Genomic DNA, 70,558 nt, shown 5'->3' with positions numbered 1-70,558 from the left:
TTTAATTTCCACATTTTTGTGGGTTTCTTTACTTCTTTTTTGCAGTTGAATTCTAATTTCAAAGCCTTATGGTCAGAGAATATGCTTGGTATAATTTCAATCTTCCTGAATTTGTTGATGTTAGTTTTGTGGCTCAACATATGGTCTATTCTTGAGAATGTTCTATGTACACTGAAGAAAAATATATACTCTGAAGTTCTGGGATGAAATGTCCTGTAAATGTCTATTATGCCCCTTTGGTCTAGTGCCCTGGTTGGCAAACTCATTACTCAACAAAGCCAAATATCAAGAGTAGAATGATTAAATTTTTTTTTGAGAGCCAAATTTTTTAAACTTTAACTATATAGGTAGGTACATTCCTTATCGAGGTAACACCTGCACATGGTATTTTGTGGAAGAGCCACACTCAAGGGGCCAAAGAGCCACATGTGGCTCATGAGCCACATTTTGCTGACCAGGGGTCTAGTGTGTCATTTATGGCCAATATTTCTTTATTCATTTTCTGTTTGGATAATTGATCTAGAGCCCTCATTGATATGTTGAGATCTCCAAGTATGATTGTGTTTTTGTCCGTTTCTATTTTTAGATCAGTTAGTAGACGTCTTATATATATATATTGGTGCTTTCTGGTTCGGTGCATATATGTTAAGAAGTGTTATGTCTTCTTGATACAATGTCCCCTTTATCATTAAGAAATTACCACCTTTGTCTCTGGTTTCCTTTGTTGTCTTGAAGTCAACTCTGTCACATATGAAAATGGCTACACCTGCTTTTCTTTGGGTATTATTTGCTTAGAGATTTGTTCTTCAACCTTTCACTTTGAGTCTACTTTTGTCCTTGCAGCTTAGATGTGTTTCTTGAAGGCAGCATACGGTTGGGTTTTGCTTTTTGATCCAATCTGCTACTCTGTGTCTCTTTATTGGTGAGTTCAATCCATTTACATTTAGGGAAATTATTGACACTTGAGGATTTCCTATAACCATTTTATATATTGCTTTCTGATAGGTCTGTATCTCATTTGGTTCTTCTCTTTTGTTTTTCTGTCAGTTTTTGTGTGATGATATTCCATACTTCTTTCCCCTGTTTTTTCCTTTCATAAGCTGGGTGTTTCAGTAGTGGCATTTTTGTGGGTGGTTACCATTAGGTTATTAAAAGAAAAATTGTCATATTTACAAGAGTTCATTATCTTATGAGTGCTTCTGCACTCCATCCTCCTTTGCTACTGCTGATCTTTATCCTCTCCTCTTTTATGTTATTGTCACACATTATCCTTGTTTTTACTGTGATCTTGTTAGAGCTTTTACTTGTAGTTTTGTTCTTTGTATCTGGTTGGATAACCCCCTTTAGTATTTACTGCAGTGGGGGTTTTCTGGTGATAAATTCTCCCAGCTTCTTAATGTCTGTAAAGATTTTTATTTCTCCTTCATATTTGAAAGATAGCTTTGATGGATAAAGTATTATTAGCTGGTAATTCCTCACTTTCAGTACTTTAAATGTTTGGGTCCATTCTCTTCTGGTTTGTAGAGTTTCTGATGAGAAATCTGATGAGAACCTAATGGGTCTTCCTTTATGTGTTATATTCTTTTCCCTAGCTGCCTTGAGGATTCTTTCTTTGTCATTGATTTCTGATTATTTCATTACAATGTGCTTTGGAGTAGGGCTTTTTGAGTTGGTGTTCTGTTTGCTTCTTGGATTTGAGGCTCTAACTCTTTCCACAGGCTTGGGAAGTTCTCATCAATTATTTGTTTGAATAGGCTCTCCATTTCCTTTTCCCTCTCTTCTTCTTCTGATATATCCATTATTCTTATGTTGCTCTTTTTGATGGAGTCAGACAATTCTTGTAATGCTCTCTCATTTTTTTTTTTAAATTTGTGGTTCTCTTTCTTCTCTCTGTAGTATCTCTAGTTGCCTGTCTTTAGTGTCACTGATTCTCTCCTCTATCTGGCCCTGTTTTATTAGCTAAACTTGCTACCTCATTTTTTTGTTCATGTATTGAGTTCATCTCTGCTTGGTTCTTTTTAAAAGTTTCAATCTCCTTGGTGAAGTACTCTTTTTATTCATTAATTTGTTTTTTGAGCTAATTAAATTGCCTATCAGTGTCTTCTCACATATTATTAAGTATTTTTAGAACTTTAATTTTTAATTCTCTGTCATTTAACTGCAAGATTTCTATGTAATTGAGTTTTTTCCTGGAGATTTTTTATTATCTATCTGAACTACATCTCTATCTTGTATATCCATGATATTTGATTTTTTCTTTCTTGATGGTATTTGAGAGTGGTATTATTAAAAACTCTAACAAGAGACCATTAAAAAATGAAAAATAGGGCCCTGGCCGGTTGGCTCAGCGGTAGAGCGTCGGCCTAGCGTGCGGAGGACCCGAGTTCGATTCCCGGCCAGGGCACACAGGAGAAGCACCCATTTGCTTCTCCACCCCTCCGCCGCGCTTTCCTCTCTGTCTCTCTCTTCCCCTCCCGCAGCCAAGGCTCCATTGGAGCAAAGATGGCCCGGGCGCTGGGGATGGCTCCTCGGCCTCTGCCCCAGGCGCTAGAGTGGCTCTGGTCGCAATATGGCGATGCCCAGGATGGGCAGAGCATCGCCCCCTGGTGGGCAGAGCGCCGCCCCATGGTGGGCGTGCCGGGTGGATCCCGGTCGGGCGCATGCGGGAGTCTGTCTGACTGTCTCTCCCTGTTTCCAGCTTCAGAAAAATGAAAAAAAAAAAAAAGAAAGAAAAAAAAAATGAAAAATAGGGTGAGTTGCTCTCTCTTCAGGACATTGAACGCCTTCATAAGAAGCCAAAGTCTGACAAGGAGACGAGACTAGCAACTGCAAAGGCTAGAAAGACAGACCGAAAAGAATTTGTGAGGAGGAAAACCAAAATGAATCCATTTTCCAGTTCCACAAATAAAGAGAAGAAAAAACAGAAAAACTTTATGATGGTGCAATATAGCCATAATGTGCACTCGAAAAACAAGCATTCCTTCCAAGAGAAGCAGTTGGCACTACGCAATGCACTTTTGAAAAAGAGAAAAAGAATGAAGTAACCTGGACAAGCAAGTTTTCCATTCCGAAAAGAATGCTAAATCTGTGACATTACTCTGAAAATTAATAAATCAAGAATGTTTAGATTTAAAAAAAAAGAAAAATAATAATTAAAAAATATAGTGAAAAAATAAAATTCTAAAAATAATGATGTCAAAAAGAAAAGCTACAGAAAACAAAGCAAGAACTGAGGAAAAAGAAAAATAAATAAAATAAAAAACAAACCAAATACCATACAAAATAAGAATAACAAATATAAAAATTTGAAAAATATAATTCATATGAGAAAAAAGAGAAGAAAAAAGAGTAAAAGAAAAACTATCAAAAATAAAACACTCACAAAAAAAGAATAAAAAATATTAAGATTACGATTAATGAAATTCAAATGTGAAAAAGAGAAAAAAGAAAAAGGAAAGAAAAAAAACAAAAAAAATACTTTTTTCACTTTTCAGAGGCTACTTTTATGTTTTTTCAGTAAGTGTTGCTGTACTACAAGTTTTGGCTCTGTGATATTCATGACTGGAACTCCGTTGAGACATTGCTGTCATAATGAAGTACGTAGAACCTCAGTAGCCATTGGTGGGTGGGGCGTGTTGTGAGGGCTTTACAATTTCAGCTTTACGGCTTCATAGCTTTGCAGCTTATGGCTCTAGCAATGGTGGTTTCAGGTCTCTAGCACTCCTCCCCACATCTCAACAGACTAGGGGATCAAAGGCAGAGCATGTCAGCCTCTCAGGGGAGAGAATGGCCCCAGAGAGTCAGCTGGGGGGCGGGGGGTCCGCCACTGCCACTCTTTCTACCATGAGGGGAGGGAGACGGCATTGGGAAGTCTTGGGGGACTGCACTTTGGTCTTTTCTGGCACTGCACAGAGCATGGGCCACGGGTAGAGTGTGGGCCGTGGGCTGTGAACCCAGTGCTCTCCAGCGCTCTGCAGGCCAACCTCTGCGGGCCAAGAGATCAAATGAGCACTGCAGGCTGTGTGTGCACCACACACCAGCCTATCATAAGCTGAGCGATGTGCACAGACCACGGGAACCCGGGCCCTGACCCTGTGCTCTCTATTGTGCCTGCCTTAGTTCAGCTCTTTCCTCTGTGTCCCTCAATCTCTCCCCCTCTCTTAGTTCAAAACAAAAACCAAGCTGAACAAGCCTCCTTCCCTCAGTTTAGCAAGGAAAAAAGAATAACCCAGTTCTCTGGCTTCTTTCCAAAGTCCACTGCAAAAGCAATTAATCTTTGCCCCTCTTTCCACCCTGCTCCCCCTCAGTCCCTTAGGTGCCTGGATCTTTCAGGTGCAGCTGCAAGTCCAGCTGGGGTTCCTTCACTGTGTTATAGTTGCTCAGTTTGTCAATATTTTAAGGGGAGAGACTAGGAGTATCTCTCACACCACCACTTCTCTGATATCATTGACTTTTGTATCAATATATCAATAATATTTAAGTAACTGTGGATGATGTTGCATCTCTGAAACTTTAAAGAACAGGGTTAAGTAAAATATAACTTTTACAGAAAAAAATGTATATTATAAATAGTTTATATATATTTTATATAATAACCATGAAGTAGTAGTCAGTCTCATTTTGACCTGTATTCAAAAGCATCATCATAGTAACTATTATATTTATTTAATATTGGTGTGGCACTTTATACAATATCTGCTTTGTTATTTATTTATTCAGCAAACATTTGATTTCCTTTGATATACCAAGTTCTGTGCTAGGGAACAATTGAAATGAATTATCATTACTCTTTTTTTATTTATTTGTTGATTGACTGATCAATTGATTAAGAGAGACAGAGATAGCAAGGGAGAGAGAGAGAGAGGAAAGCATTCATTTGTTAATACACTTTAGTTGTGCATTTGTTACTCACCCTCCCCCCAATCCGTGTGTGCCCTGACCTGCAACCTTGGTGTTTTGGGATGACATTCTAATCAACTGAGCTAACCGACCAGGGCTTGAATCGACATCATTTTTGTTCTTGGAGTCATATTCAGTAGATACAAATGTGGAAGCAAATAAAGATAGTTACATGTTACAACTGTTAAAATAAAGGAATGAACATGGAACCAAAAGGAGAAAGGTATTACTGAGGTTCAGATTGAGTCACCCCAAGATATGCCTCTGTGGTATACAGATCATCTGAGCTAAAGGTAACCGAGATCTTGTGGGCTCAAGAGAAACTTCTGCCCTCCCCCCTTAACTACCTACAAGAATTTCAATGAGGGGTTTTGCCCATAATAACAAGATTATCAGAGATCTTTTTTTTTTTTTGCCTATCAATATGGCAAGGCAAACTACGAATTAGTACTCTTCTGCTCTTCTTATCACCCTGCAGTGACCTCTCCTCTGAAACTCAAAGGTGCCGTACCTCACCCTTAGCTGAAAATGCCATATATACCTCATTTTAACTTTTCATCCCTGAACCTCTCATGTATGTGACGTCCCCAAATATACGGGTGTCATTAAATTTAGTTATTGTTCCTTGTTAATCTATCTCATGTAGATTCTATTATTAGACCAGCTGAAAGAACTCTAAAGGTAGAGGAGAGTTTCTTTCTCCTCCACAGTACAGAGTTGGTGCTTACAGCACTATCTACTTCATTCATTCATTCCACTAAAGCTCACTGAGCAATTTACCATGTGGCCAACATTAGGGATACAGCAGTGAGCAAAACAGATAAAAACATCCTGGCCTCAGTGAGCTTAGTGGTGGAAAAAGGACAATCAGCAGATAAATAAGGGAACAACAAAGTGGGTTCAACAGTGGAGAGTCAGTGGGAGCTGTCCACCCCAGCGGGGAGAATATCATATAACATTGTGTACAGTCAGCAATGCTGAAAAGCAGCAAGCCATTTTGAGTACATTTTATGATTACTTTTAAAGTTTTTATAGATAACACACCTCCTTATTACCTGGACCCAGGGCAGGTTTACCACCCTCCACCACTGAATTGATATGTCCCTATGATTACTATGGTGGAGAAAATATTGATATAACAGTGATAGAGGTAGGGAATGTGGTTGGGATAGGTTGCAATTTTAAATCAGTTTATCTGAAAAGGCCTTATAAGTGACATTTGATAAAAATCTTGGAGGAAAAAAGTTTTAAGCAGAAGAAACAGTAAGTGCTAAGGTCCTGAGGCAAGAGAGAGTAAACAAGAGAAAGAGTAGTAGGAGATTATCAGAGAGGCACTGGGAAGACAGACCCCATAGGGGTTCTACAGGTCTTTAGGATGAATATGAGATGAGAAAGAAGAGACAATTACTTTTAGAAAGGATTACTCTGGCAGCTGTGTGCAGAATAGACTGAAGGCAATGAGGGAAGTAGTTGGGAAGGGTCTCAGCTAGGAGAACCAGTTAGGAGTCTTGTAACACGCTAGCCAAGAGATGATGGTGGTGGGTTGAACCAAAGTGACAGCAATAAAGATGATGAGAAGTGTCGAGTTTTGAAGGTAGAGCTCCCAGAATTTGATAACTCAATGTCCAGTGAGCCTAAAAGAAAAATCAAAGAGAATATAATGGTTTTTTGGACTTGCCATTAGCTGAGATGGGGAAAACTGATGGCGAGAGAGGTTTGTGTGTGTGTGCAGTGCGGGGAGGCACGGAGACGTGCAGGAGCCAGTGCTGGAAGAGACATCTGTTAGTGGCCAAGCAGAATATCAGAGAGTGGGCTCAGAGGAGACGTACCTCAGGGGTCAGTGTCAAATTCACATGTAAAACCACAGCAGAATGAGGTATAGAGGACAGTTCTGAGGACTGAACCTTGATTTTGTTTTTTGTACTTCCCTTCTCAGGAGGATAAAGAGAAGCCAGCAAAAGAGTCTGAGAAGGAGCAGCCAGAAGTAGAAAGAAAGCCACACGAAGGTCGTGTTCCAGAAGCTGTGTGAAGAATGCTCGACAGGGAGATCCAGCCCACCTGAGTTAAATGCTGCTGATTAGTGTACCACCTCACACCTGTTTGTATCCATTTCTTGCTCTTTTTCTTTTTCCTAATCACCCTCACGCTGTCATATTTGTTGTCAGGCCCAGTAAGGAGGACACCGTGGGGCTAGTGTCACCACCTACAGGTAGAAGAGAAAGATTGAAACTCACAACACATAGACTCATTGACTTTTATAGGCATCGTTAAAATTCAATTGCTTAGTCGAGCCCCAGGGAATGTCTTTCTATTGATAATACTAATATACCGTTAAACTACTAATACGTTAAACTGTCTGGAATCTTCCGGTCCAGGGCAGAGAGCCATGGGGCTGCGGAGGACAGGGTCGTGCCTGGAATGGGGTAGGATAAGCATCCTGCAGGGTCCCTCAAACCTGAGGGTCTCAGTGCTGGTCCCAGGTCCACACAGCCTAGAGCCTGGGGGGGGGTGTCCTCTGACACTTCGCACTCAACCAGAATCACAGCCCACACTGACCCTACCACAGCCCAAACTCTCTCAACACGGAGCCCCTACGCATCCCTGTACATACCCCCCAGTGTCCGTAACAGGTGTGTGTCTAAGTCACCCGTGTATCCTTACCTCCCATGCCAAATTACAGTCTAGAGTGTTGGGGGTTGGGGCCTGGCTTATAAACACTTATAAACATTGACACAGTGGCCTGGTGTTCCGATCTTCCTCCTCGGCGTTTGGAGATCCCTTCCTTGTCTCTCAGGCGCCAGCAGAGCAGCTGAGAGCACAAGAACAAGGCCTTTTGTTCCTTCCCTATCAGACCGGTGAGGAGGCTAGGAGGGGGAGGAGGAAGAATTCAATTACTTAGTCAAAAACTATTTATTAAGTACCTACTGTGTGCCAGGCACTTTTCTGGATGCTTCAGGTATGAGAGGAGTAAAACCAACCAAAATCCAGGCCTGTGGAGCTTGAATTCCAGTGAGGTCGCTCAGGTGGCTGCCTGTCACACAACAAAGCTGGTTCCCTCCCCCAGGGTGTGAGGGATTCCTGGCCCCACCATCTGGTCAGAGAGTGAGTGGCAGCATTGGGTCCTCCTCCTTTCAGATCTTCTGTTTCATGGGCGAGACCAGGTGCCTCCCGACCTGGCCCACAGCCCTGGCTCTGCTGAGGGCGCCAGCTGATCCCACCTCCTCTGACAAGCTCAAAGCCACTGGGCAATCGGCAAGATCAGCACCGACCACCGTTGGTGGCAGATTGGTGGCAAACCCAAGCCTGCCCTGGAGGACCCTGTGGGATCAGCTCTCTGCCACCTGCTTCCTGCCTCAGTAGCCACAAGGGAAATAACTACCTTCTGAGGAGGTGGAGCCTGGCCCCAGATAAGCAGGCTGCCCACCTCAACAGGAAAACCCACTATCTAAGAAACAGTCTCCTTCTGTAGCTGTTTTCCTGCCAGCAGAAGTACTTGAACACCTGCAGACGGCACTGAGATGGAGCGGATTCAACTCTCCTTACGTTTCAAATATCCACTATCTCCTCAAATATTACATCTGCGGAGGAAAAAACTCCCACAAAACTCATGTCTACCATTTCTACAAACACCAAGCAACAACTTAATGTTTATCTTCTCCCTCTCGCGGGCAGTAAAGAGCCTCCTGACATCTGTTTCCTTCAGGGAACCTGTAAAAAAACCATCCAACCATGGGCGGCCATGCATTCCTGAGGATAAACAAAGCAAGGAGGCCGTCAGTCAGCCACAGCGCCACACTCCCAGCCCGGCCGGTGCTGGGGAGGTGGGCGGGGCTTCCAGGCGGGGCTTCCACCCGGGGAACAGGCTGTTGCCTCCAACAACTATTCAGCAAGCAAAACAACATGGATTTTCTAAACTCACTATGAGGAAACTACCTTTTTGTAAGTCTCAAAGTATATAAATCAAGTTTTTGCATACAACTATAGTGAGAGATTTCCAGGCCAAGCACAGGTCAGTCACTCTATGCTATAATAAAAAATGACAAAACTTTTTTTTTTAAATCATCAAAATACAGAGACAGTTGCATGAAATGATTCTTCCGATGCAAAATTAGTTTCTAGATCAATGATTTTCAAGTCAGAAGAAGAGATTATAATCATTTTCAGGACTTTTTCAAACTATATGCGCCACCCCCAACCCCAGTTTCAGAAACTTTGGCACATGTGTGGGTGGGGGAGTGTCCCCTGACCAAGAATGGCTGTCACTGTTAGTCATCTCACTCAGCGGCTTTCAAGCATGAATGGCACCGGGATCACCTGGCGGGCTTGGTAAGACACAAACCACGGCCCATCCCCAGAGTTTCTGATTCAGTAACTCCGAGGTGCGGTCAAGAATGTGCATTTCTAACAAATTTGCAGGTGATACACCCGATGCTGGTCTGGGGCCACACTAAAAATCCTTCAGCTCTTTTGAGCTAGAAAAGGGTTAAGAACCACTGGTTTTGAAAAGAAACCGTTGGCTGTTTATTGCAAAGGAACAAGATCAGACTTCCCCATCGCTTCTCCTGATGTCGACAGTGCGATTGCACAGTAAAATGTGGGGGGAGGGGAGCTAATGGCTTTGAGATGTGCATGTGACCAAAGCGCTGCCTCCAGCGGTGTCAGCAGTTCCCCCAATCACAGAGCGCAGTTGGTCTGGAGAGTTTCCTGCTGGTGCTGGGCTGCAGTAAGGCCGGGAATCACCAGCTGCTCTTTCAGCTGTAGCATGGGTGTGAGGAGAGTAAGGTGGGGATTCCACGCCCATGAGGACCAGGAAGCTGGGTCTGTCTTGTGGCCATGGTTAAGGGCCTCTCAGGGGGTGGTCCCCAGACCACAGGGCACCTGGCGAGAGGAGAGGATGAGGGCAGACACCCCTCAGTGCTGTGGCGACCCAGTCCTCGGGCAAAACTGCCCCAGCCTTGGCAGCAGCCTTTCACATGGAAGGGAAGGCCCCATTCTCAGAATTCAGAAAGGACTTGGTGGTAACCAAATTTGCTGCTTTTAGGCGAAAGTCATGCCATGACTCAAAGGATCCGTAATGCTCACAGTCAAGGTAGAGAAAGGAAGATGGCCCGTGGTTCCTGGGAAGGAAAGCCACAGTCTAGTTGCCCCCGGGCCAGATTAGAAAGAAAACTTTTTTCACAGGACAGACAAAATATTAAAATTAAAAAATGTTAAATACAAAAACGATTTGTTTAAGCAAACAAAATTTTATTATGTAATTTGTTTATGAATAAATGTGAGTGAAAAAAATTTTAATATACAATATTATTTTAATCAAAATATATTTTAATAAAATAGGCCCTGGCCAGTTGGCTCAGTGGTAGAGCATTGGCCTGGTGTGTAGAAGTCCTGGGTTCGATTCCTGGCCAGGGCACACAGGAGAAGCACCCATCTGCTTCTCCACCCCTCCCCCTCTCCTTCCTCTCTGTCTCTCTCTTCCCCTTCCGCAGCCAAGGCTCCACTGGAGCAAAGATGGCCCGGGCGCTGGGGATGGCTCCTTGGCCTCTGCCCCAGGCGCTAGAGTGGCTCTGGTCGCAACAGAGCGATGCCCCAGAGGGGCAGAGCATCGCCCCCTGGTGGGCAGAGCGTCGCCCCCTGGTGGGCGTGCTGGGTGGATCCCGGTTGGGCCATTACAGGAGTCTGACTGTCTCTCCCTGTTTCCAGCTTCAGAAAAATACAAAATATATATATATATATTTTAATAAAATATAATTACATATCGTATAAATATCCAAACTGTATCACAATCAATCAAAACAATATTTAATTAATAGAATGAGCTTGAAGGGGGTTATATCACAAATAAAACAATTATTTCATTTTGCAAACAGCCTGGACACGTTTTCAGTTATCAACTGCAGCTATTGTCTATGCTACAATGCCACTTGATTCAGCACACTTGACCACAAAAATAATGAGTTGTTTGACCTTGGGTGCGCACTGGCAAACCCCACCTAAAAGAATGTGGGTTTCACATCGCCGCTAAACGTCAAACAGGTCATATCAAGTACAGACAGACGAGTACAAAAGTTGTAAATCTTCATAATGGAAATTTTTTAAAAAATAAAGAAGTATCACGAATCCATTTGACCAATTATTGGAAGTTAACCCTAGATTAGTCACACGCGAATTCTTTTCCACATATCACTATCTTCTTAAATATCCCGATTTCCAATAATCAAAGACGCTTCCGCTTCTGAGTAACTGAGATTTTAAAGTAACGGAGAATATTAAAAATTTAATCGCGAGCCGCATAAACTCATTACGCGGGCCGTATGTTGGCCATGCCTGGCCTAGGGAAAGAATTTCAGAGTTTACTTTTATTCTCCATTGTGTTTTAGCACATATGAGATTACACAGGCTCCTGATTACATGTGCATGTTGGTGGTGATTGTGGGTGAGAGGCAGATTCTTCCACTTCTTCCCGGGCCGGGAACCTGCTTGGCAGAACGTCAGGGCCTAGCACAGTGCCTGGGACACACTGGCTGTCAGTTAAGGATAAATAAATCAATTTTTAAAATTTGCTTTCTAAAGTCAATGCCTCCCAATGTGTGGTGATGGGGAGGGGATACCATCAAAACTGTGGGGACCTGGGAATCAGGCTCAGCTCAGGGGAGCTCAATTCAGTCTGGCAAGAAACCCGCAGCCGTGGAGTGGAGACTGCTTCCCCTGTTCTGTTGGCTTGCCTGGCTCTACTCCTGAATCTTTCCTTAGAGTAATTGAGGCTTTCTCCCACAGGCTGGCTAATCCATCCTGAACATCCGGAAACTGTCCTGTTGTCGTTCTTCTTCCAAAGAGTGATCCTCAGACCTCGAATAAATCCTACGTTTTGGCTGGTTATCAAAATCAACTACCGACAGGGGAGCAGATCCCAGCGTGTCCAGCGCCTTGACTGTGGTGGGCGTGAGTTGGGGTGGGGGGGTTGGACTGTGCAGAGGGGCTTGTAGTCACACCCACTCACCCGTGCGTGCACGTGGGCACCAACACCAAACCTTAGGTCTTAGCTGACGTAACTGGATCATTCATTTTCTGCTCACTGGCGGAGGCCTGGCGGAGGGGAGTTGGCCATGTGTGGAGTTCACGACTCTCGTGAGATATATTCTGGCTTACACCTCTGGTAGCTTGCCTTTTTTTCTCTCTCTCAGATCCAACACAAACTTGCCCTTAAGCAGGGAATGCATGATGTGCGAGGCTGGATGACTTCACCAGTCCTCCCAGAGCTCCCTGCTCTGTATTGTACCCCCAAGGTCGACTCCTACTGTCCAGACGAGTCCCAGGGATGCCCTAAGTGCTGGTGGAGGTCCTCATAGAAAACAGTCATGTGAAAACTACTTGTGCATTTAGCATAAAACTGTTGTCAGCACACTGGTCCACAGTATTACTCTACAGGAGACCTTCAGAAATTTCTTTTAGACTCAAAAACAAGATAAATTTCATCTCCCTTGAGGAACAAATATACTTCTCCCCTTTTTTCTTGGTCAGGAAGAGCTTTAGAGTTCAATCTACTCGATAATAGCTTTAGGTTTTATATTGTTTACTTCTCTCTTCCTTCCTGTGGTCCTGAAAATAGGATGAGAATTTTAATGATCGTATAAAATTATATTCTTTGTTATAAAGCACCCAATTTTTTTTTTCATTGCTGGCAACCCACAAGGTATCAATGATCTTAGTGTAAAACAGGAATAAATGCAGGATCTTATACTCAAAGGAAACCAGCTGCAAAAATAATGATTTCCCATAAACAACAATTCCTAAAAACAATTGAGAGGTCGTAGTGGAACACAAGCTGATGATATAATAAAACCCCGTGCAAGGGGGTGGCAGGGCCTCTGAGACTGGGCATGTTTGAACTGTAAGGGCTCTTTCTTCTCCAGGACACAATTTCATTTCAATTTCTCCAGGAGGCTTGGTATTTTAGTCTCACATTGGTCTCTGGAAAAGGTAATAGTCTTACTAAGACTTGCATATGTAAAAAAATAAGTTGTGTCATGATTTTTTTAAAGATTTTATTTATTCAATATAGAGAAGAGAAAGAGAGAGGGAGAGAGAGAGAAGGGGGGAGAGCAGGAAGCATCAACTTCCATGTATATGTGCTTTGACCAGGCCAGCCCAGGGTTTTGAACTGGGGACCTGTTTTTCAGGTTAACTTTTTATCCACTGCACCACCACAGGCCAGGCCAATGTCATGTTTCACTGCAATTTTTTGCATGGGAGAGCTTGTTTACCAAACATCCATTAAATGTCTCCTGTTTTGAGAATCCCACCTTGCCTCCCGGGAAAGGGGGGACCTGGAGGAAGAAGGAACAAAGCCCTGGCCTTTTCCCTCAGGAGTTTTCTCTCGCTTGCAGTCACCAGTGTCAACTAGAGCCCGTGGCAGCGGGCTGCCCAGCGGCACAACGCATCTGGATAGGGAAGAGAGCGCATTTCCTGCTGCTCAGGCTGGTCAGCCCCTGCGTGGGTGTCCAGGCAGGCGTTAGATTCTCTGCTCTCTGGGGCTTTTAGGAAATTTTTATCTTACTGAACTGGTGTCAGTGGGCCTGGTCTGACCCTCAGGACTCCTGTGGTGCAAAGCTCAGATCACGCCAAAGCCCAGCCTCAAAAGCACTTCGCAGGCTCCTGGAAGCCTGGCGTGAGGCAGAGCCACACTGTATGGTCCTAATTCTCCCTGCTAATCCTCCACAGCCCTCGTTCTCCTGGAGCTGCCGTGTTGGGGGTTCTGGCACTCGTGGCCGCGTGAGCCGTGCTGGCCCCTTTCCCTGACTTTTTTAAAATATAAATTTTAAAATGTGACTTTGAGATGAAAGCAAGAATGCCAAAAGGAGGCCGATGCTTTCTTGTGTTCAATTACAGCCCTGGGGAGTACCCCACACAAGGAACTGCTCAGAGCTCCAGCCAAGATGAAATCTGCTTTTCCAATAAGCACTTCAAACGGCGGAGGATGTTTTTGGCTGGATCCAGCAACTGGGAAGCCAACAGTTAATAGGGTTGGGCACTGAGGCAGGGCTCCCGCCGTCAGGGGAATCTGAGGCTGCCTTCACAGCCCCTTTCACTGCAACTGAGGTGAAAGGCACTTGCCTGGTTTCCCTAGATCAGCAGCACGAACCCCACTTTTGGACCTCATTGGATGGGTCTTCCAAGATTAAAGATTTTAGTATCTCAGTTAATTACTCTCTATACAGTTTTTTTTAAGTTTATTTTATTTTATTCACAGAGACAGAGAGAGAGAGTCAGGGAGAGGGATAGATAGGGACAGATAGACAGGAACGCAGAGAGGTGAGAAGCATTAATCATCAGTTTTTCGTTGTGACACCTTAGTTGTTCATTGATTGCTTTCTCATATGTGCCTTGACCGCGGGCCTTCAGCAGACCGAGTAACCCCTTGCTCGAGCCAGTGACCTTGGGTCCAAGCTGGTGAGCTTTTGCTCAAACCAGATGAGCCTGTGCTCAAGCTGGTGACCTTGGGGTCTCAAACCTGGGTCCTCCGCATCCCAGTCTGACGCTCTATCCACTGCGCCACCGCCTGGTCAGGCTCTATACAGTTTTTCTTTTCATTATTTTTTTCAAAACCCTTTGCAATAAATTCTAGGCATGTTCCAAATTATTTTACTGAAATGGAATTTTGTTGCTCTGAATATAGGCAACATCAGAAATGCTGCTAATAATGAAATGAAGATATGGATGGATGGATGGATGGATGGATGGATGGATGGATGAATGGATGGATGGATGAATGGATGGATAAATGGGTGAAAAGAATGGATACACAGATTGGCTGGTTGTGGAGGTGGTGGCAGCATTGTGAGACAGGTTGGGGAAGCTTAGCAGCTACATAGACTTGGATGCTAAACTCCTCAAAACAAATGACTTGCCCAAATTCACCTTAGTTGAGCCAGATCTAGAACCCAAGTCTTCTAAGTCAGGCTCTTCCATGGCACCAGCCTATTGCTTCAACAGCCTAGGTTGCACCTCAACTAGATGACATCAGCATCCTGCCCTGTACTAACATAGATCTTTCCAGACTTAGTCATAGTCATAAGTAAATTTTGCCTGTTTTAATAATGAAGTATAGCCAATTATCAGGTCACAAAGGGAGTCATCACCTGGACCCTAGATTCCAGCTTCATTCTTGAACTACTACTTAAGTCACACCTAGATTTGAGCAAATATTTCCTGACCTCTTAGGTAAAAGTCTTTCCATAGAGAAAAAGCACCAGAGTTTGGAGCAGTAACTTCCAAATTCAGGTGTGTATAAACAACTTGTTAAAATACATATTCCAGACCTCACTCCCAGAGGTTCTGAATGAACAGGCCTGAGTGGGCACAGGAAGCACAGTTCAGTAGCAAAACATTGATCTCTTTGAACACTGAAGTCTTCGTTGTAATGTCACCTTCTTGGTAAGGCCTAGCCTAATCATTATATTCAAAATCACAAGCCACCTCCCCATTCCTGATCCTTTATCCTGCTCTCCTTTTTTCCACAGCATTATCACCTTCCATTATACTGTTTCTATGGGCTGAATGACTGTGCTCCCCTAGACTCATATGTTGAAGTCTTACCCCCAATATGACGGTATTTGGAGGTGGGGCCTTTGGAAAGTAACTAGGTTTAAAAGAAGTCAGGAGTGTGGAGCCACCATGATAGGATTAGTGCCTTTTAAGAAGAAGAGACTGGAGCTCTTTCTCCAGGATGTGAGGACACAAGAAGGCAGCCTTCTACAAATTAGGGAAAGGGACCTCACTAGACATCAAACCTGCTGGTGCCTTGATCTTGGACCTCCCAGCCTCTAGGACTGTGAGAAATAAGTATCTGTTGTTTAAGTTGCCCAGTTGATGATATATATTATAGCATCCTAAACCAAGACAATCAAATAATTGACTGATTCCTTAGAATTTATTTGTTCTTGGACTCCCAATAATGAATGCTCTATGAAGGCAGGAACTGCCTTGTTCACTACTGAATCCCATGAGCCTAGAGCAGTGCCTGGGTTGGTAATACTTGTTTAAGAGAACTGACTGAATGGGGAAGTGATTCTAATGCAGGTGGCCCACAATGCACTCTTAAGAAACCTTGGTCAAGAGAGAGCATGAGCTTAGGCTTTGGCCAGATGAGAGTTCGGATCCCAGCTCCAGTCACTTCCGTGTGACCTCAGAAAATGGAAGCCACCTGAGCACCAGTTCTCTTATCTGTGAAACAGAGACAAGGCTTACGTGTTAGCTGCGACATGGACTCCAGTGAAATTCACAAGCACAGACCAGTAGTCCACAGAGTCACTTTGCTCCTTCCGCATCTTCTGGGTGGAATTTTGCATTTAACGGCCCCTGAGTAGAAAACGTGGTGGAAGCCTCCCGGCGTTGTGGGGGTGGTGGCTACATTCTGTTTCTCATCAGGTGGAGAGAGGCGGGGAGGATGAGTTAAGGGCGGTCACCCCGCAGGGGGTGTGGATAAGTCATCCCTGCAGCTCAGAGGACACACATTCACTGCCCTCCATTCCTTCCCACCAGCAGAGATGAACACGCAGCCTCTGAATAAAGATGTAATAAATCACTAGCTAGAACCAGCATCCCCCGAAAGCAGCATCATGCAAGCTCTCAGGCAGAGACAGGGCCCAGGCTTGGAGACAGCAGTGTGAATCTGAGACAGTCCTCTCCGCACACACTCCCCCAGGCAAACATTCCTCCTGAAATAACCCAGCCGTTCCTCTGGGCCCTTGGAGTGAGGCCCACAGGCTTTGCCAGTCCCACCTGGAGGGACTAGGCTGGAGCATGGGAGATTCGGGCGAGGTGGGAACAAGGATTTCCTGATAGTGATCCTAGAATAGGTAATGAGGTTATGAAATCTATTTCTCTCTGTCTTATGAAGCAGATAGGATTTGGAGGCAGAGACTCAGAGAACAGGAAAAGTCTCCATGCACTCACAGATATGTGCACATTACACTCCCCAAAGAGAAAGAGTGTGGCCTCTGGAGAGTGTGGCCAGGGCACCTGCCCCCAAGCAAAACAGGACAGTGGCAGAGTCCAGAGCCTACGTCTAACCGCCAGCTCTACTGCGAATTGTCCCGTGCCCTTGGGGCAGTCTTTCTCCAGCCCTACCTTGATTTCTTACCTGTTTAACATGAGCACAGATCTTTTTGGTCGCCCCCAAGCTGATATTTCATGAGTCCCCAATTCCCACCTGGGCTCTGGCCGAGGCATTGCTAAGGTGGTAGGGAAACTGGCCCAGAGGCATGGCTGCCTGGCTCTCCTGGCCTCCTCTAGACCCACGTGAGATCCAATTCAAGGTCAGACCTTTACTTTCAGAGGCTACACTGGAAAAGGCAAAATCCTTACTGACATCCACACCTCCTCCCTGGCCTCTGTCCCCCATGGGGGTCCTGTGCTGGGCAAGTAAATCCTCTCCTGAGCCCTGGAGAGGTGGATCGACCCAGAGCCCCTGCTAGGTCTGTGACTCAGAGCTGCCGCGGAGTCAGGCTGAGCTAGAACCACATCTGACTCTGGTAGAGGGTCATTCATCTGGACTCAAGGAGAGTAGTACTGTACTCTTCACAGTAAACCAGCTCCCTTTGGAACTCAGGCATCAACACCCCTAAAGTGTCGTGCCCGAGGCCTAGCGGGGGCACTGAGGGGCACTGGCAGGGGCTTCTAAGGAATTGACTTGAAAAAGGATCTGCTGAGAACCAGTCGTATGACCTTAAACAAGTTACCATCCCCTCTTTGGGCTTCAGTCTTCCCTCTGGGCTGACCTGGCTCTCTGCCATCAGCCCACTGTTGAAAGTCTGTGATCCTCTCCAACACAGAACACCCTCCCTCATCTGGGCTGCAGGAAATGCCCAGTTCACTGGCTGGCCATGGTTGGAGGGGCGGGGGAATGGCCATGAGGGGTTCAAACGGGAGAAACAGGAACAGGCTCTTGAAATCAAGGTTAGAAGCTGGAATCAAACCTGCTTCCTGCTTCCCCAAATCACCTCTGCTCTCCCGCTAGAACTGGGAGTTCTTGATGACATAAAAGGGTTACCAGGCATCACCCGGCCCAGGGGTGGTCAAGCTGCTTTTACCCACACAGTCTTTCTACAAGTGAAATCTCACACCGATGAAACCAGAATATCAAACAGATGGGGGCAGGGAGGGGAAATAATCAGGGGTGGAATGAAGCATTTATGATAACAGCAACTTAATGGAGCATTTATGATAAAGGCAACTCTGGCGTCCTGGCTGGAAAAGCAACTCCAGGGAGGGAAGGATGTTTTCTGCCAGTGGGAGAAGCTAGAGAGGAGAGCACAACTGTATGTGTCTGACTGGGCTATCCTTTCCAGAATCAACTCCCACTGCCGCGGACAGGGAGCAATTTATTTATTTAATTGTAGGCTAAAGCTTCACCACAACCAGAACTCACCCCGCTCCTCCCCATCAAACAGACAATGTTCTGCACAAGTGGCACTGCTTTATCTGTTATATTAAACCGAGACGATCTCCGACCCCATCTCCTCCACTCCTGCCCTATGAAAGCACATTAGCTTGAAATATCTGATCCACACAGCTCCGATAAGAGGGAAGGGGGAAGAGCAGGTAGCAGGGAAGGAACTGAGCAGAGGAGAGCCAGGGAGAAGAGAAACTCCGGAAAGGAAAGAAAGGGCAGAGCTGGTTCCTGCCGCTTAGCTGGCAGAGCTGAGAACTCTGGCCTCGGGATTTCAGGGACCCTCAGGGTCCTGACAAGGTAGGGGAGGGGCAGGGAACTGCTGGGGGACATAGAGGACACTGGTGCCCCAGTCCGGTAAAAATAGGGAAGGGCTCTCGAATAATCAGAGGAGCGGAACAAAAACAGTCCAGTGTGAGCCCAGCGTCCTGCCTGGAGAACAGCACGGCTGCCCTGGTGAAGCAACCTGCGCCCAGCGGCTGCTATGGCCACAACTCCCCGAATCCAGCACATCACTGACGTCAAGCGCTCGGGGGCCGCGGCCAGCATTAACTAGATGCAGATGCACGGCGAAGGGCAGCCTCCGCAGGAGCTGCTCCCCTGGGTGCAGGCCTCCCAGCCTCCGGGAGCGGCTCCAGCCCTGAGCCCAGAGGAGTCCGAGCCCTCCGCCCGCCGCCGGCCTCCCAGGCGGCGCGACAGCGCGCCCTAGTGGTCATGGTCTGGAGAGCGCGTCTAGGAGCCCCGCAGGCCTCGGAATGGGGCTTGTCACCTTGAACACATTCTAATATGCTCCTTAGCCTCACATTAGGATCTCTTGGGGAGCTTTGAAAAATCCCAGTGTCCAATTAAATTAGAACCCCGGGAGTGGGGCCCAGGAGCTGGCCTTTTAAAAAAACACTCAGTCTAGATGTTTCCTACATACCACCAAGTCGAGAACCCAGTTCTCTTAAAGCAGACTTGAGTGGGCACCAGATTCACCAACAGTTTGCTGGGTGCCCCCCATAGTTTCTGACCCGAGAAGTCTGCCGCGGGGCTTTCATAGCTCTAAGAAGTTCCCAGGTGATGCTGGGTGTCCGGGCCACGCCTCAAGAACCAGGGCTAACCTACGACTCAAAGGGTGGGTTCGGCAGAAATGCAGATTTGGAGACCCCACCACAGAGCCACTCGGTCAGAATCTACATTGTATCTAGATAACAGTGATCCCGAGCCACTTCTCTACCCTATCTTCAACAGCTACAGAGGCAAGGCCCACCTGTGGTTTGTCTGGAATCTGTAAATAGAATGTCTGGCTAGAAAACAGGCAGTGGAAGGGGGATGGGTTTGAATTTCAAGGCGATGAATTTGGGCTTTATCCAGGATCCCATGGGAAACCACCTGAGTTGTGATGCAGGAAAGTTTCAGGAAGACTGTCTTTCTGGAGTCCAGCGCATCTCTGATGTGCAGAGCTCTAGTTTTAGGTGCCGATAACAGGAGAATCACCAGTGGTCTTTATATGGTTATAACATTCTGGAGGGCTCCATCTTAACATTCTCCATGCATTTCCATTCGTTCCCAAAAAGCTCAGGGAAACTAACCAATTTGTAATTGTTAAGTAAAAATGGGTGGGTATTTGTTTTCCTTTTGTGGTCTTTCACATTCCCAGCTATACCACACTGTTACCAGCTTCAGAGAAAACAAAGGAACTAAAATTAAACATTAACCAAGATCTCCGAGAATGTCACTAAAATGAACAGCCCTGGTGTTAGGAGAGGAGAGGCCCCTACCTCCCTGGTGGATTGTTCAGACAGGAAGGGAGCCTGGGGGCAGACCCCAGCTCCAAGGGAACGGGAGGCCAGCTGATTTCAACCAGCACTTTCCATTCTGGCTAACACACATTTACTGAGTTCCCGTGAAAGGGCTAGCCATGGTGCTTAGACAGGGTCCCAGCCCTGAGACACTCACATTGCTGTGGATGGGACTCTTAAGAAGGCAGGTCCAGAGACAATGGAAGGCAGAATGGGGAGTGATGTGTTTCCCCCCTAAAGGAAGTAGCATCTGTCATAGGTCTTAAAGAATCAATGGACTTTTACTAGTAAAATAACAAACAAACAAAAACGGCCTGACCTGTGGTGGCGCAGTGGATAAAGTGTCAACCTGGAAATGCTGAGGTCACCGTTTCAAAACCCTGGGCTTGCCTGATCAAGGCACATATGGGAGTTGATGCTTCCAGCTCTTCCCCTCTTCTCTCTCTCTCTCTCCCTCCCCCACTCTCTAAAATGAATAAATAAAATCTAAAAAGAAAGAAAGAAAGAATGGTCCAGACAGAGGGGACAGGTGAAGAAGAGGGAGAAGGACAGTGCGTGGCATGTTGGGAAAATGACAAGGCTGGTGTGCAGGGCATGGGTGCGAGGCTGGACGGCAGCTGGGACCAGATTGGAAAGGCTAGCTTTAAAGTGCAGGCTTGACTGGGACAATTCTGGGGACCCCCAGCAGCTGTGGGAGGGTGAGCTGGCAGGGTGTCCTGGCAGGAGATGACCCAGGCCACAGATGATAAGGACTTGGCCCAGGCTGCTGCAGTGGCGAGGAGAGGAGGGAGATGGCTCAGGAGGCGACCCAGAGGCACAGTCTCTGCCTCCGTGACTCGGTGACTGATTGGGTGGGGGAGGCGAGGTCAGTGACTGAACGCTCTGACTGTGCCATCCTCTAAGGAAGGAATGGTCTCAGTCTAGAGTCCAGCAAGGCAGCAGGAAGCACACGAGTATTTCAAACAGAGAGAATTCAATCCAGGGGGTTGGCCGCCGAGTGATGTAAGAGCTGAGAGGCAGACAGGATGCTGAGGCAGGGCCAGACTAGCAGTGGGAAGGGCACCATCAGGATCAGGACGGATGAAAAGGGAGACAGGGTGACAGGGTACCTGGAGCGGGGAAGCCAGGAGCTACGAGGCTGAGCAGAAGCCAGAGCAGGTCCGTGCAGTGGGAGCTGGGGCCACAGGGGAGACCCAGCCCCTGCTGGGGGTGCTTTCTAGAGCAGAGAGAGGGGAAGAAACACCCGGCTGCTTTCTCCCGGCTCTCGCCTTCCACCTGCCACACGGGCCAAGCCTACTTGAAAGCCTCGAGATCAAGGCACCTAGGAAATGTCTCCCTGTGATAGAAGTCAGGCTGGGCAGGACGGGGACTCCGTGTGAGGACAGCAGGGCGAGGTCTGCAGGGACAGGGACGTCAGAGGAGGCCCAGCGGTGAGAGTGAGCCTGACGAGGAGTGCAGACCGGAATGTGGGGAGGTGCCTCCCTGGAGGATATCCAGCGTGAAGACAGAGGGTTGGAAGGCCAGGGAGTCACATGCGGAAGGATCCACGTGGCTTTCAGAGGCTCACCCAACTGAGGCAAAGACTGACTCATGCCTGAGTAACATAGTCCCGGAGCCTCGCCTCGCGGGTGGGGCAGAGTGAGGTGGCGCTGGTGGCTCAGGAACATACCAGGTCCCTATGCAAGAAAGTTGATGGGACGGTAGAAACTAGGCTGGCCAGACCCACAAGGTTATCCCCATTCTGACAGCAACTAGCTGTGTGATGTCGGGCAAGTGAATGATGCTCTCTGGGCTTCAGTGTCCTACCTGTAAAGTGGAGAGCATGACCCCTCCCTTGGGCGAATTGAAACCATATGAAGCCCTTTGTGAACAGTGAAGCTCTGTCTACGCCACCAGAAGATGCCCAGCAGGTGCCAGGTCTAGGGGGCTCAGCTACACCTTGGTTGAGTGAGGCGTGTGGGATGAGGGCTGGGTTGAGTTGGACATGACCCTGGGGTCCCCTGGGATGACATAAACTTGCAGAGAGGCAGATGCCAACACCCTGCAGCTGACTGCTGTCCTTGAAAGCTAATTTCTGGGAGGGAGGGGGTGGAATTAACTCCCAGCCTCATCTCTGGCCATCCCCCTTATAACCAGGCACCCATACAGGGGGTTCCTCGCGTTACAGTAGTCTCAAAATACCATGTTTCTAGTTTACGACCCTCACTCCCATAAAAAACTTTAAAAAAAATTGAGAAGTGAGTGTTTCAGCTTAGGCCATTAGTGTCGTACTTATGAACTATGTGGGTGAACTAGTTTGGTTGTGTGTGGCGGAAGAATACACAGTATTGTGGCACATTTGTGTTTTTGTGTTCTAGATTATGATTCTATAACTGTGTTAGGATAGGTGAGTGACTTAGGCTAGGGTTTGTTTCAACTTACACCATAATTTGGGTTGTGTCACTGTCATAGGAATGGAACTGTGAGGTAACCCAAGGACCCCTGTATTCTAAATCAGTGGTCCCCAACTCCCCGGGCCACGGACCGCCATTTGGTACTGGTCCACAGAGAAAGAATAAATAACTTACATTATTTTCATTTTATTTATATTTAAGTCTAAATGATGTTTTCTTTTTAAAAAATGACCAGATTCCCTCTGTTACATCGGTCTAAGACTCACTCTTGACGCTTGTCTCAGTCACATGATACATTTATTTTTCCCACCCTAAAGGCCGGTCCGTGAAAATATTTTCTGACATTAAACCAGTCCATGGCCCAAAAAAGGTTGGGGACCACTGTTCTAAATGACTGAAAAAGCAGAGCTGCAGGTGAGACCTCCAGGTAGGGTTAGACTCTTGTCCCTGTGAGGCTTGGCCTGCAGCCTCATCCTCGTCAGCAGCTTGGCCCCTGAGCTTAGAGTAGATATGCATGGAGCTGGGCCTGCATGGAGCTGGGCCTGCATGGAGCTGGGCCTGCATGGAGCTGGGCCTGCAGAAAGACACTGGGCTGGAGCAAAGTGGGAAGGGAGGAGATGGGACAACAGCGAGCGTGCAGAACACGGTGCAGGGCAGGAAGGGGTCTCTGCGGTCCCCTTGGATTGAGGGCCTTGACCTGGGTCCCTGAAATGATATATGAAATCCTGTGAGTGCTTTTTCCCGTGAGAAGGGCCCTATCTTTCATCTGATTCTCAGAAGCGTTGGCAACCCCAGAGGGTCATGGACTCCACTTTGTAGCCCCGTCTCCCACCTTCCGTGTCACGTGAGCAGATCCGGCATCGCAGGGAGCTTGTGGGTGCCCAGACTCCCCATGACTCTTCACCACCTCGCCCTCATGGACGGTGCCCCTCCTCCTGGAGTCAGTCTCCTTCCCCTTCTTCCCGCACATTGTATTAGCTCAAGCATCATTCCGTCCAGAAATCACCCCTCTAAACCTTCACGCCCTCTCCTAGCTTGTGGCAGATGAAATGTTCCAAAGATGGACACTGCCGTGAATGTGTCCCTCCAGCAGCTCTCCCGCAGTGTGACCCACGCCCTCCCCTGGGGTCCGGCTGGGGCTGCCCTGAGCAGTGGCGTGCCGTGGAAGTGATGCTTTGTGCCTTCCCAGGCTTGGTCAGAAAAAGGACAGAACTTCTGCCTGGTTCTCATTCGTGTTCTTTTCTTCCATTCAACACCTGCCCGTGGACCCCAGCCACACGTGTGAGAGAGGACAGGCCACAGGGAGAGCCATGGGTCCTGCAGCCGGCAAGCAGTGAGTGGGGGTGCCTCGGGTCATTCCGGCTGAGGCCCCACATGATGGCGCAGAGACAAACTGTCCCCACCATACCCTGTCTGCATGCTGACCCACAGGAATCCTGAGTGATAATAAATGATTGCTGTGGGTTTAAGCCATTGCATTTTGGGGTAATTAGGTACGCAGCAATTGAGAAAAATGCTTTTCTGGAGTCCTATAACCCTGTGCTTCTCACTGTGAGGGTGTATTCTGCCAGAGTCGTGGCTGTTGGCGGGCTCTGCCCTCTGCTGGACTGGAGGGCTGGGTGGCAGGGCCCACCTTGCCACCGCCTCAGACTGGGCACACTGCTGGCACTCAAGTGGCACTTGACAAATGTTTATCCAGTTAAACTCAGGAAATATGTGAGATGAAGAGGTGGATCAAAAATGAACTCCTAGCCCTGGCCGGGTAGCTCAGTTGTTTAGAGCATCATCCTGAAACTCCACAGTTGCAAGTTCAATCCCCAGTCAAGGTAACTTACAAGAATCAACCAATGAATACCTGGATAGTTGAAACAATAAATCAATGTTTCTCTCTCTCTCTCTCTCTAAAAAAAAAGGTAAATATTTTTTAAAGAATCCTATGTAATAGAAAGATTTGAACTACAGCTCTAAATATGTTAGATATATTTGTTAAGTGAATGAAGGATCAGTGAGAATGTATTCATTTAAAGTTCTGCAGTTTCGTGAGTTGGTCACATTGGGCTGTGGTCTCTTGTGGGGACGTGTAGAGGATTGTGTGTAAAGTAAACAGATAAGGATGTAAAGAAACCCAACGCACTGATCCCTCTTCCACCTTTTAGCTTAGGTGGCCTCTTGAAACCAAATTTTACTTGTTTTTATTTCTCAGATTAAGACTCCAGAGGTTCTCAAATATCAGGCAGGGTTCTTCCTCCTGGTCTCTCCCGGAGTCTGTGGGGCCTCCCCACCGCGCACCCCACCCACAGCCTGCCCTCTTCCTGAGGCTGTGCCCACACGGAGCTGCTCCCCCGAGGGCCCCGAACACGAACGCCGCTCTGCTGCTGCTGTCCCCACGCTCTGCTGCTGCTGTCCCCACGCTCTGCTGCTGCTGTCCCCACCTCTGCTGCTGCTGTCCCCACGCTCTGCTGCTGCTGTCCCACGCAGACTGACCTCCGCCCTGAGCCTGCACTGCCTCCCGGGAAGGCCCTCCAGGCACAGAACTTCTGCTCAGAGGCAGATCTCACCAGGAGCTTCACAGCACCAGGTGTCCGCTCCTGCCTTGCTTCACTGAACCCCGGCACAGTCACTGAGGCGGACCTGGCAGGGGCGGAGAGACCGTGACAGAGAGTGGTCGCACCTCACTTCTGCCTGCGCAGTGGAGTCCCTCGCCCCGCGCTGGGCACCGTCAGCCAGGCTGCCACTGAGCACGGTGCTGGGTCCCGCTGAACGGAGCTGCGTGACTGAGTCACCCACGGGCACCGACAATCTTAGCCTAGCCCCTAGCATCCGGGGCATTCCTGGACCTCCTTGACCCGCAGTCAGTCAGCATAGAAAACAAAAGCTCAGGTAAATTAAATAAGATTAGACTGGTATTTCTGTTGCCAAAAGAAACACACACACACACACACACACGCACACACACACACACACACACACCCCCAAAACCAAGACAAAGACAAAGCAAACAAACAAAACCCTTTGCTGTACATCTCCCAAGAAAATGACAGAAAACTGCTTTTGGATTACTTACTGTTTGGGATTATTTGCGGCCCCTTCCCTTGCACCAAAAGTAAGAATCAAGCTAGCTGTGCTAGGCTTATTTCACCAACGTCTGCTTGTATAAATATTTAGGGGCACAGCATGTGTTCCGCACGCACACACGCCTCGCGGATAGAGGTCCCGGGGTTAGGATGCGCTCTGGAATCTTTCCTTCCACACCTACTGCATCTGCTCACTGTCTGCGGCTGACATTCCTGAGTTGAGGGACAGGCAGGCAGAAGGCTGCCGGCTGTGAGCCAGCCAGGTCAGCTTACAGCGAGCTGTCAGCCCTGTTTCTGACGCCCCAGCGAGGCCATAAATAACCACAATGAAACTGCAGCAGGCCTGGGGGCCTCCCCCAACAGGCACTCCTCCTCCATCAATCTCCCCTAATAACTGCTTGGCATCCAGGCTTCCGCTGTGACCTGACCCCGGCCCCGAGCATTCTTCAGGGCTCAGCGTCCCTTCCCAGGCACAGAATGGGTCAGCTGGGAGCACACTGCTTTGAGATGTTCCCATGTCCTGCCAATATACTTTTATGGATGCCGGAGACAGGCAGGGAAAGTCATTACTCAAAACGCCGACCCTTCCGAGATGGGCTCCAGGAAGCAAAGCTATAGCCACCATCCATGTGGTCAGTCAGGTCCCGGTGGCTCCTACGCCACAAGGTTCCCACACAGCCACGGCTTTCCCCGCCAGAGGCCAGCTCTGCACTCTAAGGGAAAAGCTGGCCGGTATGTGCTTTGCCATGTGGGTGGGCAAAAGCCAACCGATACTGTAGCTGCCCTGTTTACACTTCTGCCCTGGCCTCAAGTGGCAATTACATTTTATTCTTACCTTTTGTTCTTAAGTCTGATTCCCCTTAACTATCTCACTACCCTAGAAACATCCACCTAAAATCTTAGACCCACTCACACCCCTTCTTTCTGGCGCTCAATCTTTCTCTTGAGCTCTTGTGACTGAATCTCTGTAAGTAAAATGTTTATAATCCCACCCTACCACCTAATAAGACAACTTGGTTGTCTCATCAACAGCCTTATGATGGAATTTTACTCATGTCTCTCTAGATTAAAACATAAGAAATGGCAGAATGATTGCTTAAAAGAATAAATACTCTTTGTCAGTGCACACACGTCATAATGTTAAGTAAGCTTCAGTGAGCCCCAAGTTGTGAGAGTAGAAGTGGGGAGGGGCACCTTACACAGTGGAATCCCCTCATTTACAAATGGGAAACTGAGGCCCTTAAATTCACAGTGGCAGGTGGAGGACCCAGGTCCCCTAGAGCAGGGGTCCCCAAACTACGGCCCGCGGGCCACATGCGGCCCCCTTAGGCCATTTATCCGGCCCCTGCCGCACTTCTGGAAGGGGCACCTCTTTCATTGGTGGTCAGTGAGAGGAGCATAGTTCCCATTGAAATATTGGTCAGTTTGTTGATTTAAATTTACTTGTTCTTTATTTTAAATATTGTATTTGTTCCCGTTTTGTTTTTTTACTTTAAAATAAGATATGTGCAGTGTGCATAGGAGTTTGTTCATAGTTTTTTTTTATAGTCCGGCCCTCCAACGGTCTGAGGGACAGTGAACTGGCCCCCTGTGTAAAAAGTTTGGGGACCGCTGCCCTAGAGGATAGTGCATTTGGGGGCAAGTGTTACAGAGACCAGCTCTTTCCACTCTAGACACTAACGGCATAAGCCAAGTGGCTAGAGAGTCAGTACAGCAAAGCCTGGGGGTCAAACATCATTTTCTCCCACCTTCTGAGTTCTTCCAGCCGGGCTCATGATCAGATTAACACGCACAGGTTAACAGGAGAAAATGTCCAAAACTGATTACAGATGCGCCTGTGGGAGAGCCATGTGTCATGAGACCCAAAGTCACATTGGACAGTTGAGGTTTCTATGACATTTTGGACTAAGAAGAGGGTGACAGGGCTCTGGGATTTCAAAGAGGAAGCAAGTGATTTGCAGGTAAAGGAGAAAGAGCAAACATGTGGTAAACCAATTCTGGCGGGGCCGCCCGGAAACAATGGCACACAGGGACGTTCACCCCACTCCGCTAGATGTCTCCCTGTCCGCCGGGTGAGTCTCCGGTACGATGCAGGTGAGGTCCCCTTCTGAGAAGCGGGGTGTTCTAGCTGCATTCCTTCAGGCAGGCAAAGGAGGAGGGTTGAGGTTCTTTCTGGGTCTTTGTTTTTTAATAATCAGCTTAAAATCGACATTCCAAAAGGCATAATTTGGGGTGTCAAAACTTTTATCCCTTTTAAAAGCCACACCCACAGTTCAGCACACAGCAGAGTAGGGGCGGGGCCAAGTGGAGCAGACACCGTAGAAGCGCCGCCAGGTCTCAGGGTCGCTTTGCTGGTTCCATGTGCTCTTCTCAGCCTCTGGGGATTTTCACTCCTGACCGAGGCACCTGTGACTCTCTCTGCAGAGTCATCCGGAGGGGCATAAAAGCACAGCTCCTTGGCTCCAGTTGGGGCAAACTGAGAAAATATTAACCCTCCAGAGCTTTCTCCATATGATCTGCTCCTAGGATCTCATGCTGATCCTCTTCCTACCCCTGTCCTTGTCCTGTTTCTCTTGGGATCACTTCCTTGTAAGACGTCACCAGCATGTGGACTGTCCTCTCCAGGGTGCCTCCAGAGACCTGACCTAAGACCCCAGGGAGCTTTTGGGGAATGAACAAAGGCATCATACCTTCATACCCGCCTCAGAGAGGTACAGATGACACCTAGCGGAACACAAGGGGAAGCTGTGAAGGAGGATGGGGGAGGAGCTGCACTTGAGTCCTGAGGGCTGAGTCAGGATTAATTAAAACTGAGCTAGTGCTGCCCTGGCCTGTTGGCTCCGTGGTGGAGCGTCGGCCCAGCGTGTGGAAGTCCTGAGTTAGATTCCCGGTCAGGGCACACGGGAGCAGCAACCATCTGCTTCTCCACCCCTCCCCCTCCCCCCTTTCTCTCTCCCTCCCTCTGGCTCCCTCTTTTCCTCCCGCAGCCATGGCTGGGTTGGTTCGAGCGCATTGGTCTTGGATGCTGAGGATGGCTCCATGGAGCCTCCACCTCAGATGCTAAAAGTAGCTCGGTTGAGAGCGTGGCCCCACATGGGCAGAACGTCAGCCTCAGGCAGGGGCTGCCGGGTGGATCCCGGTCAGGGCACATACAGGAGTCTGTCTCTCTATCTCCCCTCCTCTAACTTGGAAAAAGAAGGAGAAATAAAACTGTGCTGGCGCTCCCACTGAGCACAGCCTCCATCTGTCACTATGTCCACAGCACCTACATGAGTGCGCCCACAGGTACATGGGCTGTTCCAGCATCCCGAGAGACATTCTGTGAGCCCAGAGCCTTCTTGAGTGATTATTGTGGATTGGCTCATCCTCTGGAAAACTAAGGACTTTTCGTTAACTGATACAACATTTAACACTCATACCCCTTACAGCTGTTACTATAAACAGCTTGTGAGGATGCCTTCATCCCACTCATTTTTCAACAGCAGTTTCCATTCTGAGTCACAGACAGGAGCTGCCCGTCTCCAGCCTAGCTGTCCATTGTCACTGTGCCCCTTGCTCATCCCCATGCGCACTTCCCAGAAGTGTTGGGGAATGGAAGCTGGAGGTGGATCAACACCCCCCCCACCCCCCGCTGGTCCTTTAGGAGGGCAGCTCTGGAGACATTCTAGACGCTTCTCATGCAGAACGCGAGGCATCGAGCCCCAGCGCCCACAGCAGCAACTTCCGCAGCACATCCTCGTGTTGGTTTTTCCTCCTTTCTGTCTCGTGGTCCTGCTCCCTGGGGTCCCTCCTAATTAAACTGCCTCCGAGTGTTTGCCCCAGGCTCTGCTTTCAATGACATGCAAAGGCACACAGTATTTATACAATGCCCACTTTCCCGGGCACCTTGGGGCCATCATTACAGTGAGAGGCTGGCACCTCCAGCCACCAGGGATCCTCCAGGGACACCTGAGGAGGAACATCACGGATGAGAGCTGAGAAAGGGAGGCAACAGCCCTTGAGACAAGCTTACCACCTCGACGACTGCTGGGAGAGACTCCTCAGAATTTGCAAGAGAAGAAAGTACATTCCCTCTAAAAAGGTGATTTAATTGGCCTCCACGCTGAAATTTGTTTCTCAGATCCCAATTCCCCAAGGCAGCGCTGACACCTGGCTGTGGGAGACAGCCAGCTTCCCCGCTGAGCTGAGGGAGCCCTGGAGCTGTCAGGAGTGCGACCAGCCCGCTCCTGGCAGAGCGGCCCTGCGTCACTCGACCTCGACGGGGTGTCCCAGCGAGCTGGCGCTGTTTCCCTGTGTGTGTGTGACAGACCCAAAGCAGGCATGCGGGGGGAGCCCCCGGGGAGGTTGCTTCCCTAACTCATCATTTCCAATTCAAGGAGTTTCCAGAAAAAACTTGCTACCATTGTCCAGAATGCTCAAGTCAACCAGGCACAGTAGGGTGTCCTGACTCCAGAAGGGCGGCGTCCGGCTCTGACTTCTGCTAGTAGAAGGGTGTCAGTGGAACAGTCTTTGAAAGACCTTCTTAGGGGAGGGCAGTGGTCTCTCTCTCTGCCAGTACACAAAGGTGCTGGCACCCTGGTCCCTTGGGTAAGAAAGAAGTGTCAGTTCTATGTAAGAACAGGTCCTGGTCAGGGCACACAGGAGAAGCGACCCTCTGCTTCTCTCCCACTCTCTCTCCCCCTTCTCTCTCGTCCCCTCTCGTAATTGGTTCAAGCATCGGCCTCAGGTGCTGAGGACAGCTCGTCTGATTCAAGCATCAGCCCCAGACGGTGACTGCCAGGTGGATCCCAGTTTGCACATAGCAATCTGTCTCTATCTCCCCTCCTCTCACTTGGAAAAAAAGAAGAAAATATTAATTAATTAATTAATTAATTAATTAAAAACTAGTTCTCCAGCATCATCAATGCCAAGGTCATCAGTCTCTTTCCCTGGCTTACCTGTCATTCTCAAGACTGAGTTTCTGCTTCTGCAGCTGGCAGGGTGGTGTCTGAGCACCTTGGAGACGGTGTCAGGGGAAAGGCGATGCTTCCAACCCCGAGCGCACCTGGCCTTCCAGTCGGTGCTCCTGCTGCAGGTCTTGGGCAAACGCTACCCAAATTCTAAATTTTTTCAACCATGCAGGAGCATTAGGGCTCCCCACGCAATAACAGGAATGTCTTTGACCATGATGTATTTCTCTATGACGGCTGGCCCCAGAATCTCTGGAATGTGTATGAAATTCAGCTTGACAAGGAAAAGTTGTTGTTGGGACAACCTATTCTATAGGACTGGAACCAGAGACACAGGCAAGCCAGCCAAACTGTTCTGAGAAAAACCAAAGACCCTTGGAGTCTGCGAAGGGTGAAACTTGTCAGACAATGGCATCAAGGAAAATGGCTCTCCTGTCTGCCATGGGGTCACTGGCCCAGAGCCCACGAGTCCCAGTCCTGCAGAAAGGGCTCCGGCCACAGCAGGAGGAGGGCACATCCTTCACACCATGGCTTCTATGAAGGCCACACCTTGTGAGATGCAGCAGCTTGTGAGGCACCGAAACTGGGGGTATTTAGAGTGGAGTTGGAATGGCCGACGGGCTCTGATGATGGAGAGGACTGCAGGTTGCTTCCTCTTCTAAAGGGCTGTTGTACAGAGAGGGGTGTCCGCTTGGTGAGGCCAGCAGGAATGTTAACAGGGAGGCTCATGAGGAGTCACTGCTGGCCAGGGAAGGCTGGGCTGCATCAGGGGGGAGTGAGCTGACATCACTGGGCACAACTAGTGTGCCGTTCCTGAGGCATCAGGCTGGAAGGCCACGATGGCATTCTGAATATCAGCGGTGGCGCAGATGTCCCACGATGGCATTCTGAATATCAGCGGTGGCCCAGATGTCCCACGACGGCATTCTGAATATCAGCGGTGGCCCAGATGTCCCATGACGGCATTCTGAATATCAGCGGTGGCGCAGATGTCCCACGATGGCATTCTGAATATCAGCGGTGGCGCAGGTGTCCCACGATGGCATTCTGAATATCAGCGGTGGCCCAGGTGTCCCACGATGGCATTCTGAATATCAGCGGTGGCCCAGGTGTCCCACGATGGCATTCTGAATATCAGCGGTGGCCCAGATGTCCCACGATGGCATTCTGAATATCAGCGGTGGTCCAGATGTCCCACGATGGCATTCTGAATATCAGCGGTGGCCCAGATGTCCCACGACGGCATTCTGAATATCAGCGGTGGCCCAGATGTCCCACGATGGCATTCTGAATATCAGCGGTGGTCCAGATGTCCCACGATGGCATTCTGAATATCAGCGGTGGCCCAGATGTCCCGCGATGGCATTCTGAATATCAGCGGTGGCGCAGGTGTCCCGCGATGGCATTCTGAATATCAGCGGTGGCCCAGATGTCCCACGACGGCATTCTGAATATCAGCGGTGGCGCAGGTGTCCCATGATGGCATTCTGAATATCAGCGGTGGTCCAGATGTCCCATGATGGCATTCTGAATATCAGCGGTGGTCCAGATGTCCCACGATGGCATTCTGAATATCAGCGGTGGTCCAGATGTCCCACGATGGCATTCTGAATATCAGCGGTGGCCCAGGTGTCCCACGATGGCATTCTGAATATCAGCGGTGGCCCAGATGTCCCACGATGGCATTCTGAATATCAGCGGTGGTCCAGATGTCCCACGATGGCATTCTGAATATCAGCGGTGGTCCAGATGTCCCACGATGGCATTCTGAATATCAGCGGTGGCGCAGGTGTCCCACGATGGCATTCTGAATATCAGCGGTGGCCCAGATGTCCAGCTGCTGCCAGAAGTCTGAGTGAGAGTCAGACTCCGCTGGGCCCTCGCCCAGGCCTCACCACTCCCCAGGCCTGTGAGCATACCTAAGAGGGTATGTCTATGAGGATTTTTCCTGAAAAGAACAGTATTTGAATCCATAGACTGAGCAAAGAAGATCGTCCTCACCAGAGTGGGCCGGCATCCTCCAATCCCCTGAGGTCTCAAGTAGAACAAAACGGTGCAGGACGGGTGAGTCTGATCTCCCCGGCTGCTCTGAGTCACCCCGCATCTCCTGCCTTCCGGAGCTCCTGGTTGTCAGACCTTCGGGCTCCGACTGATCCGTTAGCCAATTCCTATAACAAATCTCTCCAGTTCATCTCTCTCTGTAAATCCTTTGGGTTCTATTTCTCTGGAGACTCCGACATCTAGCTTTTGCTCCTTCTGTTATTCCGGGACAGTGGACCTCCTTGCTGACAGAGCCAACACCTTTTTTGTTTTTACAGCGAAAAATCCTTAACACCCCCTTCAGTCTCCTAAAATAAGTTTCACGGATAATATAATCACATCCCACAGAGAACCTTAAAACTAAATGTTCTAACTGTAATAACTTAGAAATAAAAGGGATTTTATAATTAAAAAAATAACAATACCATTTCGACTTGTCAGTTCTTGGCCAAGACCTCATCCGAGACCTGGTGAGGAGGTGGCGGGCTCTCACCTGCTTACAGTGGGTGAAGGATGACTTTAAGAATAAAGGATGAATTGAGGTTGTTTTTCCTTTGTCTTTGGCTTCTTAAAATAAGGATTAAACATTTCCAAAGGGGGAATTTTTTTTTCCAAAATGCTGGACAACTCTTGATAAAATTCAAAAAAAACCCAAAGCATAATCTTCCAAAAATGTCTATGCTACCGTGCAGTCCTAGAATACCGAGACAACTTTGGTTTGTACCTGAATTGTCGCTGCTAGGTGGAGATGCCCACAGGCCAGGACCCCACCAGCGCGGCCTGCAGGGCTGTGCCACCACGCAGGTCATGCAGCATCTCTAGGACACACTAGAACGCCCCAGCGCAGCCCAACGCGGCAAGGTGGCGTTGCCGCCAGGTGGGGACCTCCGCCTCCGCGCCGGTGCTCCTTGGTCGCGGGCACCCAGAGGGCGGCACCGCGCACGTCTCCAGAGTTGCAGGGAACCGCTTGGGCAGCTCCGCCCGCCGGGAAGTGGCAGTGCGCTCCGTGGTCCCGTCTAGGGGATCCCGTTGTGACTTCCTGGGAGTCAAGTGCCGCGTCTTTTTGTTAAGCATTATTACGCCCGATGAGGAGAACCGTTGTTCCAGTACGCCACAAGGGGGCGCCTGAGACCCAGAATCGGAACGTGGGCCAGTTTGGGAAAGGTTAAAAAAAAAAGCGTGAGAAATAATTCATTATTGGATTTGCGTTGCGTTGTGTGAAACGGTCTAATCTTTGGCAGAGCCGTCCAGTTTTCCAATATCCTTTATATCACTGAAAAGTTCTGTAAATGGCATTTTCAATCTTCCCACATAAATACAATTTTGATATTATAACAGCAACTTTAACGTCCTGCCAGAAACACTGATGGGAACAGGCAAAAAAAAAAAAAAAAAAAGCGATGGCCAAGCAACTGGCCAGTTCTTGCCTCCCCCAACACCCACCACACTTCTCTAGAAATAATAAACAGTGACAGATAACATTCTTTTGGGGATAGATCACGTGTCACACATTGTTTTGGGTTCTTTACGGGAGTGGGCAGTAACACTACAAGATGGCTACTTTTATGTTCGTGATAAACAGGATGAATGAGACAAGTGCAGCACAAAGAATCTGATCTGAGCCAAGGTTGCGTTGCTGGCAATGGCAGAAAATCACTGAAGAACATGGAAGATCAGGGCGATGGGCAAGGAGTCCCACTGTGGAAGGAGGTGCCCGGGAACACGCAGCTCCTCCCACGGTATGTACGCAGCTTGTTTCTTCAACATCTACTGAGAACACAGGATGGTAGAATAAAAAGTACCAAAAAGAAAAAGCCCTGTGAAATATTTTTGTTCGCAGTGTTGTAGCTTGTTCATGAATTCCCCCAGAGCATTACACCAGGGGGGTCTGACGAGGCTAGCACTGTCCCCACTGCCCTGGGTTTAGTTGCAAGTAGGGGTGGGGCCTGGAACTGGAGAAGATCCAGCCCCGAAACCCTGGCTGAGCATTAGAATCCCTGGGGGAGAAAGAAAACCCTGATGTCTGGGTCTCCCCCGAGTCAATTAGATCAGACTCTGCAAGTGGGACGCAGGCATCTGTTATGGATGTTTTTTAACCTCTCCAGGTGATCTAGGGTTCAATCAGCAGTGACAAACTCTTTTTAATATAGAAGAGAAAATCGAGGCCCAGGGTAGCCATGATTTGCCAAAGACTGACTGTTAAGGGAGGAGACAGGCATCCTGGTTTCAGTCCAGAGCTCGTCCAAAGCTCTCCAGCTGCACCAGACTGGGGTCAGTCACCACAAGGAGCGGGACAGCAGGACATGAGGACCCTGGGGTGCAGGGCCCAGTCAGAGCTGATTCCAGCTGCTTACCTCCATCTTGGCTGGGGCATGCTCAGTGCCTCCTGCTCCCTGTCAGCCCCAACTCAGGATCCCGGTGGCCCGGAGTGGTCAGGACTTGCATCACTGCAAACTCGGCCCTGCCCCCCCGCCCCCGCCCGGCGAGGAGAGCCATCCACCACCCCCACCTCCATCCAACTGTTTCCCACCTTCACCTGGAGGTTGAGTCACCAGATATAAGACCTGCCACACAGTTAAACTTGGATGTCAGATAAACTATGGGTAGTTTTTAGTATAAGTATGCCCCATGCACATATGTATGTTTCTTTGCTGAAACTGGCACTCCTATCCAAAAGAGCGCAGTGGCCCTGGCCCGGCACAGCCCACTTGAAAGGGAGAACAAACCCGCCCTGAGACACAAGCAGTGGCTCTAAGCTGGGGCTCTTTACCCGACATCCTTCAGCACAGAGAGAAATCATTATCTTTTCACTTCATAAAGAGTTATATTTGGCCGGGGGAGGGGAGGATATAATGAAAAGAAATGGCTCAGTTACCTTATTTATCCCAGGCAGTAGACACATAACTATTTGGACCATGCACTGTGACTCAGACAACCAGTTGTTCGCTGGATGTTTGTGAAGTGTCCCTGTGTGCCAGGTGTGGGGACCCTTTCCGCAGATCCTGGCCTCACACCTGGAGGGAGGGCGGCAGCCTGATGCCTGGAGCTGGAGCCCTGCTCCCTCCTTCCCTCAAACCCACTCTTGTCTTTGGTTAATGGCTTCTCTGTCCTCCCCGTCACCCAGGTGAGAAACCTGGGACTCACAAGGGCTTCTACCCACCCCCCATCTTCCAACCCCACCCACCGACCGCTGACCCCCTCAGCAACCCTTTCTTTGACTCAGACCTGCTAGCCTGTCCTCGAAAAACTGCCCACTCGCAGTGCCCACATCGGGCCCACACTGGACGTGGTCCAGTTTTCTAAGTTCTGTAGAGGGTACAGGTGCAGAGTGATCGCTATTTAGTTTGAATTCTTGTCTCAGTAATTCATATCTAGATCTTTTCATCCATCTATGCATGTGCTGTTCTTAACCGGAAACCTTTCATCCTGTTTCCTTAACCTCCCTGGCCCTGTGGCTCTGACGTCAAGTCAGGCGAGAGTCCCTGCTGGTTTCCCTGCCCCTCGCCCTCCTCCGACTGCACTCAGCCAGCTGTCTGCAGCTCAGGCAGCAGCATGGGCCTGCCCCGCATAAAGTCCTTCAATACCTACCAGGCACCCTTACTATATGCATACTTCCCACTCAGACCTGCAAGGCCTTACAGAATCTGTCTGTGGCTGGCTTCCAGCCTTACCTCCTTCTCTCCTCCCCCATCAGCAGCCTGCTCCAGGCGCCCACATTCCTGACTTCAGACTTGCCTGTCTCCATCCCCTGGCTCACGCCCTCTGGCGCACATCTCTAGTGAGTCCTTGTGCTGCCAGTGGCCCCTCTAGGCCTGGGATCCGATGCAGCCTTCCCTGAGCTCTGGGCTCGCCCAGGCCTCCACCTCTCCTGAACTCCCCGGGCTTGTCCAGCCCCAAACACTTCGCGCTTGCGTTTTCTCCCACGCACAAAACGCTCCTGGAGGGCCACCACACATGGGACTCATTTCTCCCTCCGCCACCGCGGCGTCTCACCCAGGCCCGGCAGCACTGCAGACAGGAAGCCAGGTAGGAGGCAGTGCAGGGAGACAGAGCGCCTCCCCGGGCTGGGCGTGGGAAAGGAGAAACGGAGACACAGACACTCAGAAGCACTTTCTGATTAGTTGGCCCTGAGGGCTAAGGGAAGCGGAGATTGGAGAACCCTCCCAGGTCTTGGGCTCGGCAATTTGCTGGATGGGCCTCCAAGGAATTGAGGACGGGTTTGGTTTAGACGTGCTTATGACCAGGACGACACAGCCCAGGGCTGCGGAGCAGGCAGTTATCTCGGCAGGGAGCCCAAAAGCCCTGAGCCTGAGATCGAGGTTCGGGGTCGTCAGAGGAGAGCTGGCATCCTGCGCCAGGGGCACGCAGCAGAGTGCACAGGAAGGCCAGTGACAGCAAACCCTGAGAAGACCCCCTGGGAGAGGAGGCTGGGCAGATGGAAAGCGTGGCCGAGGCTGAGCGCGAGGGGCTGCCCTGACAGCCGAGGGAGAACCGCAGTGCGTGACTGCGCGGAGGCAGGCGGTGAGGAGGCCCTCGGAAGTATGCCCCCCCCCCCCACCCAGCCCAGGACCTCCCCTCCTCTCTGCTCAGTGTTTTTCATTTTTTACTTTTTTTATTGAATATATTGGGGTCACACTGGTTAACAGAATTATGTAAGTTTCAAGTGTACCATTCTACAATACGTCATCTGTGTATTAATTATACTTGGCTTGCTCACCACCCAAGTCAAGTCTCCTTAGTCACCGTTTAGCCCCTCCCCCTTTCCCTCCTGCAGTCTCCACACTGCTGTCTGCATCTGTGAGTTTGTCTTTGTTGGCTTTTCTTCTTAATCAGGGGACAGCCCTCTTGTCTGCTGAGCAGGCACAGCCCCAGCTCCCCCTCTGGGGGTTTTGGGGACTAAAAGCCAAACAACTGGTGTTCACCTTCCCAAGGCGCACCTTCCACCTTGAGTTCCGGAGGGAGCCCCAGAGGAGGAAGCTCCCACGTGAGTTCCCGACTCACCCAAGTCAGACCCCTTGCCCCTGATCTTTCTGGTCTCCTCTGCTTCTATCACCTCCTATATCAAAAACCGGTTTCCAGGGAGAGACATAGAAACAGACATTTGGCTTTTGAATTGGATGTCAAAGAAGGCAGTTTCCATTTTGTAAAACGGCACCAAAGCGTTGGACTTCAAGGTGGAGATGAGGCAGGGGTGGATATCAGACAGAGAAACGCCAGGGGGTGGCCCTATTTTATTCTCCAGGCCGTGATGCAGCTTTAACGGGTGCTGTGCAAAATTTGCGGAAGGCCTTGTAGGGCTCAGACCCCCAGAGGGGTGATGGCGTCTGAGGAGGCGGGGACAGGGCAGAGGACTTGCGGCCTCCCCTCCCCCACTCGGACATGCTCCGCCACCCTCTCCACCCGGGAAGTCGCTTCAGCTGCCCCTCCGCCCCCACGTCGTGCTTGGTCAGGACCCCGAGGCCATCTGCGCAGGCTCCAGGCTCTGTGTACCCTGCACCTAGGGCGCCCGGGCCTGAGCCTCAATAGACACGGTGACCCTCGCAACGCCACAGCTCGACTTCAGTTCCCACTCCTGGGTGGCATTGTGTGTCATTCCCGGGGAGCCTGAGCCCTTCCTGGGAGACAGCTGCACGTTCAGCCAGCGACACTGGGCCTCGTCACACGCAAGCACCACGGTGCCCTCGGGGTTGCTGTACGTGCACCGGGTCCGAGCTGCCCTTTCCTTCGCAGCCAGATCCCAGCTGTCCCCTGGCTCCCTGTCCTCCAGCCCCGGGGCCTGGAAGCCCAAGCGGTCCCTGGTGACCGGGCACACCAGCTGCTCCTCCTTCAGGGCGGGCACCACCTGGCCCTTCAGGTAGGCGGGGCCCGCGCAGTAGGTCTGGATGTTGAAGAGCCTGTCGCTGTACTGCTGCAGCCAGCTGGAGAGGTAGGCCAGGCGGCAGTCGCACTGCCAGGGGTTGCCGTGCAGGCCCAGGTTGAACAGGTTGTAGTTTGTGTCGAAGACGCCGTCCGGGAGCGTGGTCAGCTGGTTCCGGGAGAGGCTGAGCAGCTCCAGTTTGGACAGGTTCTGGAAGAGGTCCGCGTGCAGCGCCGTCAGGTTGTTGCTGCCCAGGTAGAGCTTGATCAGCTCCCCCAGGTGCCGGAAGACGCCGGCCGGCAGGTGGGTGATGGCGTTGTGCGAGAGCGTCAGGGAACTGAGGTTGGACAGGTTGGCAAAAGCTCCCTCGGGGACGGTCTCCAGCTGGTTGTGGGACAGGGACAGGCCGACCAGGCGCGGGGTGTGGGCCAGGAGGCCGGCGGGCAGCGCCCGCAGTGCGTTCCCCTGCAGGTTCAGGAAGGTCAGGTTGTGCAGGGAGGAGAAGACGGAGGGAGGCAGGTGTCCGATGGCGTTGCGCTGCAGCCAGAGCTTCTCCAGGCAGACGAGCTGCGAGAACACTCCCGGCGGCAGCTCGGAGATGGAGTTGCCGTCCAGGAACAGCTCCTGCAGGCTGTGCAGGCCGGCGAACAGGTGCTGGGGCAGCCCGGAGAGCGCGTTGCTGCTCAGCCTCAGGGTCCGCAGGCTGCCCAGGGGCTCAAACAGCTCCTCGGGCAGCTGGGCCAGGAGGTTCTGAGCCAGGTTGAGGGCCTTCAGGCGTCTCAGAGGCCGGAAGAGCCCGCCAGGCAGGGTCTGGAGCCGGTTGCCCTGCAGCTGCAGGGACTCCAGGGCGTCCATGTGGTGGAAGAGCTGCTCAGGCAGAGCCTCCAGCCTGTTGAAGTTGAGGGTGAACTTGCCCAGGGAGGTCAGGTTGGAGAAGATGTCGGAGCTGAGGTTGGAGAAGGGGCTACCGGTGACCTCCAGGTCCCGCAGCCTGGGCAGCCCCCCGAAGGCATCGGGCTCAAAGCAGCAGAGCTGGGTGTTGAGGAAGACCACTTTGGTCAGGTTGGGGCTGCCGCCAAAGGCCCTGGGTCCGAGCGTGGTGAACGAGGTCTCTACAAAGACGATGTTGGTGGCGTGGGGGGGAATGTCCAGGGGGACGGCGGCCAGCGCCTCGTCGGAGCAGAACACCTCCTGGATGAAGCAGTCACAGCCCACGGGGCAGGGCCTGGCAGGCCGGGCCAGGAGCAGGAGGCAGGCCCAGTGCAGTCGGGCTCCGGGAAGCATCGCCTAGAGCCAAGTGGGAAGAGAAAAGAGAAGTGGCACCTTTAACGAGGGCAGTGTGGCTCGGTGAGCAGGGCACGGCACAGGGAGCCAGAAACGGGAATTAGCTGTCAGGGAGGCCAGCAATTTGTGTTTTTAATAGTTTTCATACTACCTCACAGAAGCCTTGCAAGGCCAGTGGGACCAACGTTCTAACCTCCTGACAGCGAGAAAGTCACATGGCCTGTCTACAACCACCCTGCAGGTTAGTGGCAGGACTGAGACCCAGGTCGCCTGGACTTCCTGTGTTCTCTCCAGATCAGAGAAAAAGGAGAGAAGAGGCAGAAAGGCAGGGAAGCGTAATAAAAAAGACTACAGGTATTGTGCATTTTTTAACTAATATGTAAAATATGAGCAGATTATTCCTGAGTTAGAAATTTTGAAATCATAGTCTTCCTGAGTTTCCAAATCTCAGCACATTCTGGAGCCTAATCATGAAGAGATCTTACCCTCTGCTCGTTGCACATCCGCTACTGAGGGCGAAAGCAGCTCAGCTCTGACATTGGAACAAGTCCACGGGTCCCTTGGGACACTCTCCTCCTGCCCACGGCAGCCCGGCCCTCTCCAGCAAGGAGGCCACGGAACCTCAACACTGTGTGCACAGGGGTCACCGAGGCAGGGATTCCACAGACCAGTAGGTTTTTGTTGTTTAGCTTTTGTTTTAAACAGGGAAGGGGACCAGGTCTTTAGTTTACTAAATATTAATTCTCTTTCTTTCTTTCTTTCTTTTTTTGACAGAGACAGAGAGAGAGTCAGAGGGACAGACAGACAGGATGGGAGAGAGATGAGGAAGGGATCGATTCTTTGTTGAGGTACCTTAGTTGTTCATTGATTGCTTTCTCATATGTGCCTTGACTCGGGGGCTACAGAAGAGTGAGTGACCCCTTGCTCTAGCCAGTGACCTTGGCAGCTCAAGCCAGTGACCAGGGGGTCATGTCTATGATCCCACGCTCAAGCCGGATGAACCTGCGCTCAATCCAGCAACCTCGGGGTCTCAAACCTGGGTCCTCTGCATCCCAGTCCGACACTCTTTCCACTGTGCCACTGCCTGGTGAGGCAATATTAATTCTTTTAAAGAAAAAAAAATGCTAGCATCTACCCGCAGGTCACAAGTTGGTGATTCAGGTTACACTGTTTTGTTTAAGTCTCAGTCCTTTTTGTGCACAAACCGTTAGCCAACATGTAAAAATTAAGAAATATTGCATTAAAAGTCCAGATTTCAGGATGGTTTGGGGGCAGTGTGCTCACATTGCTACATGACAAGACCATCTGGGGATTAGTTGCCCCATTAGGGGGTGTACACCTCCCAGGTTACTACTGCTCCCACCCACATCATTATTTACATGGCTTGTAGTGGTTCAGATTCCATTCATAAGAATTCTGGCTCCATCCTGTCCCAGCTGTGTGACCTGGGGCTTGCTACTTAATCTGTCTGTGCTACAGTTTTTTATCTGTAAAAGGGAGAGAATAGTAGTGCCTACTGTGTTAGAGTAATGGAGGGTTAAATGAGTAAATATAGGTAAAGGTTTTTGATCAGTGTCTGAGGTAGAGTAAGCAATTAATAAACTGTTAATTATTGTTAAGGCCACCATCATGACAGAAAAAATTATTTGAAAAACAAAATGTCCTTTAGATAGAACACATTTGGAAGGGAGGGAAGAAGGAAGGGAAGAAGGGAGAGAGGGAGGGAGGGAAGAGGGAAGGAAGGAAGGGAGGGAGGGAGGGAGGGAGGAGGAAAGACCCTCACGCAACATAATCCTGATGCTCCTCAATTTACCTGTCTTCAGTAAGAACTCACAATTGGCTCCTAGCTGCCTCTCTGCTGCCCCCTTCTGTTTGTGTCCTCCATGGCAAAATTCAACTTGGGGTAAAAGGGCTTCCGTGTGAAAGCCCCCAGCAGACAGGTGATTACAAAAACCTCCCGCAGCCCCTCTCATTCAGACACTCAATAACTCTGAGTTTTTCTAGGGATTTTCAGCCTAATTAATAGGGAAGGGACAATGTCTCCCTGAGAAAGTGCATACCTCCGTTGAAGCCCCTCTGATGCACACAGACGCTGAGTAAGCCGCAGGAGGGGTTTCACACTGTGGTGTGGTGTGTGAGGGTCCCCGTGCCTGCCTGCTCCTCAGGCAAAGAGGGAAAGGAACAGGCCTCAGGCGTGCGTTGTCTTCTGGTCCTAGAGCCGCAGTGACAGAGTTCAGGTTCGGCCTGAGACTTGATTCTCTTGCAATTGTGTGCACAGAATACCAGTATGAAGCAGAGGGCTCTGGCTGAAGAAGGGTGAGGTAACCATTGTCCCCCCACGCCTGCCACCTGCACTGCCCCTGGGCATCCTACACAAAGCCCCTAGATGCCCCGCTGGCCCCAGAATGAGGGCCTGGCGGTGCCCATAGCACCTGGCACAGTCCCTTCTCCATGCTCAGCACTCCGCACAGCACTGACTTCCGATGGGCTCACTCGGTGTTGGTGAACTGAACCCTCCACAGCTGGGTGGGCAGCCTGGGAGGCAGAGCTGCCTATGTCCCTAGAACAGTCTGATCCCGGAGTGAGTGACAACCCCCGCCAAGCCACGCTGGGAGAACAGCCTCGAATCCCCTCCCTCCAATAAGAGGGAAGCAGTTCCTGTCTTTAACATGTCGTACTATCATGTGTCTGACCCCTTTCTTGCTGACCGCTTTGGTCCCTGTTCTCACAGACAGTTTCCAGAGAGAAGTCCACTTGAGTGGACTCGGCTCCGAGGACCCTCTGGGCAGCCTCCTCACAGAGGTGCCCGCGTGGGGCTCGGGGTGAAGCCCGATCTCCTGGTTTTCCTGATGTCTCTCTCCTGCCAGGGAAGCTGGAACAGAGTGGGAGGTTCCGGTACAAGGAGAGGATACCATGTCCCACCTACTGAGCCAGACTGAGGAGGCACCCCTCTTCCCCGGCTGTGCCTCCAACTTCTAATCCACTGTCATTTGGAAATACATGCTTTAGAATTTTTCAACCAAGGCAGTAACTTGAGATTCAGGACATGAATCAAAACTGTAGCGTCAGTCACATAGAAAATCAAGTGTAGACACACTAACTTTGGCTCAAGCAAAAGTGGGTGACAGAAAGTGAGGGGGACCTCTCTGATGTGGGGGCAGAGCTGAGGGGCTGCTCCTACCCAAAGTTCCCGCACATACATTTCGGTACCCACAGCACACCTAGAAGGACCCGAAACAGAGAAAGCGGGGGTCCCAGGGCCACAGAGACAGGTCCAAGGGCACACAGATAAGAAGTAAGGGGCCAGGACCTGGCCTGGTGGCCTGAGTTCGAAGCAAGGGTGCTTGGTTCATACCAAGGCAGTGGGGGGGGGGGGGCAGGGGATTAGGCAGGCCATTCCTCACATTTGCAGAACCTATAGTGAACATACACAGGGACCTTGCCTACGGTCTGTCCCCTTCTCCCCCCCCCCCCACTCTCTCTAGTACTATGAGTACTTCCATGAAATGGTTCACTTAAGGGAGAGAGACCCGGGGAGCCAATCCACACAAGCCCCAGGTCCTGGGTACGGGAAGCACGTTTTAAAGTGGGGCACAGGCCCTGGCTAGATAGCTTAGTTGGTTGGAACAGTGTCCTAATGTGTCAAAACTGTGGGTTCAAACTCCAGTCAGGGCCACAGGAGTCAAACAATGAATATGGAAATGGGTAGAACAACAGGTCAATGTTTCTTTCCCTCTCACCCTTCTGCTGTCTCTAAAATCAATGAATTGATCTATCACTTTTTAAAAATAATAAAATGGGGCATAGCTTCTGATAGTTGTGTCCCTTTGGTCTTGCAAACTTTTCACCCCTCGGGGTGTCATGGTGGGAGGAGGGCCAGAACAGGGCCTCTAAAGTTTAAGGCAAGACTCCTTTTGCCCCTGTTGTGGTGGGAGGAAGCAGGGATGGTACTCACAGTGAGGCTGTAGAACACACAGTTTCCAAATGACCCACTCACAATCATTCTCACATCACTCTAGAGACGGCTAAGACTTTGTGCTTTGGAGTCAGACAGTTTGGATTCAAGTCTTATCTTCATCCCTTATTAGCTGTGTGGCCTTGACTGAATTACCTAACCTCTCTGTGCTTTAATTTTCTCATCTTTAAAACAATGAACTTCAAAACTACCTTCCTCGTGGGATTGTTCTGAGGACTGAATGAGAAAATGCCCCACACCAGAGCCTGGCGCGGTGTGTACTCACAGCATGGCTGACCCTGCGGACACTGAGTTCAGGCCAGCCCCAGCTTTGTTCTGAAGTGGCCACAGAGCTTGGCTGTGGAGTATCTGATGAGATCACTCAACCACCCCATTTACGGACCAGCAGCGTTTATGACTGTCTAAGGCACTTTTTCTGGCTCTTTTCTCCCAGCCAAGGGAAACGTGTAGTTGCTTTGTCCTTGGTCTAGTCTTGGTTTAGCACAGATTTTAGTGGCTCTGACCAGGGTGCTCTGGACTTGGGCCCCTTCCTCAGTCCACTCTCAAGAACAGGTCACTGGGGGTTCTAGTGACAGAAAGTGCCCCTGCCTAGGCACTGTGGCAGCTGGCACCAGAGGGGACAGTGTGGTGGCAACCAGAAGAGTCTTACTTCCTGTCTGAAAAGCCACCTCTGCATTTATGTAGAGACCAGAAATGCCCACAGAAATGTTCTGTGCTCTCAGCAAGCTGGGGTGGGTTTCTGTTTTTGGCAGGAGTGGGGGCGGGTTACTGGTTGCAATTGAACTCCTTCTCAAATTGCTTTTGGGTTGGTACATTTCTGTGTGTGCCACAAGCCAGTCTGTCATTTACCACGGAGCTAATGCTCGCTCCTTCCCGAGGGTAATGGGAGCCCAGACCCCTGACCGCCGCACCCAGGTCCCTGGGGAAGACCTGCTGCTCCCTGGACCTCAGTCTCCTTCTGCCCCCACCCAGGAAAACAAGCCAGGTGACTGGCCTGGAACGGCTCCTGCCTCTGTCCCCCCCCTGCCAGCAGCCTCCCAACCAGCTGCCCAGCGTGTCTGGGCTGGGAAGTAACCCCTCAGAGCCCCTGCTTCTGCATTTGTAAATTGAAAATAATCATGATAACAATAATAATAATATTTAAATTATAGCACTGTTAGGGTTTTGTGGCAATTAAATGAGATAACTAGCAAATTTCTCACTCCTTGGGGTATCATAGCATTGGGTATGTGATGTTGTGATATAATCAGGAATATATATGTGATCTTCATCTTGGTTCCTGGCACTGAGCTCGAAAAACCCTTGGGATTTCCTGAGTGATGAGAGGAGCATCTTTTGTTATCCATAATAAGCCTCTTTCAGCCCACACCCGAGCTTATGTAAATGAAGTGACTCTTGACGGACCCCTCCAAAGCGTAGCTTCAGATTATACACAAAATATTTGCTCTGGTTACCTCTGAACAATAGAATTGTGGGTGATTTAATTTTTTCTTGTTGTTTAATCATATACTTTATACATTTTTAAAATAATGAAAGCAGATCGCTTTTATAATAAGTTTGCAAGTTATTATAAAAATTGAGATAATTGTGTAAAACACACAGCACAGTTCCAGGCATATAGTAAGGGTTTCTTTGACTTTTTCCTTCCTCAAAGTTACAATGCCACGGCTCAAGGGAGTTTGTCTATCAACTGTCAGAACACTCGTGCAGGGAAGACAGCTAACCTTCTGACACAAAAAGGAGCTGTGAACTGGGCACTGTCCTTTCCCCCAGTGCTGCCCAAGGGCCCCGCTCTGGCCCTCCCCCACACAACCCCTCCCGCTTTAGAATGCCCGTGCCTCCCTCTCTCTGTTGCTGCCTGTCCCCATTCTACCTGCCTCCCAGGCCAGTGCAAGTCACGCTTGTCCTGGGAAGCCTTCTGTGGATCCCTCAAGTCACGCCTGCCCTTACTGAGCCCCCGGGTCCTTCTGCGCTCATCGCAGTCGTTGGCACCACCTGCCGGGGAGCCCTGCAGCATCCTCTGCCTGGCTGAGCACCCCAGCATCTGGCTGGGGGCTGAGCGCCGAGAAGCTGCCCAGGCCTTGGGCACTGAGTGGAACAGAATGTATTCATGGCTGTTAGGAGCCTGTATCTCAAGTCTGGCTCTTCCTCCTGTTAGTGGAGTTCAGATTCCGATGTTGTGACCTACTCGCTGCATGGGCCTGAGCAGGTCACACTCTACCTTCTTAAGCCTCGATTTCCCCACCCTAATTATAAACCATTCTCTTAGGGTTAAAATTCATCCTCAATTCCATGATAAATGTGCTAAATTAGACAGTAAATAGAAAGTCCTTTACACAGGCCTGGCAAACAGGAAATGTTTAATAAAAGCCAGCCACATGCACATTTTATTTCTGGAGGGACTGCAGACTGTGTCACCTAAACCAGGACACTTCTGGAAATAAGAGGGGAGCTAGGATGCGGGCACACACGAGGCTGGAACCCGGCAAACGTGGAGATGGCTGCCTGCTCGTCCCCACCGTTCACAAAGAGCTCCCTGAGTGTGGGGACCAGGCCCTTTCATCCCAGAACCCTCCCACCACGACCTGCCCCCTTCCGCACTCAGCTCAGCACCACCCCGGGAGAATGCCTCGGGGGCTCCCCTCCCAGGGCAGGGGGACGGGAATACTTCAGCCCGCTTGGACTCGGGGACAGGCTCTGAAGCCTAGAGGAGCGGCCAGCTGCCCTCCCGCCCCCACCCCAGGCAGGACTCCAGGTTCCTCCCAGTCCCGACAGACCCGGGAGCCCTGCCGTGGGGACGAGGGGACCTACCGTGAGGGGCTGGCAGGCAAGAACCTGCTGCCCTGGCTCTTCCTCGGGAGCAGGAGGGCGTCTGGTGTGCGCTGCGGTCGGCGTGGGCCCAGCAGGCCAGAGCCGATCAAAGTTCCAGGAAGTGGTTCCTCCCCTCACGTGGCCTGAGTATTCCCGGAATGTCACCTGGGTCACAGGAGAGCAGAGAATCTGGGGCAAGGCCTCTGGATATTACAAAATGATCCTGAACTGCCCCCACAGACAGATCCCCAGGGGGGGCAAAATCATTCTAAGGTCACAGGCTTGGTACCTTTATGACCTCCACGATACCCACCAGGCCATAGAAAGCCCCCAGTAGGCCACTCTAGGAGTGAGAACTGGGACAGGTGCAGTGGTTAGGGAAGGACTGGGCCCTGCCCCCAATCATCAAAAGGGCTCAGCCTCGCCTGACCAGGTTGTGGCGCAGCAAATAGAGCATTGGACTGGGATGCGGAAGACCCAGGTTCGAGACCCTGAGGTCGCCAGCTTGAGCGCGGGCTCATCTGGCTTAAGCAAAAAGCTCACTAGCTTGGACCCAAGGTCATTGGCTCGAGCAAGGGGTTACTCAGTCTGCTGTTGCCCCCCCAGTCAAGGCACACATGAGAAAGCAATCAATGAACAACTAAGGTGTTGCAACGAAAAACTGATGATTGATGCTTCTCATCTCTCCCCGTTCCTGTCTGTCTGTCCCTATCTATTCCTCTCTTTGACTCTCTGTCTCTGTAAAAAAAAAAAAAAAAAAAAAAAAGAGGGCTCAGCCTCTTGGTATAGTGAACACGCTACTGACCCCTGTCTAGGTCCAGCCTCCTGGGACAGGCTTACAGCTAGCAGCAGGATTTAAGGACTAAGAGATCCTGAAGAAATATGGTTTGAAATGCGGTCTGAAACCCTTTTCCTAGACGTGGCAATGGGATATAGGAACAGCAGAGAGGATCAGCCCTGTCTGAAGAATGGGACCAATGCCACAGGTGACACCTCCCCTGGCAAAGTGGAAGAGTCTTGTAGTCACCTAGACACTCGGAGGGAGTCACCGTCACTCAGATGGTGTCTTCCGAGAGCCTGTGACTCGCTGAGCCTGGTGCTAAGCACTGCTAGGAGTCCCGAGGTGCAGGATCGTCCTGCCCACCTAAGCCTGCATGCATGTGTGTGCATGTGTGCATGTGTGCCATGGGCATGTAAACTGAATCCTGAGGGAACTTCATTTCTCTCAGGTGACACAGAAGCAGCTCTGGCCTGGGAGTCTGGGTGGCTGGCTGTGTGCCAGCTCAGCCACCAGTTCACTTCCTGTCTTGATCACACTCACTTCATCTACAAAATAGTTGACACTATTCTTAACCCTTTGAGTAGCGAGTTTTTTCATGCTCACTAACCCCCGGGAGTGGGGGTTTTTTTTTCAAAAAATGAAATTAGTTCCAGTTACAGTTTTATTAACTTAAAATCATGTTTGTTTGATAACCAATTTATGGAAACAAAAAGAACATACCTTTGCCTTTTTTTAATGTTGCCTTACACATTTTTTAAATAAATCGATCGTACTCTGGATGGTCAGAAGGCACGAGGATGTACATGAACGTTCATACTACTCAAAGGGTTAAGGACCCTCCCATATACAGTGACCTATAGAAATCATTTGTTATTTCATTTTTTGGTGCCCAGCCATGACCTTTTCCCCAGCCCAGATTCTAGCCTCTGTGAGGGGCTGTCTGGGTCAGCCCTGCACGCATGTGACAAGAGGAGAATCCCCAGGTGTGAGAGCCCATAACCAAGACATCCACAGAGAGCACGTGTCCTGTATGTACCATTTATTGTTGATTCTCTACACCAAATTTGTTACAAGCAGTACCCAGCAGAAACCGAGCCCTAGCAAAGATGGACCCTCAACCTGCCCACTAGGCTCATATTCTATAAAACCTTAGGGGCCTAAAAATCTCTAAATGCGTCGCCAAGCTCCTGGGACTATTTGCAGTGATTCTCTAAGTGAGGCAAGCATGCTCTATTTTTGAAGGCCGCGTGAAGGCAATGGGTTGCTGAGAACAACCCATCCTTAAGTGAAGGAGAAAGCTCAGACTGGGAGGAGTGGGGCCTGGAGGACACCACCCACCATCTCTGAACTGGCTTTCTCCCCAAGACCACAACTGCCTCCCCAACAATCTGGATTTGGTTCTGACTGTGGGATCTGTGGGCTGCCCTCTTTGAGAGGTTTGCAGCTAAAAGCTGGGAGACATCCACTGTCTATCGACCAACTCCAGTTATCTAGTTATCTCTCACAGTCTGCTCTCCATAAGCTTCCGGAGTTTAGAAGTAGATTCCTGAAGCTGACATCTGGAAGGTTGTGAAAACTGTCGCCCATGAAGAGTTCTGAGAACTGTTTTGTGCCTTTAAATTCTAAAGAGGGAAACAATATACACACAGCCCAACAATTTCCGTGAGAGGGGCCAATTTTTCTTTAATGGATGAGTAAGTTTAATTTTTTTCCGGTATTTACAAAATTTCAATCCACACAGCACCAAGTGAGGTTTTAGTGGCTAAGACTCGGAGGAACAACAGGAGGGTGACTCTGATTTTCTTTGGTTTAATGATGAAAGCCCAGGACAGGCCATGAGGTCTTGTACAAAGTTTGAACAGAGAAAGAAAACCCACAGCCTACTAAATAATGTTGCGGAAGAATGGCACTTTTAGACCCTCTCACCATGGGATAAGGTAGTACTCGTGAAGAAGGGCGTTGTGAGGCTTCAAAAGAAAATGCCTGTTAAGTGCTTTAAAGGGTAGTTATGCACAGTAAGCACTTTTGAAAAACAGTGGTTCTAACTGGCTTTTATTATCTTTCTTCCAACACTGACCCTCCACTCCAAAAGCAGGCTCCTGGTACTGGCAAGGTGACCTGGAAGCCAGTGAGCAGGGGGTAAATGTGAAGTGAACTCTGTGCCTTACTTCAGCTTTGGGGGGTCAAGGGGCTCACTCCAGCCCTGAGAAGTAAGCAGACACATCACCCTGTTAGAAAAGAGACTACCCAGCTTTCCCGGCAGCTCCCTGACCAGACAGTGTGGCTCAAAGAGGCCAACAGACCTGTCAGGGAAAGTCTTCCAACCCACTCTGATGGGAGAACAGAACAGGCCAGCTCTGAAGGTCAGATGAAGGGTTTACACTCCCAGCTGGGTGCTCCTGGGTGGGGTCATCTGAGGATAGATGATTGAGGCCAGCCTCCGGCCTGAAGACACATGTTGCTATCATAGGCCAGAGAGGAAGGTACCCCAATGTCATGGCCAATGCTGGAAGTGCCCCGGGGTTCGGTCTGGCAGGACACACTGAATGAAGAGGACTCCCTTCTCACCTGTCCGCCACCGCTGGCCCAGTGTGCTTCTGCACAATGAGACATTGTAGCTGACTCCTTAGGAGCCCCTTGAGAATCGCAGTGCCAAACCATGCTTCCTGTCTGAAGCAGAGAAGGCCACGCTTCCCTCTTTGGCCCCAGGTCAATATGGCAGACTACCATCCACGGAACGATGCTCATGCCCCGAGCTCTGAGCTCACTTCCTCCAGGCTGCAGCACGACTTGGTGCATGTCTACCAGATCTACCTTGGGGAGATGATGTCTTTTGCCTCTGACAGGTCCTATTTCTTCCAGATTCCCTGGAACAGAGAGTAAAAAGCTACCAAGAGTACTAGTTCTTATGCACATCCCTTCCTGGACCCTTTTCTGTTGGGGACCCGTCAGAATCATGGTACTGACCACAGGGGGTTTCTTTACTTGTCTTATGGGGCAGAGGAAACGAGTAAAAGCCATTCAGGATTGATGGCAGATTTCCAAATCTTTATAGTGTTGGCTATAGCTCTTTCCTGGGCAGACATGGACACCTGATATTCTCCCTTTAGAATTTTTACTTCTAAACTAGTAGACCAGGTGTCCAGTGAAGTTGCCTTGAGCATAATTTCTTCACCAGTGTGAATGTGTGTGTAACAGGAAGTGTGGCAAGAGCAGGTATTCATATGATTGTAACTCAAGGAGGATAACCTCGGACCAAACAACTCTTCTAACCAGACCACAAGCAAGAGTTGCTCCAGAAAGCCCCCAGGCCCAGGGCGGCCAATCTGCGCATCCCAATGTTTCCTGCTGTACCTAAGAATTCTGAAGTTCAGTTTCTAGCTGACTGTAATGTTGATGGAGAATTTCACCACCACATTAGAGGAATTGCTGGGTTCCATTACATTTGGCTGTTCAATGAAAGGACCTCATCTCTGAGGTATTTCACTTCCCCCAAAGGGAGGGTGAAAATTAAAAACAGATATAGGCATATCATGCCCATAAAAGGTCCAGGCAGAAGGGCCTCCGGTGAAGAGCAGACGGCCTGTTGGCAGGGAAGCGTGTGCGGTTGTGTGAGCCTCTCGAGTCAACACGCTTCTGACCTGGCCACTCTGGGCGCCTCCGGTGAAGAGCAGACGGCCTGTTGGCAGGGAAGCGTGTGCGGTTGTGTGAGCCTCTCGAGTCAACACGCTTCTGACCTGGCCACTCTGGGTGCCTCCGGTGAAGAGCAGACGGCCTGTTGGCAGGGAAGCGTGTGCGGTTGTGTGAGCCTCTCGAGTCAACACGCTTCTGACCTGGCCACTCTGGGTGCCTTAAGGTCTATGGATTTAGTAAAATCTTCTGTCCAGGCCACAGTGTCCCCACATCTTCCTCTCTGTCCCTGGCAGCTGGACCTTTGCAAGGGCTGACTAGGGGTGGGCAATGGAGGGCCCACCCTGGCCCGTGGGGAGCCAATCCCCAGAGAAGACAGCGCCATCTCTGTAAGCCCCATCTTCTCCAGTAAGAGCCCGGGAGAGAGGATATTGGTGATGCCCTGTTTCTTGATCTGGACACTGATTACAGGGTGTGTACGGTTTGTGAAAATCTATCAAACGATACACTTTTAACGCTCCCACTTTTCTGTGTTTTCCTTCAATAAACAGTTAACAGAGGAAACCCCTCGGGGGAAACACAAGGCTGCTTTCTCCATCCAGGACCAATGAGCTGATTTTAGTGTTGTGAGGGGTCAGAAATTCTACATGATTTTATTCCTTAAAAGACTAAACATTTTAAAGCAAAGTTTGCAGCTTGGAAATATCATTCTCTAAGAGGCTGAACTGGTCGCACTGGTGTCTTTCTTCCAATTCCAGATAAAAATCACAAGAGGGGTGCTGGTGACGGCTCTGTCTCCAGGGACTGGGCAGCCCCGCTTTTCCCTTCGTCTTCACAACAGCCTGAGAGCCAGGGTGCTGGGCAGTTCTTAAGAAACCAGCTAAATAGGTGGAGGCCTTCTTTGAAGAAAGAGCTCACCCTACCTTCAGGAACAGAAAATCAAAGGAGAACTTCATTTGAAGTGACAAGGTAGAGCCATGCCACAAACAAGAATAGCAAAAGGAGGAAAATCGACTTACAGAATACGTGGGAGAGAGGCTGTCCCAGTGAACTATTTCCACGAAGTGAGCAGGTGTGTAATGAGTCTACAGATGCCGGCAGGGGCGCGGGCACAGGGAAGGTTGTTCTCAGAGGAGAGCTGGTGGAACTCTGGAGGAGGGGCTTTCTGGAAGGAAGCCAGGGATGGGAATGGGAAACCCTGCAGGGTTAGAGCTCCCTGGTGGTAAGAAGAAGGTCCTACAAGAGCAGGTCAGGAAAAGGTGGGGATGCTTCCTCTCAAGGACGAGAGAGAGGAAGCAGGGGATGGCTCTGTGGACCCAGGGATGAAGGTCAAAAAATGAAATTCCCAGATCGTCTAGTGGTCCCACCATCCCCCAGCCCTGCCTCCTGCCTGCCTCTTTAACACTCGTTGGGTGTCTTCATCTGCATCAAGACCGTGTGGCTCCTCTCCTTGCAGCAGCAGCAGCAGATGCAGGCAGCCAGGGAGCAGGCCAGAGCAATGATGCCGATGACAATGGCGGCAATGGCCAGCCCGCTTTGGGCCCGGGTCATGCCCCATGTGCTGCGGTCGTCGATGGGCTCGATGGTGGTCAGGTCCGTGGAGACGTCCACAGGACTGGTGTACTCAGGGGTGGAGGCGATGGAGGTGGTCTCGGGATAGCTGGGTGTGTCTGGGTAGCTGGGCACCTCCGGGGTCACTGGGACCTGGACACTGGGGACGGCAACATTGACGTTGATGATGATGAGGGACTGGCCGCGGACACTGGCTGGGCTGAAGCACACCGGGAGCGTGTCCGTCCCCAACCTGGCCCTGTTGAGCAGGAGCCAATTGCGGAGCGGAAGGATGCCCGAGTCACACCTCCAGGGGTTGTCATAGAGGCGAAGCTCACATAGGTTCCCTAGGTGATCGAAGATGCCCAACGGCAGATTCTCTAGCTGGTTGTTCTGCAGCTGGACGGTCATGAGGCCATTGGCATTGGTGAAGATATTCCCTGGGAGCTGTCTGAGGCGGTTGTTCTGCAGGGAGATGTTCTGTAGGTTGGTCAACATGCGGAAGACATTACTGTCCAGCTCCTGCAGCGCGTTGGTGTGGAGGGACAGCTCCCGCAGCTCTTCCAGCCCGTTGAAGGCACCAGGGGAGATGTGGCTGATCTGGTTACGGCTGAGGATCAGGACCTGCAACTGGCTGAGGCTGCTGAAGACATTGTCAGGTAGAGAAGCGAGGTGGTTGTCATAAAGCCAAAGCTCTCGAAGGTTGTGCATGGGCCCAAAGATCCCTGGAGAGAGCTCCTTCAGGGAATTCCCAAAGAGCGTGAGACTGTTCAGTTGGGGCAGCTGCAAGAAGATGCCAGGGGGAAGCTGGGAGATGTGGTTGTTGGACAGATAGAGCTTCTGGAGGTTACGGTTGTTGTGGAAGAGGCCAGGGGAAAGCATACCGATCTGGTTCTGCTGTAGGGCCAGCTCCTCCAGGTTGCCCAGCCCGTCAAAAGTGCCCATAGGGATGTCTGAGAGCCTGTTCTCACAGAGCCGGAGGACCTGTAGGTGGCCTAGGCGCTGGAAGAGCCTGGGCGAGAGGTGAGTGAGGCTATTCTTGCACAGATTGAGCTTGTTGAGGACCACCAGGTGGTCAAAAACGCCATCAGGGATGTAGTTCAAGTGGTTGCCATGCAACTGCAGCTCCTTGAGGTTGCTGAACTGGGAGAAGTGTGCTGGCTGGATCTGCACCAGCTGATTGCTGGACAGAAGGAGTGACTCCAGGTTGTCCAGACCCTGGAAGATGCCCACAGGCAGAAGCTGGAGCTTGTTGTTGGCAAGGCTGAGGTAACGCAGCGACCCCAGGTTGCGGAAGGCACCAGGGAAGATTTGAGACAGCTCATTTTTCTCAATCCTCAGGGCGATGAGGGCCGAGATGTTGATGAATGGGGACTCGTTAAGTTCAGTGATGTGTGTGTTGAGGATCTGCAGGCTCATGGCGTTCCAGGGCAGAGGGGTGGGCACTGCCACAATGCGTGTCCCGATGCACTCCACCTGGGAAGCCCTGGAGCAGGTACACTCGCTAGGGCAGCCATAGTAGGCCGATCCTGCACCCCAGACGTGGCAGCCCACCAACAAAAGGAGATAGTGTTTCAGTGGCATGGCCTGTGCAAGGGAGAGAGCACACGAGTCAGGGTCGTCTCACCAACACTGCGCCTGTTTTTAAGCCATCAATCTTTGGTACCAAAACCTAGCTTGCCTTTGAACCCAATACCCAATTTATGCTCCCCATGATCCAGTCAGCAAGCCACTTCGCCTTCCCCATGCCTTCCTACTTTCAATACTTTAGCCCAAGCAATTCCCCCGCTGGGAGTGCTCTTCATCCTCATCCAAATCTCTGCCCTACTTTCAAGTCCTCTCAAATGCAGTCACCTCTAGGAAGCTGTCCCACACCCAACCGAGTCAGCGTTAGCTACCCTCCCATGCAGGCGGTCTTCCCAAACCTCCATTACAGCCACACCATAGCCAGCTCTATGACATTTGTTTCCATCTGTCTCCTCTAGTCAATAAACGTTTCAAGGTAAAGGACGTTCATCTTTCATCTCTATAGGTTCCTTAAGGCAAGAACAGTGTCATCTCCATCTCTGTAACCTTCATAGCTCCTGCACTTGCTATTTGAACATAGTTTCCTCAGGAGGGACAGAGAGGAAATAAGAAAAAATGAATAGGGCTTGAACATGCAGAAAGATGTTGAGGCCATAAACATGGTGGCCTGCCGGGAGGAGCCATGGCGGCCAGCAGAGGCAGGCCACACTGCTGAGCTGGCAGGAAAGACCACAGGGAAGCTCAGATCTTCTTCTCCCTGGGAAACCCCCTGCCCTACCCACCCCACCCCACCCCATCACCACTACCAACAAATTGTCTCTTTGTTCACTTCTGTTAACATGTTTCACATGTGCTTCATCTAGGTTTATTTCAAACAGCCTTCTCAATCGTAGGAAATTATCTGCACCACTTCCTGTCTCACTAGAAGGGGCTGCTGTGACTCAGCTGATACCTGGGGTCTCCCTTCTGAGGACACTGGTCCACAAAGAAATATTGAGTGGCCTTGACTAAGTCCCAGAAAACTTAGGATGCACTTTGAGTTAAGAGGTAGTAGGTCCAGATGCTCCCATGGCCAAGGTGGCAGTCTGGGAATAGAGCCAAACTCACAAAGATTTGGTGTCTGAGGTCAAGGATAATGATGTAAAATATGTCATATATATAATCATTATATATAAAAATATTACACACACACACACACACACAATACACAGCCCTGACTGGTTAACTCAGTTGGTTAGAACATCGTGCCGAACACCAAGGTTGCAGGTTTAATTCCCAGTCAGGGCACATACAGGAAACGCCCAATGAATGAACTACTAAATGGAACAACAAATGAATGCTTCTCTCTCTGTCTTTCTCCCTTCCTCTCTCTGTCTTTCTAAGGACTACTAAGCAGCTATTTGACCTTGAATGAAGTGTAAGGCCTTCTAGTTCAGCTTCATCGTCTGTTAAATGGTAGTCTCTGCCCCCTTGAGGCTGTTGTGAAGAGCGAATGAGAGAATGGAGTCCTGTGCAAGCTGTGTGGTTGTTCCAAGCTCATCCTCAACATGAACTTTATAGACAGAAGGCCTCAACGTGCTTCTAATCTTGATCAAGGGACTAAGGATTTCTGTGTATATGTAGAGCATTTGTACTTTCTATCTGAGATTCAAAGGGATCTCTAAGTTGCAAGGGGTTAAGAATTGCTCATCATTCCCTGGACAGATAGCTCATTTGGTTAGAGTGTAGTGAAGTTCAGAGGTCACCAGTTCAATCCCCAGTCACGGTACATATAGGAACAGACCAATGTTCCTGTCTGTCTGTCTGTCCATCTCTCTCTCTCTCAAATCAATCAATATTTTTTTAAATTTAAAAATGAACTGCTGATCATACATCCCATCATTTTATGGGGAATGTAGGAAGCAGGGAAACTGAAGCTCAGAGCTTAAAACCCAGAGCTCAATGCTCCTGGGTGAGTGAGAACTTTGAATGTTAAGTCAGTGCCTCTTCTTTTAATGAGCAAAAATCCTGAGTCAGAGAAAGGAGTTGCAGATGAAAGCATATGAGGCATAAACTGGCTGGGTGGAGAAGGTATTTCTCTGGTCTCTTTGTTCCCCCGAATCCATAGAGTCCTGAGACTGGCCCATAGCTCAGAGTAATCCAGGCTTCCCAATCTGGCCTCAGCTCAATGTAGCCCTCCTCTGCCCTCCAGCAAGCTTACCCTGAGGACAAAACCCAGGCTCATCTCTCACCTACCTAGACCTGATTTTTCATTTACTTACAGCCCATCCAAGCCCTGATCTGCTAAACTTTTGCATGTAGAACAGCGGAGAAAAGACAAAATAATAACTTGGCCAATGAAGTCCAGTGCAAAGAAATGAGGCCAGATTAAGCAATGGACACATCTAAAAAAATGAAGTTACATAGACAAAGGCAGGTGCAGATTTGAGAACAGAAAATAAACAGCCTAAACAGGGGGCATGGAAAAAATGACTTAACATCCATCCCAGGAGAAAGACTTATTGATGGTAACAAAGAATACAAACTGCCCACAAACAGTTATGTCATTGTAGACTGCATTAATAGAAGTATTAAGTATAGAACAAAGGAGGTTATGGTCTTACTCTACACTTCCATGATCATGCCACATTTGTAGTGCTGTGCTCAGTTCCACCCTGAACTTCAAGAAGAGCAATGACAATGAAGGCCCTCGACAGTGGGGGGACCTGGAAACCAGAATATCCTTGGAGTGACTTACAAAAGTTGAAGCTCTAATCGCTCCTGGTGATATGCTAGGTGGCAGTTATTTATTTATAACGCATACTCCTATATCCGGTATACTTCAAAATGTCACAGCCCAAGTGTCAGAGACTTGGGCGCTAAATTAAATGCACACAACCTGGCAAGCCTAGGGAAGTTTCTGTTGAGTTTCCCCATATGTAAATGAAGGTGTAGATGGGATCCCCTCTGAGGGCCCCTCTCAGACTTTCCTCTGAGTCTGCACTGCCCATCTAGGGAGGAGACATCAGCCAGCCCCAGGAAGGGCCCAGGGCCAAGGCAGGGTGCCTCACGGCTTGGGGGAAGGAGGGAAAAGACAATTCTCTTATGGGAACAGAGCCACTGTTGTTGAAAATGGACCACACTCAGCTTGACAAATATTGCAAGAATTTGCAGCTTTTCCTTTTTCTAAATCCTCATGTACACAGAGCCCACCCCAGCACCACAGACAGCGGTTTCCTGTTTCCCAGCACTTGTTACTGCCATAGCGGGTACTGACTGCTCCAAGGGACGTCCAAAGAGCCCACCTCAAACCCAGCTGCAGAGCCCTCAGGGAAGGGAGCAGCTGCAGAAACAGGGCCGAGAGCCAGCCTGGCCCTGGCACTTTTAGCTCAGGCAGCAGCCCAGCTCCAGAGCCCAGCACACAGCAGCCTAATAGCCCACGCCGCCTGGTGCCGCTTGGCAGCCATGACAAATGCCAGTTAAAGACCCACAAAGCTGCCCTAATTACACCTTCCTCGCCCAGGCGGCAGAGTGCACCCGCACTCACTGCAGCGACTTGGTCCAGCCCCTGTCCTGGGAGGGGGCAGGGCCTGGCGTCTGGCACTGGCTCGGGAATTCGGTGAGCTGAGCCGACAGACGGCTCACCTGGACACTGACGCGGTCGCGCCCCGGGAGCGCTTGGAGCAGGCGCTTCAGCTGTGGGTCTCTTCAGCAAGAACAGCCTGTGATTCATGAACAAACACATAATTAGCCTCGAAGCCCTGGGCTTTGTTGGTTGGTGGGTTGGGACTTCTGGGGTTTAATGCCATCATTCACATTCCCTAAACACGAGGTTCCGGGGAGGAGACAGCTTCTTCTATCAATGCCACAGAGCAAAGCTTTGGGAAAGAGCCTGGGAGATGAATGTGCTACTCTGGTTTTTGTTTGTTTGTTTTTTGTGACAGTGACAGAGAGAAACGGAGAGAGGGACAGACAGACAAAAGGGAGAGAGATGAGAAACATCAATTCTCTATTGTGACACCTTAGTTGTCCATTGATTGCTTTCTCATATGTGCCTTAACAGAGGGGGGGTGGGCTACAGCAAACTGAGTGACCCCTTGCTCAAGCCAGTGACCTCGGGCTCAAGCTGGTGAGCCCATGCTCAAACCAGATGAGCCCGTGCTCAAGTTGGCAACCTCGGGGTTTCGAACCTGAGTCCTCTGCATCCCAGTCCAATGCTCTATCCACTGTGCCACCACCTGGTCAGGCACTACTCTGATTTTGATACGTAGCTCACGTGTGAGGGTAAGCAAATCCTCCAGGCCTCAGTTTACTTTCCTGCAAAGACTTCCAAGGGCTGTGGCAGCTCTGATACCTTCTAAGCAGAGACAGGAGATTTGACCCAAAGCCCCAGCATTCTCTTCATCTTCCCTTCCTTACACTTCACCCCAAGCTGCCCAACCCCCCTCCCCCCCTCCCCGTGTGCCGAGGCTTGAGGAAATTACACCCATCTTCCAGGCCCACCTTGTGCCAGGCAGGGCCATCCCATTGTTAACCGGTGCATCTTCACACGGCCAATAGCTAATTCATGGTCTCCGGGAGCTAAGAGGCCTTAGGGAGCCTCTGGTCCTGCCCCCTCCCAAGGCACCTGGGGAAACTGATGCCCAGAGAACTCCTTCCCTGGTCTGTGCCCTCTCCCCACCAAGGTTTCCCTAACATGGTCTCATCTGCAGTGAGATGTTGCCTCATCCTGCTAACCGAGATGACAAGTTGGAGTTGTTGAGTGCCAACTCAGTCAAGCCAGTGTCAGCCTCGTTCGAGCTGTTTGTACGTCTGAAGGCACTGTCTGACCGGGGGCTCAGTACATCCAGACCTCCCACCTCACTCCACAGGGGTAACTGCCCCCTCCCCCAGACCAGTACATAAAAATCACCTGGCCTGACCGGAGGTGGCACAGTGGATAGAGCATCAACCCAGGGTGGTGAGGTCCCAGTTTCAAAACCCCGAGGTAGCCTGTTTGAGCATGGGCTCATTCGGCTTGAGTGCAAGCTCACCAGCTTGAGCACGGGGTCACCAGCTTATGCGTGGGATCACTGACATGATTCCAAGGTCACTGTCTTGAGCCCAAAGGTCGCTGGCTTGAAGCCCATGGTCTCTGGCTTGAAGCTCAAGGTTGCTGGCTTGAGCAAGGGGTCACTGGCTCAACTTGAGCCTCTCCTTTCCCCAATTGAGGCACGCATGAGAAGTAATCAATGAGCAACTAAAGTGAGGCAACAAGGAGTTGATGCTTTTCATCTCATTCCCTCCTGTCTCTCTCTTGGCTTCACAGCATTGTAGCTATGAGGGTTAACATGTCCTTAGATTCATTCTTGGCACAAAATGAGTACCCAATAAATGTTACTTACAATCACTATTCATTGAGCTGTGGAGTAAAATCGAGGTCTCCGGAGGCCCCACCCACAGATATCATGATCCCTAGATCTGAAGGGCCCAAGACCTTGCACATTTAACAAATTTCCCAAATGGCTGTGATGCAGGTGTCCATAGTCCATGCTCAGAAGCACTACTCAAGGCCTAGAACAGCTGGGACCGTACACTCATGACCTGCGTCATTTACAGCCAAGAACAGAGAGACTGACTAGGGATCAGAAACACCAAAGGTCAGGTTGCAGGCCTGGTTAGCTTCCTGTATCAATAATTCCTACAGTGGCCTTTTCTGCATCTCCATCAGGAACCCAGGGTTTATGCTATGTTAAACCCAACAGTAGAAGCTGATTCCCGAAGCAAAGCTTAGAGCTCAAGGCATTAGAGGTATAAGGGATTTTTGAGACCGTCTGGTGAGACCATATGGCCATTTGGTACATGGGAAAACTAAGGGACCCAGAGGGAAGAGGGGACTTGTCCAAGGTCACACAATCAGTTGAAGATTTCTGACACCCATATCAGGGCTCTACCTAACCATAGAGCTTGGTGAATCTCTGGGCCTTGTCACAAGCCTTCAGGACCTTGTCAACCATGTGTCTGGCAGTGCCTGGAAGGGGACAAGAGGTGATTTTGCTCCCTCCATCCTAAAATGACTGCATGTTCATATACAATCTACCTCCAGCTGCCCAGCATTATGAGCAAAAGGTCCTAACTCCCAGACTATATGGTTTAAGACAGTGGCCCCAACCTTTTTTGGGCCATGGACCGGTTTAATGTCAGAAAATATTTTCACAGACCGGCCTTTAGGGTGGGATGGATAAATGCACAAAATAAAATTATGCGACCAGCGTAAATAAAAAAAAAACAACTGTGGTATTTTTAAATATAATTGTCAAACTTAAGAGACAAGTGTCAAGAGTGAGTCTTAGACAGATGTAACAGAGGGAATCTGGTCATTTTTAAAAAATAAAACATCATTCAGACTTAAATATAAATAAAATGGAAATAATGTAAGTTATTTATTCTTTCTCTGCAGACCGGTACCAAATGGCCCACGGACCGGTACTGGTCCGCAGCCCGGGGGTTAGGGACCACTGGTTTAAGAGATGTCCTTCCTTAGGGCTACTCTAAGGCTTGTGTTTGCTCAGTTTCCTCCCAGTGGCTGACAGTGGAGAGAAGGAACAGAAGGAGTCACTGGAGGAGTTGATCTCACAGGAGTTGATCTCACAGCCCCACTGAGGGTAGCACCCCATTCAGGAACGCTCTACCCCAAACAGAACATCCCAGATCCCCAAGGGAAGACTGGCCACGCCCTTATCCCCCACTTGGGTCAACTGTTGACTCCATCTCTCATAACCCTTCAAAACCAAAATACTGTTCATTTGTTCAGAAAAGGAAATGAGTAAGAAAAAGCAATTCTTTTCTAGCCCCAAGGTTAGAGAGGTAGGGCTTCCAGCAGAGGCTCGAGGAAGGCTGTAATTAGCTCGGCAAAAGCAGCAGGAGATACTAGCAAACGCACCAGCCAGGCAGGGAGAAGCTCCCACTCAGAGCTTGTGTTAAAGAAGTCAGATGTTAGAGCCTCTTCTCGGGGTAATGCCGAGGGGCCCAGATTAGACAGAAATGGATCAGCCCCTCATCAAAGCATCTTGGAAATGGTTTCTAAATCCTGTGTCCCAGAAGCCAAAAGAAGCAGTGAAACCAGAAGCTTCAGCCCATCTTCCGTGGTCAGGGTTTAGGGAAGCAAATTGCCATGTGTAAGCACAGCCCCGGAGAGATCTCTGGCAGATCAGGTTGGGACCTCTCTTCTATCTCTTATTTCTCTACATCTGGCTCTACTATCACCTGTGCCCCACCCCACCTCCTCCATGTACTGTGCAAGCCCAGGTAGTGTCCCCTAGACCTGGGGAGAACCTTCCATGGGTGCCCTGACTTTCTGCCGTCTGCTCAGAACCCTCCCCACTGGCCCAGCCTCTCTCACATGCCAGTCTCATCACTGCACAGCCCGCCCAGCTGACTCAGGACCACAGGCAAATGGGACTGTCTGGCCCCGAATGTATCCCAGATGTTCAACTGATGCAGAGTAAAAGAAATGACAGCCGTTAGAGAATTTCTAAATTATAGAGCCAGTGGCACCAATGCATTATCTGAAAGCTGCCTGAGCTATGGTGATATAATAATCCCAGATCATTTTAAAGGAGAATCCAGAGTGTGGCAGACAGGCATCCAGCACCTTCGGTCTGGGTCATACGTCATCCAAGAGAGAGTTTTAGCATGCCCTGAGGTGACATAGTTGGCCCTGGAGGTAAACTGGCTCTCTCACACTTAGGCACAGGTGGGCACTGGAAAGTTCTGGTTTTCCTCTCTCTGCTCCTGCCTCTGCGTTTGAGCAGAGGTATTGGTAAAGGTACAACAGTCGGAATTTTAAGTGCATACCATCTCATCACAAACCCATCTCCAGCCCTGACTCTTCCTGCTCAAAGCCAGCAGGCTCCACCGCGCCGGGACACTGGCTGGCAAGAGGGGAACGCTGCCAGAAGGGTGTCGCCTAAGCACGCTCAGGCTGAGAGCCCGGAGCAGCTGCGAGCCCACAGCCGAATTCCAAGCGGGACAACCGGGTACCAGCACATCCACTTGAGCCGCTTTTACAGCAACTCTCAGTGTGAAAAGGGGACAGATCCGCGTCCGGGAAAGCCCATGAAGCAAGGTCTCGTCTGAGTGCTTACCACTGGTGGCCACCCCGGTAAGTGGGTAAGTGCCAGGGAGGGGGACATGGGTTCAAATAACCTGAATCTTGAGAAGAGAAACTTCCCCTGGGAGCTGTATCAGAAAGAGGTGACTCACTGGATAACTGGTGTGATCATTGCGCCAACTTCCAACGTGTCTTGTGTCTTAAAATGTCCTTTCAGAACCCCAGATTGACATAATGGACAGTGAGGGCAAGTGTCTGCTGGTCACAGATCCGCAGAAGGGGCTGGTGGCCCCGGGCGCACGGGGCAGTGGGCGGACAGGCTAAGCGCCCCTCCAGCGCAGGTTCTATGTGGCTGCGTTTGCGTTGAGGGCATCCCCTGGCACGACGCCAGTCTCACCCTTTCTGGAGTGTCCCCCAGGGGAGCAGAAGATGGGGGTGGGGCATGCTAGCTGGGTCTTTCCAAGTGGGTAGGACGAGCGGGGAGTGGTGGGGCCGGACTGCCTACTTACCAGCCGCGGGGCGCCCGCCTGCCCACCGTCGACCAGAGGGGGAGCCGGAGAGAAGGACCTAGGACGGCTCACGGCTGCAGCATGAGTGCGGCTTCGCCGCTCGCACCCAGTATTTAAACGGTCCCCAGCGTGAGTCACTGCAGGGGGCAGTGTCGGCGCGGTGGCGGGGAGGGGCAGCCGCGCCAGTGCAGCGCCCCGACGTGCAGGGACAGCCGGCACCACCGGGGAGCCACGACCTCCGTGCTCAAGGGAAGGGCTTTTCTTCTGCCACATGCTCTTTTAAAACACAGTTTCGTCTTTTCCTCCAGGGTTTCTTTTGGACTCACTCATTGCATTGGCCATTGTGACTCTAGAGAAAGTATTCGTTCTTGATTTTTTTATTTTAAAATTTTTAATACTTATTTTATTGATTTTAGAGAGATAGAAAGAAGGAGGGAGGGATGGGGAGAGAGAGAGAGAGAGAGAGAGAGAGAGAGAGAGAGAGAGAGAGAGAGAGGAACATTGATCTGTTTCTGTATGTGCCCTGAGGACTGAACCCGCAACTTCTGCACTTTGAGAGGATGCTCTAACCAACCCATCTATCCGGCCAGGACTCATTCTTTTCTTTTAAACTATATTGAGAATAACTTCTAATTTACATAAAATTTGCAAGAATAATACAAGGAACACTTTTATTCACTTAAAACAATCCATTTATTGTTAACATTTTGGGAAAAAAAATCATTTCATTCCAAAGAAAACGTTGGACCTGTGGTGTCCCTCATAAAAACGATTTCAATTTCCTTCTGACAAAACCCAGCATCCCCCCGTACACACATCAGTCACGGGGCATATTTGAAATGAGGGGTTCCCTTCACCTCTGCATGGGAGCACACACCCTGCCAACCCCGTAAAGAACCAGAAACCACTTCTCTTTGTGGTGCCCCCTGGAGGGCTGGGGAGGAGAAGAACAAGTCATAGTTACTGGGCAGGCGGCTGCCATGCCGCTGCTTCTCCTCCAGGAAGGAGCCTCAGCTAGGTCTGAGCTGCATTTGACTAAGCCATCCTCCCTCCTATGGCGCAGTTTACCCTCCCAGCCAACTGGAGAGAGTGATATTTACACATAGTGCCTCACGGAATACCAGGAGCCCTAATTAATGTTTGCAGCATGCTTTGAGATCCGTGATGAAAGGAAGACATAAATGTGCATAGTGTTATTACTGAAACAATCACTGGGGTGGCTTGCCATGGTCAAGCCCTACCGCCTGAATCATGCCACATTCCTCCTCATCATGGCACCATAATTCAGAGCCAGAAACAAAAAGTGCCTGTCCATGAGCACAAGTGACACATGCCCACGAGGGACAGGCTGCTTGGACTAGGTCTCCCGCAGCTCCCAGCCCATACACTTCCACCCAGTCTCCCTTCCAAATGGTGCTCCATGTGGAGAACTCCTCCCCTCTTACTGCCCGCCACATCCCAACACTGGTGTCTTCAACTGCATTTTTATAGAGCCTGCAAGAATAAGGAATGTCTCTTTTCTTTCTTTCCCTTCTTCTGAATCCTAACATTCAGCCACCCTGTACTAGGACTGTGCTGGGAGCTGTGTACAATATGGGGATGAATGAGTCAGGTGTATTTCTGGACCGTAAAGAGCTGACAGTCAGTGTGGGGGGAGGACGAGTTGACACTGATGAAGCATCTACTGTGAACCAGAGGGCCCACAGGTCCCAGACTACGTTTATACAGCATTTCGTCTCTACCAAGTTTCTCAACCTTGCCACTATTGACATTTGAGGCCAGAGAGGTTTTTGTTGTGAGGAGCTATCTCGTGAATTGTAAGATCCTTAGAGCATCCTTGGTTTCTATCCACCAGACACCAGTAGCATCTTTTCCAAGTTGTGACGATAATCAAAAATGTCTCTACATATTGTCAAATGTCCTCTGGGGAATACACACACACGCACACACACTCACCAAATTAAGATCACTGGTCTACCAAATAATCCTGTGAGTGGGAGTAATTATTCCCATTTTACAGATAAGAAAACCAAGGCCCAGGGCAGTTAACTAATTCCCCCAAGGTCACACACTGAGTGACAATATCTGGATTCAATCCCAAGCCTGTGCATTGATTGTATGCTATTTCCAGCACTGTTGTTGAGTTGTGTGCTTCGATGCACATAACTACTTTGGAAACAAGTGAGGCTGTGCAGATTAAGGATTGTGACAGGACACAGGAGAGAAGTTACTGGTAGAATCTTCCTCAGGGTCAAGTTGATAAATGTGGGTGCATTTGAAGGGACGGGGCTTGAGTTTCATGTAGAAGGTGGTCTCAAGAGGTGAGTGGGACCTGGAAATGTGGGGGGAGTGAGTTAAGGAAAATCAAATCAGAGCAAGAATAGAAGGCTCTGGACCAAAGACTGAGTTTGGCTGGAGCCCAAGTGTGTGGCAGGCTTCGCTGGGGAGGGCTGGGATACCTCCCTAAGGAGTGCTGTGTCCCTCTGCAGGCAGTAGGGAGCCAGTGAAGGTTTTAGAGGAGGAGAGAGACACAGTCAGAGCCACATGAAAGTGAACTATGGCAGGGCTTCCAGGCTTTATGGAGGACCTTTGGGTATCCACAGGGCATACAGTCTTCAAAGCACTTTTATCATCCTTTCTGGTCCTCACAATCGGATGTGGGTTTTAACACAGTAACTAGGTCATGCAAGAGGGACCACTTTCCCAGAATGAGGGTGGCGGTGGGGCCCCAGCTACCGGGCCTCTGGGATTTAGCCCACTGAGATGCCCTCTTTTATAAGGAAGGACTTCTCTCCTACAGAGAAAACAACATGGCCCCAGTGAGCTGTTGTTGGTGAAAGTAAAAACCTGATTCACTACCCTCAGGCCCTAAACCCCAAGGCTCACTTTCCAGCCTCCCTGCTGTGGAGAACCAGAAGGGCCAGGAGCCTCGAGCCTCAGCCTCGTGCTGCGAGAACTCTGACCCCTCCCACCCACACGTTTCTTTAGTTCAGTTAGTGAGCACAGAATCCAGGGAGCTGGGGTCATGTGATCTAGCCCCCCCCCACCGGGAAAGATGGAGTGAAGATGTTGCTAGACCCACTTTAGAGATGGGGTGGGCAGTATCACAGAATGAGGTCCCCCTGGTAGACTAGCAGAATAAAGAAGATGGAGAACACCGGAGTTGGTAAGGATAAGGGTGGTCTCTACTGATGGGAATATAAATTGCTAGAGCAGTAGCTATCAAAATTCAAAATGTGAAACCCATTCACTGGGGTAGCTGCCAATAGGCAGACATGACCACGTGTGTGTTATACAAAGCCGTGCACTCACAGATGCTCAGCACAGCATGGCTCGTAATAACAGGACATTGTAAGTAATGCATATGTCCGTCCATAAGACAGTGATTCCATGCGCTGTGAAAACCCATGCCCAGTAGCCAATTTGAAAAGATAGAATACATCTTTATTTGCTGAGGAATAAAATATATCTAATGTATTAAGCAGATTAATATACAGGGCAGGGCAAAAGTATGTTTATAGTTGTGAGCACATAGAACAGTTTTTGGGCTTATTATTTATTAATTATTATTTTCTATACAACAGCTGTGAACCTCCTTTTGTCCCACCTTATTTATATAATACAATTGCACTTATTGGTTTCATGGGGGGAAACCATAAATGTATAACTCCTTAGTTGTATTTCAACATATGGGAAACATAGTGAGAAAAACAGTCCCACTCTTTATCGATCATAATCACACAAAAAGTCAGAAGACAGTACAAGACATCAAATGGCCCTTTGTCGCCCATGGATCAGCTGCAGATGGGCATCTGGGGGTCTTCTGTCCACCTGGGGCCCACTCCTCTGCTTCCTAGGTCACCTGCTCTACTCTCGCCTGCTGCTCCCCTCGCAGTGGCCTGGCCACTCTGGACGCAGAGGGGGCCATGGGGCCCCCAAGGTCCCCTACTCTCGCCTGCTGCTCCCCTCGCAGTGGCCTGGCCACTCTGGACGCAGAGGGGGCCATGGGGCCCCCAAGGTCCCCTACTCTCGCCTGCTGCTCCCCTCGCAGTGGCCTGGCCACTCTGGACGCAGAGGGGGCCATGGGGCCCCCAAGGTCCCCTACTCTCGCCTGCTGCTCCCCTCGCGGTGGCCTGGCCACTCTGGACGCAGAGGGGGCCATGGGGCCCCCAAGGTCCCCTACTCTCGCCTGCTGCTCCCCTCGCAGTGGCCTGGCCACTCCGGATGCAGAGGGGGCCCTGGGGCCCCCAAGGTCCCCTACTCTCGCCTGCTGCTCCCCTCGCAGTGGCCTGGCCATTCCAGATGCAGAGGGGGCCCTGGGGCCCCCAAGGTCCCCTACTCTCGCCTGCTGCTCCCCTCGCAGTGGCCTGGCCACTCTGGATGCAGAGGGGGCCCTGGGGCCCCCAAGGTCCCCGTGGGCAGCTGTGGTTCCATCTCCTTCTCGTGGCCCTGGCTGTTCTCTGAGAGAGGAGTTTTAGGTTTTCAGAGCAGAGACCAACAGGCATCCCTCGTGTTCATGTGGACATGCTCTCACAGCAGGACTAAAAGAGTACACCACAGGATCTCTGGCAAAAACCCGCCCCAACACAGATGGGGAGGAACAAAAAAGAACCGTGCAGGTGGGAGAAAGTTCCACCCATCTACATGTCAGTATGATGTGCATGTATGTGTACGTATGGACACATAACAAATGTACTCGTATACTTATACACACATGTATGTATATATACATAAATATATATGCATGCATAGGCACACATATATGCATGCATACACGTATATACACACATAGACCTTCATCTACATCTGTATAGCAATATTTAGAAAAGAATATGGAAGGGTACACTCAAAACTGCTTCAACAGTAGGGGGAGGGGACAGTGATAGATGAGAATTTTTTATAACTATGAGTTGTTTCATGTTTCATTTAAATAAAAATATTTTTATAACTATGTGTTGTTTATGTTCCATTTAAATAAAAATTAGATGCATTCCTGAATTGCATCCAATTGACAATCAGAAGAACCATTTTAAAAGACAAACACCAAAGTTCTATTTTTTTAAATGTTTCTTTTTACGACATTGAAACTGCCTCCCTGGAACCTCCCCACGTGGTTCTCTTCCACGCTTCAGGCCCCACAGTGCCTGGCTCACCCCTGGGCCGGGCCCTCGGACATCCACAAACAGGCTCACCCAATTTCACAGCCTCCTCCCTTCCTGCACTGTGGGCACACCACACACAGTCCCTCCCCTCAGCAATGCTGGTTGCTCACTATAGAGGCCTAGCCTCCACTCAGCAAACTGAGAGTTTATTAAGTGGCAGGTCCTGGGCTAGGTATCACACAGAAGTGAATTCATTGTGTGTGTGTGTGTGGAGGGGGGAGGGTCAGACCATGAACAGTCATAGTCAAGTGTAAGTCACACGTGGGATGGGACCACAAGGGAGCCACCGAGCCTGCCTGGGCTGTGGAAAGGCTTCTCCCAGCCAGGATGTAGCCCTTGGCCTACGCCTGGTAAAATGAGCAAGTGTTGGGCAATCTGAGAAGAACAAATAACATTTGCAAAGGCTCAAAAACATGAAAGACCATGGTACATTCAGAATGTGGCATTCAGCATGTGAGATGGATAGTTCCGGAAGCATTATAGAGGATGGGTTCAGGGGAGAGAGGGCCGACGGGGACTGATGGGGACAGAAAGACCTAATAAAAAATTCTAGTGACAGCTCAGATGGGGGATAAGAAAGCCTGAGCTAAGACAGGGCAGTGAGAACAGAGAGAGGGCTGAACCAAGAGATAACATAAGGACTGAAATTGGTAAAACATGATGGCAGATTGGTTATGGTAGTAAGTGGGGTAACACAGTGGAACTGCCATCATATGGGTTTAGGTCACCCTAACAAAGTGAGCCAAAACTAGCAAGAGCTTAAACAGGGTGGATATTGTTTCTACCTAGGGCTGGGATGTGGTTTGACTGTTTCAGGGACCAACACCCCAACTCTCTACTCACTCTGGCATCCTAAGCCCATGATTGGCATCTCATGAACAAAATGGCTGCTTCAGCTTCTGCCTTCACAGTCTCGTTCCCGCCAAAGGTAAAGCAGGAAACAGGAAGTGAAGGGCTCGGTTCTTCCACTTAAAACTACCCCACCACTTCTGCCCACATTCCATTGGCCGGAACGCAGTCATATGGCTGCCCCTACCTGCAAAAGAAATGTAGTCTCGAGCTGAGCTCCAAGCACAAATTTAAAATTCTCATAACTAGAGGAGTAGGGCGAGCAGCCATTAGGGGCTATTAGGAATCCATGCCGCAGGTGCTGGAAGAGAACATCTCAGGCAGGGAAGTGGCCAGTTTTTTAATGTAGGTGATGGAGGGGGTGGGGATACCATTAAGAGGGCAAGAGACCTGGGGGACGGGGAGGTGGCAGACTCGTTTTGAACAGGCTGCATTCAAACCCTGTCAAACCACCATGTGGACTTCTGAGTCTGAAATCAAATCTGAGCTCAGGGAAAGGTTCTGGGTGGGGAGAGGGGATCTAAGAAGCCACAGATACGAGAAGATCGTCCAGAAATGGAGCTTAATCTGGAGTCGACAAACCCCAGCTGTTAAAGAAGGCTTTCTACCCGGAGAGGACTGAGATGCAGAGCAGCCTATGAACTTCCCGGAACCGTGTGTCAGAGCATGTGGAAGCGTGCTGTGCTGGGGCCCTTTTCTGGGAAGCCACCCCAAGACTGCCTACAGCCTCTCAAGGGGTCTGGGCGTAGAGTGAGGTAAGAAGAGGGTTCAAATGGCAGCCTGGGCCCCCCAAGAATACCCAGGCAGGCAGAGGAAGAGGAGCCGACTGAAGGGACCAAGAAAGAGCAGTGAGGGGGTATAGGAGCAGCAGGACGGGGTGTTTGTAGAGTTGGGAGGGCAGACATTTAAGAAGAATGTGGTGGCCTGTGGTTGAGGCCCAGCTGGGGGTGGGCGGTGGGGAGTGGGGTGGAGATGGGGAGTAGGAGGAGCAGGTGCAGGAGGAGTCCTGGAGCGGACGTGGGGCTTTTAGGATGGCAGAGGATTAAATATGCCTATGAGTTGAGTGGAAATGTCCAGCAGAGATGGGGGCACTGAAATGGGGAGAGATGGAGGAAATGATATTTTCTTCTTGAAGCAGGCTCCTGACACCTGCCTCAGCACTAGGGTGTGGTCCCAGCAGCTGGAGCAGAACTGCTCTCAGTCACATTTGGGGTGGTTTCCAAATCCCAGCTCTGCCTGGCACTGGCTGGGACTTCAGAAAATTAATCCACCTTTCAGAGCCTCCTGTCTCAGTGTGTGAATTCGGATAATACCCTGCGTCATGTGAATGATGACAGGCTGAGAAGAAGACCTTATGTAACATGCCCATCACAGCAGGTGCTCAGGGAGTGGGAGCACCCTCCCCCCTCCCCACCCTCCCCTTCTTACAGGATGGTTTCTTGCAGGAAAAGGGTAGTCTTTGAGGAAATGAGTTTATAATCTTTCAATTTGCCCCCAAGGGGCAGACTTTGGTCCATTTACAGTATTGCATACCAACTTCATATGGGAAGAATAAAGCCAGAAACACTAAAAGATATATAAGGCAATAATAATGGGACAACCAAGCAGACAGTCACCTTCTAAAAATCCCCAGTGACAGCTCCCAGACTCACGTCCACTCACACCTGGTTATTAGTGGTGTTTCTGCGAAGACGAGTGTCATGAGCTTGCTCTTCGTCCCCAGCGTTCTGTCCCTGATGATGATGTGTTTCGAGTCATGACTGTTCCAAGGAGGCTGTTTGGTCGGAGGTTGTCAAGCCTGGGAGCAGTGGGTGGAGGAGAGGATTTCACACGTGAAAGAGCAATCCTCAAACAAACAACCTAATTAACACACAGGCAAAAGACTCGAGTAGACATTTCTCCAAAGAAGATATATAAATGGCCAATAAGCCCATGAAAAGATGCCTAACATCATTAGTCAT

General features: G+C 50.1%; 2 protein-coding genes and 1 long non-coding RNA gene across 6 annotated transcripts; all 3 read right to left on the bottom strand.

Annotated features, from left to right (window-relative positions):
- Window positions 1–4,687: 4,687 nt before the first annotated feature.
- LOC136379761 (uncharacterized) lies at window positions 4,688–8,131 on the bottom strand. Its single transcript, XR_010746793.1, has 4 exons — window positions 7,878–8,131; window positions 7,561–7,763; window positions 6,958–7,102; window positions 4,688–6,533 (listed from the first exon to the last, which is right to left on the bottom strand). It is a non-coding gene; the product is annotated as an uncharacterized lncRNA (long non-coding RNA).
- A 29,559-nt stretch (window positions 8,132–37,690) lies between these two features.
- Window positions 37,691–46,636, bottom strand: CPN2 (carboxypeptidase N subunit 2). The gene is made up of 2 exons (XM_066347159.1): window positions 46,518–46,636; window positions 37,691–39,733 (listed from the first exon to the last, which is right to left on the bottom strand). Exon 2 carries the CDS (start codon window positions 39,728–39,730, stop codon window positions 38,087–38,089), a length of 1,644 nt encoding a protein of 547 aa, XP_066203256.1. The 5' UTR covers window positions 39,731–39,733; window positions 46,518–46,636; the 3' UTR covers window positions 37,691–38,086.
- Window positions 46,637–48,273: 1,637 nt separating this feature from the next.
- On the bottom strand, window positions 48,274–70,235 carry LRRC15 (leucine rich repeat containing 15). 4 transcript variants are annotated; one of them, XM_066347301.1, is made up of 3 exons: window positions 62,587–62,673; window positions 57,533–57,707; window positions 48,274–54,066 (listed from the first exon to the last, which is right to left on the bottom strand). In XM_066347301.1, the coding sequence occupies exon 3, from the start codon at window positions 54,061–54,063 to the stop codon at window positions 52,327–52,329; it is 1,737 nt and encodes a 578-aa protein (XP_066203398.1). In that variant the 5' UTR covers window positions 54,064–54,066; window positions 57,533–57,707; window positions 62,587–62,673; the 3' UTR covers window positions 48,274–52,326. The 4 variants fall into 4 exon arrangements, with proteins under 4 accessions (XP_066203398.1, XP_066203401.1, XP_066203399.1 ...); XM_066347304.1 differs by lacking the exons at window positions 57,533–57,707; window positions 62,587–62,673 and adding an exon at window positions 70,214–70,235; XM_066347302.1 differs by lacking the exon at window positions 57,533–57,707 and having other exon boundaries at window positions 62,587–62,654.
- Window positions 70,236–70,558: the final 323 nt, after the last annotated feature.

The sequence above is a fragment of the Saccopteryx leptura genome, chromosome 8, assembly GCF_036850995.1.
Source record: "Saccopteryx leptura isolate mSacLep1 chromosome 8, mSacLep1_pri_phased_curated, whole genome shotgun sequence".
NCBI classification, from domain to species: Eukaryota; Metazoa; Chordata; class Mammalia; order Chiroptera; family Emballonuridae; genus Saccopteryx; species Saccopteryx leptura.
This window is presented reverse-complemented; position numbering and strand designations above follow the sequence as displayed.

What these genes read in the sequence shown, in the direction of transcription:
- CPN2 (XM_066347159.1), bottom strand. Translation starts at nt 39,730, where the DNA reads ATGCTTCCCGGAGCCCGACTGCACTGGGCCTGCCTCCTGCTCCTGGCC.
- LRRC15 (XM_066347304.1), bottom strand. Translation starts at nt 54,063, where the DNA reads ATGCCACTGAAACACTATCTCCTTTTGTTGGTGGGCTGCCACGTCTGG.